General features: G+C 44.2%; 2 protein-coding genes and 1 pseudogene across 2 annotated transcripts; all 3 read right to left on the bottom strand.

The window, feature by feature from the left end:
• Positions 1-3,027: 3,027 nt before the first annotated feature.
• On the bottom strand, positions 3,028-9,913 carry LOC131902423 (zinc finger protein 419-like). The gene is made up of 5 exons (XM_059253420.1): positions 9,881-9,913; positions 5,340-5,466; positions 4,733-4,831; positions 3,636-4,166; positions 3,028-3,467 (listed from the first exon to the last, which is right to left on the bottom strand). The coding sequence occupies exons 1-5, from the start codon at positions 9,911-9,913 to the stop codon at positions 3,028-3,030; spliced, it is 1,230 nt and encodes a 409-aa protein (XP_059109403.1).
• A 7,358-nt stretch (positions 9,914-17,271) lies between these two features.
• Positions 17,272-23,090, bottom strand: LOC131902590 (zinc finger protein 773-like). Its single transcript, XM_059253610.1, has 5 exons — positions 22,824-23,090; positions 21,081-21,119; positions 19,861-19,987; positions 19,195-19,293; positions 17,272-18,692 (listed from the first exon to the last, which is right to left on the bottom strand). Exons 1-5 carry the CDS (start codon positions 22,893-22,895, stop codon positions 17,785-17,787), a joined length of 1,245 nt encoding a protein of 414 aa, XP_059109593.1. The 5' UTR covers positions 22,896-23,090; the 3' UTR covers positions 17,272-17,784.
• An 8,622-nt stretch (positions 23,091-31,712) lies between these two features.
• LOC131902413 (zinc finger protein 773-like) lies at positions 31,713-45,131 on the bottom strand (annotated as a pseudogene).
• Between the last annotated feature and the right edge of the window lie 8,868 nt (positions 45,132-53,999).

The raw sequence follows: 53,999 nt of genomic DNA, 5'->3' as shown, positions 1-53,999 counted from the left end.
ATGGTATCAGAAGATCAAGTGTCACCTTGTATGGTGTGTTGTGGATCAAGCCTATGGCTAGATGCACGCAAGGCAAGAGCTCCAGCAACTGAGCCCCAGCCCCAACCATTCCCGTAGTTTTGACATCATTATGTGTGTGTGTGTGTGTATAAAGTTTTTATCTTAGTGTCTGTATATGTACACATCTGTTATACCACTGACATACCCACCTTCTAGTTCAGAAAGACTTTTTAATACCGTGTACTTGAATTATTACTCCAATGAAGATCAGCAGGTCAGGTTTTGCACATATCCTTTGAAACAACATTAAAGAAGGTAGATGATGAAGTCAAATAAGTTCCTCTTCAGCTCTGAATTTCTCTGCTCGTGTTAGAAAGTTCTCATCTACTCTTCAGTTTTACGATACACAATGCCCCTCAAACTGAATGTTCTTTTATTGTCTCATAAAAGGGTCAAAGATGTACTGACCCTTTTTTAAAATTAACTAATTTGCAGTTTGAAGTAATGTTTCTTTTCTGCAGTTTTTGTTTTTGTTTTTGTTTTTTGGTTTTTCGAGATGGGGTTTCTCTGTGTAGCCTTGGCTGTTCTGGAACTCACTGTGTAGACCAGGCTGGCCTAGAACTCGGAGATCCACCTGCCATTGCCTCCCACGTGGTGGGATCAAAGGCGTGCACCACCACCACCCTTGGTAGTAATGATCTTTTTTTGTTTGTTTATTCTCATTCTACTTTCTCTCTTCTGTATATATCACAAGGCCTGCTTGTTGCTAGGCTACATCTACAAGGGGCTCATTTTCATTTACTATAACATGATTTAGCTGCTTCCCCAGAAAACACTCACTTTGGGTCAATCCTGGTATGTACAAGACAAAAATACAGGTCTTCCATTGTTGGGAGTCACATCAAAGGCCTCTGTAGGAGATCCTGCCATTTATGATCTGGGAAGCATGAATGAGCAGAAGCCCATGCAGATACCAAAACTTACTTTTTTTGTTTGTTTGTTTTTGTTTTGTTTTGCAAGACAGAGTTTCTCTTTGTAACAGCTCTAGCTGTCCTGGAACTAACTCTGTAGACCAGGCCAACTTCAAACTCACAGAGATCTATCTGCTTGCCTCCCGAGTGCTGGGATTAAAGGCATGCGACACAACACCTGGCTTGATATCTGAACTTTCTGTTTCACATCTTCCTGTTCTAACACCAGGAGCATTGCCATATTAGCTATAACTATGGCTAGACTTTGCTGGTTAGAGAAATAGCCATGAATTACAGAGGCAGGAGAAATGCACAAGCCTTGACAGATCAAGACAAGACAGTATTGAGAACTGAAAACAACCAGACGTGTTGGTGTACATCACAACCCAGTCCTCAGGGGACCGAGGTATGAACTTTGGAGTTTTAGACACAGGGAACAGGGAGGTTCTCTGTGAGTTTTGAGACGAATCTCGTCTACAGAAGACTCCAGGCCAGCAAACTGAGAACCTGTATCAAAATAACATAAGCGGGGCTGGAGAGATGGATTAGCGGTTAAGAGGACTGACTTCTCTTCAGGAGGACCTGGGTTCAATTCAGAGCACCCACATAGCAGCTCACAACTGTCTGTAACTCCAGGATCCAGCACTCTCACACAGACACACATATAGACAAAGCACCAATAAAATAAATAAATTGAAAGAAAAGAATATTTACAAAATTTCACAGACACATCAGTCAAAATGTAAAATAATAATAATAACATAAGCAAAGAAATAAATTTCAAAACAATAATATGAAACTACTTTTAAGAGCCAGGTGGATCTCTGTGAGTTCCAGACCAGCCTGGGCTACAGAGTGAGTTCCAGGAAAGGCGCAAAGCTACACAGAGAAACCCTGTCTTGGAGGAAAAAAAAAAAAAAAACCACATACATATACACACACACACACACACACACACACACACACACACACACATACACACACACACACACACAAAGAAATGACCAAAAGTAAATAAACAAGCACAAAATTTGATGACATATAGCCTTCAATAAAACAGGTATGATGGGGCTGGAGAGATGGCTCAGTGGTTAAGATTAGTTGGTTTCTAGCAGAGGACCTGGGTTTCATTCCAAGAATGCGCATGGTGGCTCTCAAGTGTATGTACGTCCCCTTGCAGGGCATCCAACAACATTGTCAACTTCTTCCAATATCAGGCATGTGTAAGATGTCCATACACACATGCAGGGAAAAGCTCACATACATGAAGTAAATAAGTAAATCTTTTTAAAATTTCCTACATACATAGATACAATGTGTCACTTTTTATTTAAAAAGTTTTTCATGCAATGTAGTTTGATCATGTTCTTTCCCTTTCCCCAACTCCTCCCAGGCTCTTCCCACCTTCCTACCTGCCCAACTTCATGTTCTTTCTCTGAAAAAAAAAAATTAGTTGGGCGGTGGTGGCGCATGCCTTTTATCCCAGCACTCGGGAGGCAGAGTCAGGCAGATCTCCATGAGTTCGAGGCCAGCCTGGTCCGTTTTCTGTTGGCCGTCTACTCCTGGGCATAGAAACTTGATTTTCTTTTTCTCAGCAGGTATCACTTGCTTCTCGCTTAGAAATGGGATTTTGTGGGCACTCCCCTTGTCAGATCTAAGATTTCGTCTGGTTTGAACCTGTCTTGTGCATGCTGGCCCAGCCTCTGTGGGTTTTATATCAGTCCTGTTGTGAGCAGACTTTCTCTTTCCTAGGAGCCATCCACTCCCTCTGGCTCATACAGTTTTTTTGCCTCCTCTTCCACAGAGATCCACAGGGGAGGGGTTTGAAGAAGACATCCTATTTAGGGCTCAGGGATCCAAAGTCTCTCGCTAGCTGCGCACTGTCGAGTCGCGGGTCTCTCAGGTAATGACCAGCAAGAGACTCCTCTGACATGGAGTCACCAAATGCTGGTCTGGGAGAAGGCTCTCCATATTTGAAGCCTTTTAAGTTTTTTCCAGTGAATTTTCAGGTGTTTAAAATAGAAGACTAAAGGACATCGGCATTCATGGCTCCCGCTCATCTCCTGTGAACCTTCCGATGTTTATAGAGGCCAGAACTATAGCAGTACACTTTGTCACACTCCTTGCACTCATATTGCTTCGTTGCCGTGTGAACTCTCTTATGTCTAAGGAGGCTGTAACCCGAAGTAAAGGCACTCCCACACTCATTGCACACGAAAGACGTGTTGTGAACTCTCCGGTGTTTCACAAGGTGACAATTCTGGATGAAACACTTTCCACATTCACTGCACTGGAAAGGCCTTTCGCCGTTGTGCACTCGGCCATGGTAAAAAAGGTTGGATTTTTCCTTGAATGACTTTCCACATGTATCGCACTTGTAGGGCTTTTCACCAGTATGACGTCGATAATGACTTACAAGGCTGGTTCTGTTCCTATATGACTCCCCACACTTGCTGCACACAAAGGGCTTTTCTCCAGTATGAACTCGATAATGACATACTAAGCTGGATTTGTTCCTATATAATTTCCCACAGTGACTACACTTATAAGGCATTTTTCCATTGTGAGCATTCAGATGATGAATGAGAGAGCTTTTATAACTGAAAGCTCTTCCGCACTTAGTGCATTGAAAATGCTTTTCTCCAGTGTGAGTGCTCAAGTGTACAACAAGATGGGCATTTTGGCGGAAGGATTTCCCACACTGACTGCATTTAAAAGGCCTCTCTCCAGTGTGTGTTTTCTGGTGTCGAATAAGCTGGAACTTGTAACTAAAGGCTTTGCCACACTCACTGCATTTAAAAGGCCTCTCTCCAGTGTGTATTTTCTGGTGTCGAATAAGCCGGAACTTGTAACTAAAGGCTTTGCCACACTCACTGCATTTGTAGTTTCTTTTCTTGGTGTGAATGGACTCTGCATTCTCAGAGCTTCTGTGTGGCTGCCTGGCACTGGGGGTCATCTGAGACTCAAGAAGATTTGGGGAGTCCTGGAAGTCCATCACATCATTTGTGCTTTGTGAAATTTTCTCTGACGGGTCACTTCTGTTGGTCTTCATGGCTAGGATCCTGATCTGTTCTCTTTGTAGGGGTTCATCACCACATGTCAGCTTCTGCTGTTTAAGCATGGCTGTGTTAATCCCTTGTTCTGCAAAAGTACTCTGCTCAACGGGTGATATATTGCCCTCTCTGTTCCAATATCCTGAACATAGAGAAATACTGATGAATGGATAGAGACCACAGAGTGACAGACAACACATATTGTTAATGATGTGACATTCTTCACAAAACAACGGGGATAGTGCAGGGTAGTAAGGGTCCATTACCATGCTGAAATTGTCAGGATGATAGTTTTCTAGGGGCCTTAGGGGCAGCAAGCACACAAGCATGGAGCAAAGTACAGGAGAAGAGGTGCAACCATAACACACTCGTTGGCAAATGGCTTTCTGTAAGCCTCAGCTGCTGGAGATGCAGGACGCAGTGCAGAAGTCTGTCTAGGCCAGTAATACAGGATAACCAAAGAATCTACATTCAAGGACTGCTCAGGGTATACCGTGCACTAACAACACAATCAAGGAAATCCTGTGCTTCACAGTGTTGCAAAGACTGATCCATGAGGAACAGCTTTGGTTTAGAATAACAGGAAAAACTGAGATAGAATCTGCCATTATCCTTTGTCTTGGTGCTAAAACATCAGAACCAGTAGAAAGATACTTCATATGAACTCATCCTGAGTGCATACATAAGCAACATCCACCCTCCCAGTACCTGTCCATATACCTAGAGTCAGGAATCTCAGTGCATGGGTGAAGGGATCTCCTGAAGACTCCGGGTGAGTGATGTCATGGATCTCAGAAGGTACAAATCCTAAAGTCAAACAGGACAAATGAACATTCCATACTAGATAGAACCGAGAGTGATGCAAACCATGACAATCCATAGGCAAGGAAATTAGTAAGAATGATCCTTGGAGAAGTGGCTTGCAAGAAAAACCCATCAAACAATGATCACAGTAGTGTAACAATCACTGACACAGGCACACCCAGTGTATGTCACTTCAAGGAAGAAAGCAGTACCTGGGTCGTAGGAATGCCATATACAGTATCACCAGGCCATGAAAGCCATCAAGTTGACCTCTATTATGCTCATTATATGGCTCCTGATCCCACATTGCTTCCTATGGACCCTTCTGTACTCAAGAGCAAGAGAAGATGGAAATGTGGCTTGGAACCCAGGATTATCACCTGTATCCTGTACTCCAGGACGGTGGGGAAAGATTCACTGAACATGGTGTAGCTTTGGGAAATTACATCCCTCTGCAGAAAAGAAGTCAAGCCCATCAAAGACATGTTCTGACAAGATGGGATGCCCTTACCCATTGAGGTCACCATAACGAAGATCTCCATCATTACTCTGTGGTACAGGAACCTCTGAGAGTCATCCAGAAGTGTCCATTCTTCCTCTGAGAAGTAGATAGCCACGTCCTTAAATGCCACACAGCCCTGCCACAATGAGGATATCTGAGTTCATATGATGCCTTCTTCTGTGGCACTCTAGCCATCTCCAAGACGGTCATTCACACTTAGCTTTGTACTTCTGAGGGCACCAAGCTCTGAAGCCACAGAAATCCAACCTCTCAAGGTTCCTTTGGCCACTGTGGTCAACAGTCTAAGCTAACAGGTAGATGGACAGAAGAAATCCATCTACTCTTACAGTATAACACCAAAAGGCCCTTGTTTCACATGGGCTCCGACAGATGACCTTATCACATATGACCAGATTTGTACCATTGTACTATGCCAAGGCACATGGGCTTGGAGGCCATCTATGCACACTCTCAGCACACACTTTACTATTCACTCTACCTGCATTTCTATTCAGCATTCAAGTTTGTGAGCCCTGTACACCTCCTGTCTTTTCACTAAATCCAACAAAGACCATGCACATCTGTGGATTTCTGAGCATTCTCAATCCATCTCAGTTCCAGGCATTCTTTATATCTTTTTTCCTTTTTTCTTTTTCAGGTCCAGGCTTTCTATAATGGTAGTCACTGGAATTTTTTTTCTTTTCCTTTTTTTTTTTTTTCTTTTTTTGGTTTTTTGAGAAAGGGTTTCTCTGTAGCCCTGGCTGTCCTGGAACTCACTCTATAAACCAGGTTGGCCTCAAAGTCAAAGAGATCTGCTTTCCTCTGCCTCCTGAATGTTGAGATTAAAAGCATCCATGCCCAGAGTCATAACTAGAATTTTAATGCCTCTGATTTTAAGAGTTCTGCCAAAAGTGGGAACTCTGCAGGCTAATCTTATGTTAACTTGACACAGAAACTAGAGTTATCTGAAAGGAGGGAACCTTAACTGAGAACATGCCACCATACGATTCAGCTGTAAGGCATTTTCTTAATGAGTGATAGGTGGGAGAGAACCCAGCCCGTTGTAGGTGGTTCCACCCCTGGGCTGCTGCTCCTGGGTTCTGTAAGAAAGCAGGCTGAGCAAGTCATGGAAAGTAAGCCAGTACACAGCACTCCTCCATGACCTCTGCATCAGCTCCTGCTCCCAGGCTCCTGCCCTGTTTGAATCCTGTCCTGACTTCCTGTGATGATGAACAGTGCTGTGGAAATGTAAGACATAAATCCTTCCCTCCCCAACTTGCTTTTTGGTCATGGTGTTTCTTGTCAAAGCAACAGAAACTCTAGGACAGAACCTCTACATATAGTCCCTGTTCCGGACTCTGGGACCTTATAATATTCAGTAATCATCTTCCCTGGCACGTATATGAAGAATAGCAGAGCAGCAAGCAGAGTCCCAAGCCATGTCAATCTCAGAGATCACTAAAGAGGGGACAAAACGGTACATCATGGGGCACTGTCCGTTGCACGAATCCTAAATGGTCTTATAATAAAAACTCAGAGCCAGATATCAGGGTGAAAGTTGAAAGATCAGAGAAGCAGAGCGAGCCACCTCTTAACTCCCCAACCCCTCAGCCTGCAAGAGCCTGAAAAGACCTGAGTTCCTGTCTCCTCCCACCTTATATTCCTTTCTCTGCCCAGCCATATCACTTCCTGTCTCAACTTTCCTAGTGCTGGGATTAGAAGTGTGTGATCCCAAGTGCTGGAGTTAAAGGTGTGGGCCACCACTGCCTGGCTGTTTCTCTTTTAGACTGGATTAATCTTGTGTAGCCCAGTGTGGCCTTCAACTCACAGAGACCCAGACAGATCTCTGCCTCTGCCTCCTGAGTGCTAGGATTAAAGGCCTATGCCACCACTGCCTGACCTCTATGGCTAACTCTGTCCTCTGATCTTCAGGCCAGGTTTTATTTCTTAGGTTACAAGCAATATATCACCACAACTGTCTACTTACCACTTCCTCATTGCTAGGTGTCACTGAACCAAGAGGAAACTGGGAAATAACAAAGCTGTGAGCAACAAGCAATGGTGTTGGTATCCCCAAGGTTCATTTAAGCCCTCAGATCTTAAGTGCCTCAGTAAGGTACACCCAACTGGCACCTGAAGCCCAGTCCTCAATGCGATCTCTTTCTGCATGCTCTTGGGTAAGGAAACAATGTCCTCAGTCTTGTCTTTTGGCACATAAGGAGAAGAATGGTACCCATGTTGCCTGGTGAAGAGGTACACATCTTTAATTCCAGCACTGGGAAGGAGTAGGCAGGCTTATCTTTGAGTCTGAGGACAGACAGCCTGCTATCTACAATGATTCGTGAGTTCAAGGACAGCTGGGGCCACACAGTAAGATCAAGTATCAAAAAAAATTGATACCCATGTGTTTATGAACATTACATGAATATTATTATGTCACACTCAGTCCCATGTGTCACTCAGCACAGTACTCAGCAAAGGTGTTTCCTACACACATAATTACTTTTTGGAAGGATTTTAGCAGAAAGCCAGATGTCATGGCACAAGCCTTTAATTTAAGCACTCGGGAGGCAGAAGCAGGTGAATCTGTAGGAATTTGAGGCCAGCCTGGTCTACATAATGAGTTCAGAATGGTTGGCTTTATTTATGTATATTTAATGAAGAATACTACTACACCAGGCAAGGTGGCACAGCCTTTAATCACAGCACTCCAGAAACTGAAACAGGTGGAATGCTGTGAATTAGAGGCTAGCTATAATTGGTCCACATAATGAGCTCTAGATCAGCCAGGGCTACAGAGTGTGACCTTGTCTGAAATGAAACAAAATAAATGCAATAATCAGCACCTAATCAAACACTGAATATGCTTTTAAGCAATGTTAGGTGCTTACAATAATGTTATATCCATGATAACGTATACATATGCGTGTATATCTATAGATATATATCCATCAATAGAGTCTCGTTATGCATGTATGGCTATCCTTGAACTCACAGAGATCAGCCTGCCTCTGGGGTCTGAGTGATGAGATTAAAAGTTTTGTGCTCCCCAATCCAGTCATGCTGTTTTAATTGATACTGTTTGATTATGGATCTTGACCAGATCCCGTTGAAATGGATACCTTTTGATCTGCTAAGTTCCACAGTCCAGAATCCTACACTCTATGATAAACTTCAAGCCTGCACCCAAAATCTACATAGTGGAGGCTTTCCTAACTCTAGATCCCCCTTCACCTCAGCTCCCACCTGATGTAAGACTTTTTGATTTTTTGTGTTTTGGAGACAAGGTCTCTCTCCATAGCCCTGGCTGGCCTCAAACTCACAGAGAGCCTCCTGCCTCTGCCTCCTGAGGTCTGGGCTTATGTGCATCACCATACCTGGCTGATACAAGACGCTTAATATTCTCCTTCCCAGACATCAGCCCAGGCTCTGGGTTGGCCCTGGGGTCGGTGGACCGCCCTTCTTTATCCCCACCTCACACACTTCCCTCAGAACTCCAGAAGCGAATGAGCAAGCTTCCCATATGGCATTATCATTCTGAGACTCTCAATATTCCCAAGGATGAAGTGATCTCAATATGTGAAATTGCTGCAGCACAAACTCCCAATCAAAAACAAACAAACAAGCCAGGTGGTGGCTGCGGCGCACGCCTTTAATCCCAGCACTCGGGAGGCAGAGCCAGGCGGATCTTTGTGAGTTCGAGGCCAGCCTGGTCTACAGAGCGAGATCCAGGAAAGGAGCAAAGCTACACAGAGAAACCCTGTCTCGAAAAACCAAACCAAACCAAACAAACAAACAAACAAAACAAAAAACACTTCACACTTTTATATCAATTTCGCAGCTGCATTTGCCCCAGCAGGGTGCCCTGATAGCTCAGATTTTTTTTGTTGTTGTGTTTTTGGGTTTGTTTGTTTGTTTTGTTTTGTTTTTGTTTTTCGAGACAAGGTTTCTGTGTAACAGTCCTGGAACTCACTTTTGTAGACCAGGCTGGCCTCGAACTCAGAGACCCGGCTGCCTGTCTCCCAAGTGCTGGGATTAATGGCGTGCGTCACCACTGCTCAGATAGATAGCTCACATTTTAAAATCCGTCTAGAGATCCGATCTCTCCTCTCCACCTTTGTCTATGGTCCACACCCACCCCTACTTTTGCGCACAAGATTACAGACGTCGCAGGTCTCTGCTTTGTCTCCACCCACAACATTCCGATTCCTCCAGGAGGGTTGAAGCTTTGAGAAATAGATCGAGCGTCTCCCGGGTTGCAAATCTGTAGACACCAGCACCTTCACAAATCTAACTCAGCTGCTAGGTGGCGCTGAGCCCAAGCCTGCCTGCAAGCCTTGGGAGGTACACTCCATCTCGATGTTCATTAGAGTCAGATGGACTTCCTAGTACACAGGTGTCTGAAAGGAGACTCAAGTAGTCCACCTTAGAGCCAGCATACCACACAGTCTAGGATCCCTTGCCCTGCCCTGCCCCCGCAGGCTCATGACTCCAGGGCTCTCTCCCCGAGCTCTTGGATTCAGGTAGGTCCAGGACCACGTGGCACTTACCTGGGTCTGTGGTCCTTGCTCAGCGGCCGCCATCAGACTCTGCTGGCCAGCAGGGGACAGGGACTCAGGCGTCTTTTAACCAGGCACTCAGCGGATCAACACAAGGGTGCCTCAGCAGACGTCAGACACACCTTGGTACCAGACAATAAGGCTCTTCTCCTTTGGCAACTTCCTGCCCTGGACTACCGGTTTTCTGTGCAACAGAGTAACCCAACTAGTAACTTTGAAAAGAATCTTTTGCGGGCAACGCTAAAAGGCCCGCCCAACACATTTCGCAACAATGGAAATGTCCATTTTGATTGGCTGAGCTTAAAAAAAAAAGTTTCACTACACAACAGCCCTGGATATACCACACTCCATGGCAGGCCTCAAGCTCTGGAACAGTTGGCCAATACAAAAGGGACTCCGTGGGTTTTTTGTTGTTGTTGTTGGTGGTGGTGTGTGTGTGTGTATACACCCCTCTCCTTTTTTTTTTTATTAAGAAAGTATATGAAGTTGGGTGGGAGTGGGATCTGGGAGGAGTTTGTGGAGGGGAAAGAATATGACCAATATATTGTATGAAAAATTAAAAATTAAATTTGTTCAGCCAGTGAAAACGGGTGTCTCCATAACTAAAAATAGTTTCAGATCAGACTTACTTGTGTTGCCTGCAGGTGATCCCTTTCAAAGTTCCTGGATGGGTTGGTCAGATCTGCACAGACTGGTTTACCCTGTATTGACCAGGACAGGAAGGCAGGAGAGGACAAAGTCTGAGCCACTCCAAGTGACCTGCTCAAGCGAAGTTCTTCTGCCTTGCTCTCCAAAAGAGTCCCAATGCAGGAGCATGTCAGGATGCCTGTATCCAGTGAATTCTGACTGATCCCTGACCTGATTGCTTGGTTGTCCCAAGGTGTACATCATAAACTGGAACACAGTGCCATGATCCCATATAGGGACTCATCCTGGTAGCCTAGAAGGGAGAGCTTCATCTTTGCCACTCTAGGACTGGGGATTTCTCCTCTGCACCGAGGCCTGTTAAGGCACTTGGGGACTACAATCTAAATTCTAGGTTTAGATGGAGAATTGATTTTGTTTTGTTTTTTCGAGACAAGAGTTTCTCTGTGCAGCCCAGGTTGTCCTGGAACTCACAGAGATCCTCCTGCCTCTGCCTTCCCAGCTATTTATTTATTTATTTTTGGTTTTTCGAGAAATGGTCTCTCTGTGTAGTTTTGGTCCCTCTCCTAGAGCTCGCTCTGTAGAACCAGACTGGCCTTGAACTCACAGAGATCCGCCTGACTCTGCCTCCCGAGTGCTGGGATTAAAGGCGTGGGCCACCACAGCCCTACTTTTAAAAGAGTTAATTCAGATGCTAGAGATAAACCGCTCAGAGGTTCAAGGCCCTTGCTGTGTGAAACCCAAACAGGAGCCACACTGTTGTTAAGGAGCCACATTGTTATACATTGTTACTAAGTCTCCATATCTTGCAAGAAAAAGTTTCTGTTTCCTAAGCCTAATATATCCTACAAACCATGTTTCTCAATCTACTCTGAACTGTGACCCCGTGACCTACGGCCACCCCCTTTGCCTTGTTAAACTCCAGAACCTGTGATTGCCCTTTTGCCTTAGGAAAATGTGTCTTCGCAGATATCTTGATGACTCCTCTTCCACATGATGGATTCTTGCACTTATCTACGACAGGCAGCCTTGAGCCCTGAGTCCCCCACTCTTCCCAGCAGGTGCTAACAGCTAATTATCTCAGCAGCTGTTTTCTATCAACCCTAACCCTTCCCCATGAAAGGGACCTCAAAAGCCCGTGAGAGGCTGTTCTCTGAAACCCGGACTTTGAGAGAGGCAGCCAGCTAGCCAGTCTAATTAAATTGGGTTTGGTTTTGCTCAGGTCTAACAGCTACTCTTGCAGAGGACCCAGGTTCAGGTTTCCCTGGGGAACATCTATTTCCAGGGCATCTGACGCCCTCTTCTGCTTCACACAGGCGTACATGTGGTCCACTTTTAGACAGGCACCAAAGATCCATGCACATAAAATAATAAATCCCTTTCAGTGTTGATCCAGCTGGGCTTGTCAATCACCTGCCCTAGAGGAGTTCTTACCCTCTTTCACCGGGAATTCTCCACCCTCAAACTGAGTCCCATTGAGTTTAATAACCTGTCCTCCATAGACTCCCTCCATGCAGACACTTCCCAGCTTCCCTCAGGCAGCCTGAAGAGCTTCTTTGAAAAGTATCCCGTCTTTCCACTACTGCCCAAAAACTGGTTGTACTTTTCCTGACACTGTCTTTTCTCATTTTTTTTTCTCATTGGTTCTCCAAACCACATCTCTTCCAGCATGAAGCTACTGTGTACATGTCCTTGCTTCACAGTCTCCACTAGTGGAACATGTCAACCCCACTCAGACTCAAATGTGGCTTCCCATAAGTTTTCTCCTGGCAGCTGCTGAGAATTATAGTTTGTCTTGTCTGCTCGAGTTTTTTGTTTGTTTTGTTTTCTTCTTACAAACACTGGGAAGTTAGCTTTGAGCTTTCTTTCTAGTCCATTTTATATTAAAAAGAAATTTCGCGCCGGGCGGTGGTGGCGCACGCCTTTAATCCCAGCACTCGGGAGGCAGAGCCAGGAGGATCTCTCTGAGTTCGAGGCCAGCCTGGGCTACCAAGTGAGTTCCAGGAAAGGCGCAAAGCTACACAGAGAAACCCTGTCTCGAAAAACCAAAAAAAAAAAAAAAAAAAAAAAAAAATAGAAATTTCTTTGCAATTCTCTCTTTACATTTTTTTTTTCATTTTGTTTATGTATGGTCACAGTTGGAAATAGGGGTCAGGTGAATCTCCTAGTGTGCAGTTTGTCAGGCTTGGTGGCCAGCATCTTTACCTCCAGAACCATCTCACAAGCCCCTCTGTTTGGGTTTTTTTTTCCTTCATAGATTTTATTTTAATTTCCATGACTGTTTATGAGCAGGAATGGACATGCCTGTTTGCCTCTAGAGGCAATGGAAATTGGATCCCCAGGAGCTGAAGTTACTGGCGGCTGTGAGCTACCGGGACTAGGTGCTGGGAGATGCACTTTGTCCTCTGGGAGAGAAGAAAGCATTCCTGACCATTGGACTATCTCTCCAGTAGCAGCCCCATCCCCGGTTATTTATTTATTTGAGACTGGGTCTTACTTTGTAGCCTTGGCTGTCCTGGAACTTGCTGTAGAACAGACTGGCCTTGAAATCAGAGACCTGCCTGCCTCTGTCTCCCAAATGCTGAGATTAAAGGCATGTGCCACCACAACTGGCAGTATCTATCTATCTATCTATCTATCTATCTATCTATCTATCTATCCTAAGAGGGGGCTGGAGAGATGGCTCAGAGGTTACAAAAACTGGCTGCTCTTCCAGAGGACCTGGATTCAATTCCCAGCACTCACATAGCAGCTTATAAGTGCCTGTAACTCCACCTCTAGGCGATCTGACACCCTCACACAGACATATATGCAGGCAAAACACCAATACACACATAAAATAAAAATAAATAAAAATAAAATAAACAAATCATTAAGAGAAAAAAAAAATCTAAGAACGCAGAGCTGTGTACCACCATGCCCGGCTTCAATTGTTTGTTTGTTTAGTAAGTCTAAGAACCTAGAAGAGGAAATTGCAATTACTCAAGTAATGGTTTAAATTGAGGATTTAACCACCACTAAAGGGTGGTCAGTGGAATCAGGACTTAATCAGGACCAACACAAAGCCTGACCTTGTATTGAAAGAGAATTTTGACACTTTTGCTCTTTTTTAAGAAATTTATTTTTGTTTCATGTATGTTAGTGTTTTGCCGTGAATGTAGGTCCCCAGGAACTGGAGTTACAGACAGTTGTGAACGGCCATGTGGGTGCTGGGAATTGAACCAGGGTTCTCTGGAAGAGCAGTCAATGCTCTTAACTGAGCCATCTTTCCAACCCCTGACACTTTTGTTTCTAAAGGGCTATGAAGGAACAGAAGGGTGAGAAGGGCCTGTTAGGTGGTACTTCCTCCACAGGGGTGGAGATGAATGGCCAGTTGTTCTGACTGGTAGCTACAGCATTCCAAGTTTCTAAAGTGTAAGGTTCTGGGCTGTGGTTGAGACATGGCTGTTGGTGGGATGGATTTGGCTCAGCAGGCCTTCATGGCCATTCCTTGAGGAGAAAAGGAAAACCACCTGTTTGTGCCTCACCTCCTCAGTCTTACACAGAGAAATGATCCCCTGTCCCTATGGAAAGACCCTCAGCAGAGTTCCATCCTTGGGAGTGTACCCCTCAGAGCTGACTCCTCAGGGCCAACTTGTGTTTATTCACTCTCAATTTTCTAGCAAGTACTTGTTGACACAGTCAGTACTGGGTCAATATTCATACACAAATGGGCAACTAAAACACAATTGATAAAAGATTATTGAGATCTTAGCATTGGCTTGAAAACATTTGGCATTTGATTCAAGTCTTTTATATTTATGTGTTTGTTTGTTTATTTGTTTTGAGACAGGGTCTCTCTACATAGCCCTGACTGTCCTGGAACTTACTATGTACACCAGGCCTCAAACTCAGAGAGATCTGCCCACTTCTGCCTTTACAATGCTGGGACTAAAGGTATGTACCGCAGCACAAAGTCATCAATCTGTCAAGATTTAGGCATTTCTGCTGCCCTGACAGATCAAGGTAAGGCAGGGTTGAGAACTGAAAACAGCTAAGTGTGTATGAGGACAAAAGTTAGGCTTTAAGTTTAAATTACTGTGCTTAAGAAATCTATAAAATAAAAATGCCTGTAACCTATAAGTCTCACTTGCCCAAAGACCAATAACTTCCTGGAGTGCTGGGGGCTGTTGTTTACGTAAGATAACAAGCCACAGGTTTCCACTCCTGGAAGCTAGGTTGGTTGCCCCAACTGCACAGGATGTGCTTGATCACACCTGGGTGGAAAGTACGTCAGCAGGAAGTAGAAGTATATCAGGGCGGGCAGTGGTGGCACATGCCTTTAATCCGAGCATGTGAGAGGCAGAGGCAGGTGGATCTCAGTGAGTTCGAGGCCAGCCTGGTCTAGAGTTCCAGGACAGCCAGGGCTACGCAGAGAGAAACCCTGTCTTGAAGAAACAAACAAACAAACAAAAAACCAAAAAGCACATCAGGATGTATGCTTGCCCCTGACTAGTTGAAGACAGGGAGTATGTGGCCTTGTGTGTTTTGCCTTTCTAAGCCTCCGACTAATGTGATTTGGTGCCATACTCTGGGAATCCTGGGTAGAGACCTGGCCAAATTTGGCTCAAAAATTGTGGTAGTAGTCTTATTCTTGCCTTGTGGGATTAACACAAGACCCTTCGCTGGGCGTTGGTGGCGCATGCCTTTAATCCCAGCACTCGGGAGGCAGAGCCAGGTGGATCTCTGTGAGTTCAAGGCCAGCCTGGGCTACCAAGTGAGTCCCAGGGAAGGCGCAAAGCTACACAGAGAAACCCTGTCTCGAAAAAAACAAAAACAAAAACAAAAAAAACAAAAACAAACAAGGGCTGGAGAGATGGCTTAGAGGTTAAGAGCACTGACTGCTCTTCCAGAGGTCCTGAGTTCAATTCCCAGCAACCACATGGTGGCTCACAACCGCCTGTAATGAGATCTGGTGTGCTCTTCTGGCCTGCAAGCATACATGCAGGAAGAATACTGTGTACATAATAAATAAATAAATCTTTAAAACAAACAAACAAAAACACAAGACCCTTAAAGACTTGAAAAAGGAAAGAGAAAAATAGCCCTCCAGGAGAGGCTGGGCTTCAGAGTCCCCCCTCTCTCGGTCTGCTCGGTACATTTGTTTCCTCATCCCTGGTAGAGGCCTTTCTTGACTGGCTGGTGTTGTCTGCTCATGTCTGCCTGTTTGAGACTTCTCTTGCTGCTACCTATAGGACTGGAGGTTTTTTGTTTGTTTTTGTTTTCCTTTTAATTCTTTAAGTGGCAGAGAAAACAAAGCTTACTTCAAATTTGGCTCAAAAATGGTGGTAATGGTCTTCTTCTCAACCAGTGGGATCAACACGTGCTGGTGTACATACAATCCCCATGCTTAGGAGACTGAGCTATGAGAATCGATAGCCTGAGGCCAGCCAGGCACACAGGTCTGTCATAAACACTAAAGGACAGAGAAGGAAATGGACTTTGATACTTGTTCTCAGAAATATTAAGACATGTCAAAACAAAGCCAGGTGTGGTGGCACTCACCTCAATCCCAGCATTCAAGAGGCGTAGGCTGGCATATCTCTGTCAGTTCAGAGCCAGCCTAGTCTACATAGAGTTCCACGCTAGTCAGGGTATAAAGTAAGATCCTGTCCCCCAAAATACAGACAAAAACAAACAAACCCCATAGACATGCACATAAAAATTTAAAACAATACTACAGAACCGTGCCGGGGTATATACTTACATGCACACACAGAAAACCAAGAAAAGCACACAATTTGAAGAGTCATACTTTGAAAACATATGTATATGCACGCTCTGAATTCCAATACTCAGGAGGCAGAGGCACATGGATATTTGAGTCCAGCCTGGTCTACAAAGCAGGTTCCAGGACAGGCAGGGATACACAGAGAAACCCTGTCTCAAAACAAAAGGAAGTATGTGACAGGGCTGCTGAGATGGCTCAGTGCTTAAGAGCACCTGCTGTCTTGCAGAGGACCTAGGTTCCATTTCCAGCACACACACACACACACAGCAGCTAACAGCCATATGTAACTCCAGTTCCAGGGGATCCCATGACTTTCTTCCTCAGGCACCACATATGCATTCAGTACACACACATGCACACAAGCAAACACATAAATGAAAACATCTGGACTACATATCAACATGAGATCATGAGGGACACCATGGAGCTGCTCTCCATCAAAACTAGTGAAAATCAGGGAAACTCAGTTGTTACAAGCACATGTTGCCCTTTCAATCTAGTTCCGGGCAGACAATATGCTCTCTTCTGACCTTTGTCAGCACCAGACACGCATGTTGTATACATACATAAACATATGTATTTGGTGGACATACATATATGAACTGAACACTCATGCAAAAAAAAATGACTCTAACAATAACAAAAAGTCTACTGAAACTCAGGAGCACAGAGGAAAACCTCTGCAATCAGTCATGAAAGACTACAGAGGGGGGAAAAAAACAAACATTTATTCAGGGCACTGTAACACTCAGTAAAAGGAGAAGTTATGTCTCATTAAAATCCAAGGACACGGCCGGGCGGTGGTGGCGCACGCCTTTAATCCCAGCACTCGGGAGGCAGAGCCAGGCGGATCTCTGTGAGTTCGAGGCCAGCCTGGACTACCAAGTGAGTCCCAGGAAAGGCGCAAAGCTACACAGAGAAACCCTGTCTCGGGGGAAAAAAAAAAAAAAAAAAAAAAAAAAAAATCCAAGGACACTCTGTTCCTACCCCAACCAAATTCAGTTACATGGAAACTCCACTCCACACTTGGTCAGTCAAGCACAGAGTTCCCTCTCTCTTAGTTCCCTGGTGTCAACTTCTTGGGAAGAGATCTACCAGAGGAGGAAGTTTCAATGGATGTATCTCTTACAAAGGCCACTCTCACAACGTTTCTTTAAAGGTCAGATTCAGTCCTAAAGCTGAAGGTTTGCCAGTCGCTGAAGCTGTTCCCTACAATCTCTGCATTCAGAAACCTATGTGGGATGTGATGTTGTTTTCAGAAAACACTTCTGTTCAGAGGCTTCAAACCTGGATCCTCGAATCCATGGCTTCATGACACATCCTAGTCCGGTGATCTCTCCACTTTTATGGGTTGGAGGTGTGTGTGAATGATGCTGACATCTGCTCTGAAGCACTCAGCACTTCTTCTGTTCCACTGAGATTTCAGGTGTTCATTTAGATGACTAAGGGACTTCTTATCTTCTTTGCCTTCCTTAGACGTTTATCGAGTGTGAATCTTTCGGTGTTTATACAGGCTAGAGCTACTGCAATACACTTTGTCACACTCCCTGCACGCATACTGCTTTGCTACAATGTGAACTTTCATGTGTCTAACAAAGTTATAACTTGAATTAAAGACTCTTCCACACTCATTGCACTTGAAAGGCTTGCCGTGGACTGTTAGGTGTTCAATGAGGTCAGAGTTTTGGGTGAAATACTCTCCACATTCACTGCAGCTGAAAGGCTTCTCTGCCGTGTGACTGTAGAAATGATTCAAAAGGCCTTCCCTGCTTCTGTAGGATTTCCCACATTCGCTGCACTCAAAAGGCATTTCTCCAGTGTGAAATCGATAATGAACTTTAAGGCCTTCCCTGCTCCTGTACGATTTCCCACATTCACTGCACTTAAATGGCATTTCTCCTGTGTGGAGTCCCTGATGGGAAATGAGGGAGATATTATGCTTGAAGGCTTTGCCACATTCACTGCACCTATAAGGCTTTTCTCCAGTGTGCATTCTGAAATGCTTAATGAGAAAGGCTTTTTGGCTGAAGGATTTCCCACATTCGCTGCACTGAAAAGGCTTTTCTCCCGTGTGTATCTTCCAGTGCCGATTAAGGTGAGATATACTAGTAAAGACTTTGCCACAGTATGTGCATTTGCAGTTTTTCTTCTCAGCGTGAATGGCCTCTCCAGTCTCAGTGCTCTTGGGTGCCTCCACACCACTGGAAGTCACCTGATGCCTGAGAAGACCTGAGGAAGTCTGGATGATCATTGCATTGTCTGCACTTAGCAAGGGTGTCTCAGCACAGCTCAGCATTTGCTGTTGGAGCATGGATGAACTAAGATCTCCTTCTGTGGAAAGACTCTGCTCAAAGCGGGGCATTTCACTCTCCACTTTGATCCAACAACCTGACCAGAGACAAATACTGAATGAATGACTTGGAGACTGTCAAGTGACAGACAGTCAGCACATATTACTAACAGTATTCTGAGATTTCTTACAGAACAAGGGGACTAGCTCAGGGTGGTAAGGACCCATTGTCATGCTGAATTTGTCAATATCATAGGACCTAGGGACCTTAGGGACAGTAAGAAAATAATTGTGGAGTGAATCACTGGGGGAAGCACTGTGAACCATAACACTGTCCTCAGCAACAGCTTTCTACAAGCCTCAGCTGCTGGAAATGCAGGACACAGTGCAGAAGGCTGTCTAGGTCCCTAAGACATGGTAACTGAGGAACCGGCATTCAAGGACTGCCCTAGGTATAAAGCACACTAATGCCATCAAGGAAAGCCTGAGTTTCACAGTGTGGCAAAGCAATGGGCAAATCATCTGAGACTGATACACTGGGGACAGTCCTGGTTCAGAAATAATAGGTGCATTCATCAGCAATCTCCACCCTCCGAGTACCTGTCCACAAACATGGAGTCATGAATCTCAGTGCAGGCACAGAGAGATCTCCGCAAGACTCCATCTGAGTTGTGTCATCGATCCCAGAAAGTTCAAGTCCTAAAGGAAAATGATACAAGAAGTGAGCGTTCCATACAAGGACACACTGATCAACCCATAATAATCCAAAGGAAAGAAGCCTAATGAGAACAATCCTTGTAAAAAAATCATCAAGGCATGTCACCTAGAAGAAGAGGGAAGTATCTGTGTTACAGAGATGCTATGTATTTGCCATGTCGTCAGCTCAGGGAAGACTGATGACTGTTGAGACTCCTAACCCCCAGTGTTGACAACCATTAATCCCAGCACTTGGAAGGCAGAGGCAGGAGGATCTCTGAGTTCCAGCCAGCTTGGTCAATACAGTGAGTTCCAGGAGCCCTTGCACCATACAAATGTTGTCACCTCAAAATGATTCCTGTTTGCCGTTACTGCTCTTAAAAGAGAAAAGGTATTGTGTAACAAGCCTGTGTCTATAACCTGTATTTTCAACTACAGGACAGTGAGGGGAAAGACTGAGTGTTGACAGGCCAGCTGTGAGAAGGATATGTCTCTCTGTAGATAAACAAAACAAAACAAAAAACCAAGCCAATACAGACATGTTCTAAGAGGATGGAGGGAAAGCCTTACTCAGAGAGGACACAAGTGCAAAGATCTCGGTCATCACAGTCTGGTACAGGAGCCTTTGGGAGTCATCAAGCAGTTTCCATTCCTCCCAGGAGAAGTACACAGCCACATCCTCAAAGGACACACAACCCTGCCACAAAGGGGAAAGTGGAGTTTATGTGAAGTCTCCTTGTCAGGGACTCTTTCCATCTTCAAGACAGCCATTCTCACTTCGCTTCCTACCTCAGAGGGTACCAGGCTCTGAAGCTAGGACATCCAGTCTGTCCTCAAGGGCCCACCGAGTACTCTGGTCAGCACTCAGCAAGAACGGGCAGGTGGACAGGGGGTGTCTTAGTCACTTTTCTATTACTGGGAAGAGACACCATGACCAAGGCAACTTATAGAACAAAGAGTTCATTGGGGGCTCACAACTCAGAGAGGGAGTCCATGACCCTCATGGCAGCAGGCATCATGGCACTGGAGCAGCAGCTGAGAACTCACATCCTGAACCACAGGTACCAGAGAGAGTTAGCTGGGAATGGCATGGGCTTTTGAAACCTACAAGCCCACCCCAGTGACACACCTCCTCCAGCAAGGCCATACCTCCTAGTCCTCCTCAGACTCTTCCACCAATGGGGAACAAGTATTCAAGTCCATGAGCCTATGGGGGGCATGGTCATTGAAACTGCCACAGCTGGAGTCAATCCAAGCTTGAAGGATGCCATGGAAAGGCCCTCCTTTCTATCAGAGAATTCACATGGGCTCCTCCCAATCATCTGCCTCACACAGACCATATTTGGGTCACTGGTATCCACTGTGTCCCAGGCAGGAAGGCCAGGAAGCCATCTATACATACTCTTCACACATCAGTCTTCACACTGAATTTCCATTGCCAACTCAGTATGCAAGCCCAGCCCTCAGCTACTACCTTCCACTAAATCCAGCAGACCTCATGCACACCTGAGGATTCCTCTTCATTCCCAACCATCTCACTTCCAGGCATCCTCTAATGCTCATCCCTGGAACTTTAAGACCTTGGAAACTTAAGCCAATGGTTGCCATAAATGGAAATCTGGCCATGTATTCCCTGCTTTGGAGATGGGGACCTTACATTCTAAGTACCTTCCAGGAAATCCAATGGAAGGAGAGAGAGAATCCCAAGCAAAGAGTCCCAGGACACCACAATCACAGAGGTCTCTTATGTGAAGACTGAGGAGTCTGTTTCCTGGGCACCCTCCACTTACCTCTTCCTGGTTGGCAGGTTTCACTGAATAATGGGAAACCTGCAGAAAAACAATGCTGTGAGTAACAAAGGAGGTGTTGGTATCCCAAAGGTCCATCCAAGTCCCCTCACATACCTGTAGTCAGGTACACCCAACTGCCCCCATGGGCTTCATCCCTTAATGGTGTCTCTTACTGGGTGACCTTGGTCAAGAAATCAATCTCCTCAGTTTGTTCTCTGAGGATAAGAATGGCAGCTTGTTTTATTTACGGCTCTATTGCTGTGAAGAGACACCATGACCTAGGCAACTCTTATGAATGCATTTAAGTGGGGCTTGCTTATAGTTCCATAGCGTTAGTCCATTATTATCAGGGTGGGAAGCAGACAGGCATGGGGCTAGTGCAGTAGCTGAGAGCTTTACATCCTGATATAGAAGCAGCAGGCAGAGAGAGAGAGAGACAGAGAGAGAGAGAGAGAGAGAGAGAGAGAGAGAGAGAGAGAGAGAGACAGAGAGACAGAGACAGAGAGACAGAGACAGAGACAGAGAGGACATTAGCAAATTTTCCCAGCTACACACTTCTTCCAACCAGGCCACACCTCCTAATCTTTCTCAAACAGTGCCACTCCCTGGTGACTAAGCATTCAAATACATGAGCCTATGGGAGCCATTCTCATCCAAACTACCACACAGTCCTAGCTGAAAAGAAAAGCATTGCATCAAACGCAGTCCTATGTGACAAGTACTCAGTACAGGCTTTTCCTGGGCACATGACTAATACTTGTGGTGTCAGGAGTTTCACAAACACTTAAACAATTATTTCAGAATGTATCGTTTTATCTACACACATTTAAGTAAGAATTTAGGAGATAGGTGGTGGTGGGTGGTCCATGCCTTTAGTCCTACAGAGAAGGCGGTATCAGCCAGGCATAGTAGTGCACCCCTTGAATTGCAGCACATGGAATGGAAGGGAAGCAGATCTTTGTGTCTGAGGCCAGCATGGGCTTTATAGGCCAGTCAGAGACACACGGTGAATTCAAGGGGGGGAAAAATAGTGATAGTTAACACAGTAGACTTTATTCAAATGATGAATGTTTTCACGTAAAAAAACAAATAAAGGAAAGGAAAAGTACTTCTTTTAAATCTATCAGAGAGGCCCGAGGTGGGAGGCCACACCTTTAATCCAATCACTCTGGAAGATCTTTGTGAGTTTGAGGCCATCTTGGTCTACACAGCTAGTTCCAGGACCGCCAGAACTACTGTCTCTGGCGGGGAGCGGGGAATCTATCAGATATCTGAATACTACTCTCCACTTCTGTGGTCTACAACCCCAACTCCTGCATTAGTCCACAGGATATACCCAAACATTCAAGTTCTCTGTCTCCATCCCTCCATCCACATCGCCTCATCCATGCCCAATATTCCAAATAGATCAAGTCTCTCCTCTGTTCAGATCTTCCGTGGCCACCAGCATCTCCATAAATAATAGCTCCTTAGGCGCACTGCGCCCTTTCCCCCCATCTAATGCCAGCAGGGGTCACTCCAGGGCTTCTGTCTTTGAGCTCCGGCGGGCCTGCAAGCCTTTGGATGAATGGTCTACCAGACGTTGTGAGTCAGAGGGGATCGCTCTCTAGCACTTAGATGTCAAAACCATAATCTCGTCCACCAGTGTCCTACAGTCGGGGACACCGGGCCTGCCCTGTCGGTTCCTGACTCAGATCTCAAAGCTCTAGAATTCAGGTAGGCGGGCGATCTCGAGGCACTCACCTGAGGCAGGGCTCCACCCGCAGCCTCCACGATCACCATCGGGCTCCACAGGATGGTGGGGCCCTGGGACATGGCTTAGCCCTACTCCAAGCCTGGATCAGGTCACACGTGTCGTTACAAACCTCAGACCCGTCTCTGTGACAAAGAACAAACGCTTCTAACGCTCCGGTTTTCCTGTCATGGCCAACTCAGATGAAACCAGTTTTCTGTGAACCATACTGACGGGTCCAGGAAGTTACAAAGACTCTCCTTCACGTAAAGCCCAAAGTCCCGCCCAACGGTCATTGTCGTCACTGAACTACCGATTTTCATTGGTTGAGCTTCTTGCAATGATTTCTGGGCAATGTAGTTCAAATAGGATCAAATCGATGCCAGCTCTGGACACAACTGCCCAGATGGAGGAGACTCAGTTTCTATGGACTTCATGGGACTGGTGTGGAGAATATTGTAATTATAGACGCCCCAATATTTTCTACCTGAGGTAAGTTGGGTGTGGGTTAGAAATAGGGGGTGAGCTACAAGGTCGAGCTTGCTGGAACTCTTCTAAATTACAGAACTGAAGGCAGAGGCAGATAGAGCTCAGTGTTTTTAGAAGCCAACCTGCCACAGTGTGTTTCAGGCCAGGAAGGGCTACATACTGAGATCTAGTTGTTTTGTTTGATGTTCATAAATGCATGAGATAGGGCAATGCTTACTTTTGCATTTCAGACCTTTGCCTTGTGTGAAATGGTATTTACCAGGTCCGTGCCACTAAATACAGCAATGGTGACCATGGAAGACAAAAATGACCTACTTGGAAACAAGATGGGATTTTAGATTCAGACACTTCCCTACGCCCCACTTATTTTTCCCCCTTTCGAGACAGGGTTTCTCTGTGTAACAACTCTGGCTCTTCTGTAACTCGCTTTGTAGACCAGGCTGGCCTCGAACTCACAGAAATCCTCCTGTCTCTGCCTCCCAAGTCCTGGGATTAAAGGCGTGTACCACCACGCCCAGTGATGCTTCTCGTTTTTACACACCAGTGTGGAGTCGTCAGAAATAATTTTCCTATTGTGCGAAAAGAAATTTGGGGATGGACAACGGGATTCAGCTTTGGAAACCACCTTGCTGTGACACTGATGCGCTTCAGAAGGAAAGATTTGGGCAGCAGCTGCTCTGGGAAACGGGAACCCTGGCACTTCTGTAACCATGACACTGCCCGCTGGAGTCCCGTTAATTTCTTGCACTCCGCTTCTCCATGTTCCAGTTTTACAACTGTCCTGGTCTCCGTGGTACATGCTGTCTGAACTACATTACCGAGAGGAGATTGCGCAGAAACACTGGAAGGTTAGCCAGGCACAGTGGCATGCACTTTTAATTCCAGCACTTGGGAGGCAGAGGCAGGTGAACCTGAGTTCAAGACTAACATGGTCTACAGAGCGAGTTCCACGACAGCCAGGACTACACAAGAAACGCTCTCTCTAGCCTTTCTCAGTATCATGAAGGAATTAAAAGCCAAAATACTAATTCTTTCTTTGTAGTGTATAAAGGAGTGTTTTTAAAAACAAAAATCCAACTCTGTGTATTTTTATTCAACTCTTTGCTCAGAGTCATGCTCCAACGCAGGTCACTCTCCAATCATGATGAAAGATATTTTTTATACATAATTGCTGTAGGGACTCATTCCCAGACAAAACAATAGTCATAACGTCATGGAACCGATAAATGGATTGTTTTTAATAAATGAAGACTGGCTATAAAACTGTCCATTCAATTCCAAATACTGGTTATAAGGTAGAGCCATAAATAACTCATTCATGTTTAAAATCTCCTTCTGTTATTATTCAAAAAAATGTTTTCAATTATGCTAATAAATGCTTTTGGAGATAAAAAAAAAAGAGAAAGAAAAGAAACATTCTCTGTAAAAGAAAACCAAGAAGGTAGGAAGGTGGGAGAGGAGAAAGGTCTTGTTCTCTGGCACCTAGACAGGTCTGAAATCTGTACTGCCATGGTGTGTCTGGTTCTAAGCGTTGGGTAGGGATGTTCCTGTATATGTGCCTCTCTGGGTAGCCCAGTCAGCTGGTCTGGGAACTCTGGATGAGGTAATAACATGATCCCTGACCTACCTGACTGCTACAGCACCCTGGGGTCTGGGTCGTGAGCCTGGGTATAGTCTGATATTCCTGATTGAGACCTGTTTTATTTATTTTAATTTTTACTCTTTTAAAGATTGTAGTTACTTTCTGTGCCAATATTGCTCCTGTAAACATGGTGAATATTCCTAAAACCTGCTGGGCTTTCCACAAAAAAATGTGGCAAGCACCAGCTCCACAAAGTGACACAGGGCAAAAGGACAAGGATTCTTTGTACATCCCAGGAACGTGGCCTCATGACAGAACAGAGTCCCTATGGTGGGCAGACAAAGCCTGCTTTCTTCAACAAGGCTGAAGTAGTATCTAGTGCTCTTAACTGCTGAGCCATCTCTCCAGCCCCTTGTAGCTAGAGTTTTCCTGCCTGGCCCACAGTCAGGACAAATCTGTCAACCGCCAGTCCCACAGCCACTCAGACCCAACGAAGTAAACACAGAGACTTATATTGGTTACAAACTGTATGGCTGTGGCAGGCTTCTTGCTAACTGTTCTTACAGCTTAAATTAATCCATTTCCATAAATCTATACCTTGCCACATGGCTCGTGGCTTACCGGCATCTTCACATGCTGCTTGTCATGGCACGGCTGGCAGTGACTCCTTCTGCCTTCCTGTTCTTTTTTTTTTCTCCTCTCTGTTAGTCCCGCCTATACTTCCTGCCTAGCCACTGGCCAGTCAGTGTTTTATTTATTGACCAATCAGAGCAACGCATTTGCCATACAGAACATCCCACAGCACTCCCCCCCCCTTTTTTTTTCAGAAAGGAAGGTTTTAACCTTAACAAAGTAAAATTACATATAATTTGGGAATTTGGGCGTAGCTTCTCTTACTACTTCCTGCTGGAGGGGGGCGCTGTATCTTATGGGGACACAAAGAAAATTTTAGGATTATGGAATAGTCCATGAGGCTGTATTGTCTGAGCCAGTTGCCTTCAAACCATTCTGGATGTTGGATCATCTGGGCCATGGTGTCATCGGAGACCTTTCAGGGGGTCTTGGCTGGTCAAACCTGATGTATCTTAATCTGGAACAAATCCATAGCCTTTGGCTTTCTGTGGGAACAAAAGCAGAGTCTCCTTTCCAAAGCAACACATCCTTACATCCAAATTTTGAAGTCAAGGTATCTTTAAAATATACATATTGGTTTAATTCAACATCTTTTACGATCAAATGTTTTTCTGCAGTTAAAAATCCCAAAGACAACACAATTCGGATTCTCTGTGTAATATTCATCTTTAGCCCCTCTTGGGTTTTGTTTGTTTGTTTTGTTACCCACTGTTTTAAACAAGGGCGATGTGTGACCATCTACTTGAAACTATTCACTGGAGCTCCTTGGGCTCAACACCGGGCAGACAACCAATAACTCCCCTTCTCTCAAAATCTATCCATAGCTTATGGTTCTCCAGGGGGAAAGTAGGTACCCTGAAAAACTCCCCAGTTCATCCCTATTGATGGTTCCATTCTTGTGCAAACCCTGGGCATACAACAGAAGATGCTCTGGCTCTGTTACTGGGATCATTATGTCTTGCCCAGAAGATGACATTTCACAGCCTTCCAGTCTTCTAGCTCTTCCATTCTGTCTCCTCTTCTTCAGTGTCCCTTAGCCTTCCAGGGATGAAGATAAATGCCTTGTCCAGGGCTGAGCATCCACCTGTAGCTTATCATTAGCACCTTAAACAAACAAGAGCCTCTTCATCTACTTAAATCCTGTACATAGAAGAGCTTCTCTGACTAAGGCTGAGAGTAGCATTTGTCTATGAATATAGACACATATTTAGTAGCCAGTTCTATGCTCTGTCTATTAGCTAAACAACAATCTTAAGTTCTGGTCTGAGGCCTGTGACCTCTCCAACCATGAGTTTTGACTGGGTTAACAGTGCCAGGCATGGCTTCCCTTCTTTGGAATGGCCTAAATCCCATCAAAGAGTGGCTTCTTACCCCCAAGTCATGCCAGTATTTTGCAGTCATGAATATCTTGCCTACTTGAAGCAATAGGTAATTAAACAAAAGCTCAATACTGAGTGGGAGATACCTCCTCATGAGTTGTTAACCAGGGAAGCCCTAGAGGCATCCAAAAAATTACAAGTTTCTGCCATCTTCTTGGTTGACTACCAGAGCTAAAGGATAAGACACTAATGCTGAATACACCACACATCTTTGATTGCAAGATATCCCTACAGGCTTTTTGTTTGTTTATTGTTGGGTTTTTGTTGTTTTGTTTATTTGTTCATTTTTGAGACAGGGAGTCTCTCTGTAGCCCTAGCTTTTCTAGAACTCATGACGTAGACCAAGCTAGCCACAAGCTCAGAGATCCACCTACTTTTGCTGGAATTAAAGGCATGCACCACCCACCCCCACACTGGAGTTATTTTTAAAGATTAATCTGTGTGTGTGTTGTGCATGCATGTGCTTCTGGGTGTGTGGACTTGGTCCAGCTGCAGTACCTTCTTCACCATCATGGGCTCCCTGCCCTGAAACATAAACCAGACAGTACAAATCTCAAGTCCCCTGTGTTGTATATATTAAATATTTGGTCATACTGATGAGAAAAGTAACTAATAGAGCTCTCATAGCTATCAGCCGTCCTTTAGAATTGTGTCTATTGTGTTATTATGTGTCTTTTATTAGAACAGTTTCTTGTATGGTCCTTTTCCTTTTTCCTTTTCTTTCTTCCTTTTTTATTTTTCAGCAGGGTCTCTCTATGTGCCCCTGGCTGTCCTAGAAGTCTATGTAGATCAGCAGGCTGGCCTTAAACTCAGAGATCTGCCTGCCTCTGCCTCCCAAGTGCTGGGGATAAAATCTTGAGCCCACATTATCCTTCAGTAAGCGGTATTTTCATTTGCATTTGATTATATGAATTTTTAAATTTTCCTTCTGATTTCCTCATTGATCCACTGTCACTCAAGAGCAGTGGCCAGTTGCTTTTTCTTTGCATAGTTTCTAATAGTTTTTTTTTTTTGCTATTGACATTTATTTTTATTGCACTGTGTTATGAGTAGATATAAGTAATGATTTTGATTCTTTTGTATTTGTTAAGATATCATTTACAATGGGCATGTGGCCCACACCTTTAATCACAGCACTTGGGAGGCAGAGGCAGGCAGATTTCTGTGAGTCTGAGGCCAGCCTGGTCTACAAAGTGAGTTTCAGGTCAGCCAGGCCTGTTACATAGAGAAACCCTGTCTGGAAAAACCAAACCAAAACAAACAAACCAAACCAACCAAACAAACAAACAAAAACATAATTTATAGTCTATAATGTGATCTATGTTAGAAAATGCTCCATGGGCTGCTGGAATTCATCTTCAGTAGTTGTTGTTTGAAATACTCTTTTTTAAATTTTGATGTGTATATGTGTTTTGCATACATGTCTGTTTGTGGATCACTCCCATCTGTCCAGCCCATTTGCAATGGTCTGAAGATCTCTTGCAATTATTTCTTCACTGTTTTCAAAATTATTTTTTATTATCTAGGGGACAGGTCTTTTGATGACAATGAGGTACTGAAGTCACCCACTATGAACGTATCTGTACATATTTATCTGTTCATGTCTAGCAATGTTTATTTTAGAAAATCGTTTACCTGAATTGGTGCATGTATATTTATTATTCCAAGTTCTTAACAAATTGTTCCTCATATTAATACGTTGTAGCATGTTGTATCTAATCCAATCTTAGGTAAGGTATAATTTAACAGATATATGTTTAACTGCTCATGGTTAGTTTATGTCTTCTATGTGCTTTGTACATTGTTTTACATTTTACATTATAAATCTCTTTGTGAGTGATTTATTTATTGTAGACAAAAATCAGTCAGATTTTTCTTTGAACCCAAGCAGTTGGTCTTTGTCTTATAACTATAGAGCTCAAACTATTAGTAGATAGGTTAATTACTGGGGACTATTTGTTGATTCTGGTAATTTGTTGGTTGTTCATGTTTGGTTGGGTTATTTGTTCATTCTTTCTCTTCTATTTCTTTTCGGAATTTGCTGATTTCGTGTGTGGGACATGATTGACTCTTTTCTGGCTCTCCTTTATTTATGTCTTCATGTCTTTCTTGTATACTCATGATTAAGAATGTCTTCCTTCAAACAAAACATACTGAAGCATGGCTGTAATCCCAGAATTTGGGATTGAGGATGATATTCAAGACCATCCTTAGTGTGTCAACAACCCTTTCACAGGGGTCACCTAAGACTGCCAGAAAACACAAATAGTTACATTATGATTCGTAACAGTAGCGTCACTACAGTTACGAAGTAGCAACAAATATATTTTTATGGTTGGGGGTCACCACAACATGAGGAACTGTATTAAAAAGTCACAGCATTAGGAAGGTTGAGAACCACTGCTTTAGTGTATGCTTAATTTTCATTCTAATTTCTTTTGTTCAGGAGGTCTGCCCTTCAGTCTGGGAAAGCATGAATGGGCAGAAGTCTGTGCAGACATTAGAAGATCCTATGTCACATGTCTCTGTTCATAGGCATAATTATACTCTTTATATTAGGAATGAATGTGGTTATACTTTCATGGTTAGAGAATTCTCACCTCTTCAGAGTAAAATGCCTTAAATCAGCAAGTTGACTAAATGCCTAAGCCTTGAGAGATCAAAGGAGACACCTGGGCATATTGGCATTCAGGCAATCTAAGTTCTCAGGAGACTGGGGGAGGAAAAGAAAGAGGTTGAGGACATCTGGGATCAATAGTGAGACCCTGTCAGAAAATAAAAATGGAAAAACAAAAACCCACAGACTGTGATATTTTTCACAGAAATATCAAAAACTTTTAAAACAGTAAGAGAAAACAAATTTTTCTCTGTTTTTTTAATTTGTGTGTGTGTGTGTGTGTGTGTATGAGAGAGAGACAGAGACAGAGAGAGACAGAGAGACAGAGAGAGAGAGAGAGAGAGAGAGAGAGAGAGGTTCATACTATGTAGCATTGGTATTCACCATGTAAACCAGGCTTTACTTCAACTCACAGATACACCTGTCTCTGTCTCTTAGCTTGGAAACCAGTTTTTTTTTAAATAAGCACATATACAAACAAAAAGAAAAAAGTAAATAATAAAAGAAAATTAGTAAGAAAAATGTAGGTGCTAAGTGTGATGGTTCACTTTTTTTCCCCCCAAGACAGGGTCTTGCTGTGTAGCTTTGGAGCCTGTCCTGTAGACCAGGCTGGCTTTGAACTCACAGAGATCTGCCTGCCTCTGTCTCCCAAGTGCTGGGATTAAGGGCGTGCACTACCATCCCCCAACTTCACATCTTTAATGTCAGCACTCTGGAGGCTGAGGCAGGTGGATCTCTTTGAGTTCAAGGCCAGCCTGGTCTACAGAGGGAATCCAGCACAGCAAAGGCTAGATAGTGAGTGAAAAAAAGAAAGAAAGAAAGGAAGGAAGGAAGGAAGGAAAAGGAGGGAGGAAGGGAGGGAGAGAGAGAAAGGAGGAAAGGAAGGAAGGAAAAAAGAATAAAAGGAAGGAAGGAAACATGAATGAGGAGAAGAAAGAAATGGTTCATTGGCTAACAGTAGCTGCTATTCTTGCAGATAACCTTGGTTCCATTCCCAGCACCGACTAGAAATTCACAAGGATCTATAACTCTAGTTCAAGGGGCTCTGATGGCCACTCTGACCTGCAAGGGGACCAGACATACATGTGGTACACACACATACCTGCAGGTTCTAACATAAACTGACAAAATTAAATGAATCTTTATAATAATATATGACCATAATGAAAAAATGAAACTACAATCATATGCTACTGCATAGTTGTTAAAAATGACTCATGTGAACACCTCACAACTTATAAAGTGTCAGGGAGGATGTGACAAACTGGTATGTGAAATACTTCAGGAGGAAATCTGAAACACACAGCCAATTAGAACTGAATCTGGTAACTTCTTAAAAACTTAAAACTTGGGCTGGAGAGAGGACTCAGTATTGAAGACCACTCGCTATTTTTGCAGAGGACCTGGGATCCATTTCCAGCAAACACACTGGTTCATAACCATCTGTAACTCCAGTTCTGGGCAATCCAATACCATTTTTACCAGGCATGTACTCAATGTATGTACAGATATGCAGAAAAAATACTTACGCCTGAAAAAAACAACAAATACCTAAAGCATATGGGCTATACTCCTACATGAGAGCATAAGGTGATACATAGAGCTGGTCCCCAACAAAACTAATGACACTTAGGAACAATACGGTCAGGAAGACTATAAAGCAAACAATCGTTTATTCCAGGAACTGCAACATTTAGTGAGAAAAAAGTGCAAACAAACAAACAACTATAACAACAAAAACCATGTCTTATTGAAACTGAGACCACTCTGTTCCTCCTCCATTCAAACTCAGTCACATGGAAACTCCACTCCACACTGGTGCAGTCAAGAACACAGGGCTTGGCCTAGTGGTGGTGCATGTCTCTTTAATCTCAGCACTTGGGAGGCAGAGGCTCACTGATCTCTGAGTTTGAGGCCAGCCTGGTCTACAGAGGTAGTTCCACGACAACCTGGGCTACACAGAGAACTCTGCCTCAAAAAAGCAACCCTTCACCCCACAGAACAAAACAAAAAACAGACCTTTCTCTTGCTAAGTTTCCTAGAAAACATTCATTTTGGGGGGATAGGAAGATGGCAATAATTCTCATCTTGTCCCAATGTTCTTATTTGATGAGTAACTTTCAATGAATGATTCCCTCACAAAGGTCACTTTTAGGATAAGGTTGGCCAATGGCTAAAGATTTTCTCTGCATTCACAGACCTATCTGGGTTGTGCATATGTTACTAATAAGAGCAGACATTTGCTCAAAGGCTTTCCCAGAATCAGTGGATTCATGATGCATCCCAGCACCATGGCCTCTCCAGCTGAACAGGATGGAGGTGTGGGTGAAGGCTCCTCACAATTCAAACATTCTTGATTTTTTGTCCAGTGAACATTCCCTTGCATGCATATAGTAGATAACGAAAACGATTTCCCATGTTCATGGCACTCAATACTTCTATTCAGTATGAGTTTTCTTGTGTCTGGAAAGTCCAGTCCTGTAGCAAAACACTTTCCCACATTCCTTGCACTCATGATGCTTTGTTGCAGTGTGAAATCTCTGATGTTTAATGAGGATATACCTCACAGTAAAGCATCTCCCACATACATTACACTTGAAAGGTTTTCCTCTGCTGTGAACTTTTCGGTGTTTCACGAGGTGTGAGTTCTTTTTAAAACTCTTCCCACATTGGCTGCACTTAAAAGGCCTCTCTCCAGTGTGCATTCGGGCATGATAAACAAGGCTGGATCTTTCTTTAAACAATTTTCCACACTCGCTGCACTTGTAAGGCTTTTCTCCAGTATGAAGTCGATTATGACGAATGAGGCTGGATTTGTTCATATACGATTCCCCACACTGGCTGCATTTATAAGGCCTTTCTCCAGTGTGAACTCTTTGATGCCCAACAAGGGAGCGACTATGCTTGAAATCTTTCCCACATTCACTGCATCTGAAAGGCTTCTCGCCAGTGTGAACTTTGACATGTTGATTCAGATCAGCCTTTTGGATGAAGGATTTCTCACAGTCACTGCACTTAAAAGGCTTTTCTCCAGTGTGTATCCTCCGGTGTCGAATAAGCAGAGACTTACAACTGAAGGATTTGCCACAGTCACAGCATTTGTAGTTCCTCTTCTCACTACGAATAGCCTTTTTTCTTTTAGTGCTCCTGGGTGGCTCCTCACTACCATGAGTCACAGGATGCCCAAGAGGACTTGAGGGAGTCTGGGGGTCCATCCCATTGTCTGTGCTTTGTAAACTCTTCTGTGAAAAGTCACTTTTCTTGCTCTTCACAACTGATATCCTGCTCTCTGCTCTCTGTAAGGATGTCTCAGTACAGCTCAGCTGTCGTGATTGGAGCATGGTCGCATTAAGCCCTGCTTCCATGGAAGTGTTCTGCTTACAAGGTATCTTTTCAATCACAATTCCTTTGCAGCAATCCAAACATAGAGAAACAATGATAAAGGATACATAGACTTGGAAGTGGCAACACACACAAGTGATCAGTACCTGAGGTGTCTCATGAAACTTCAAGATGGGAAGGGCCTATTACAGTGATGAAGCTGGAAGGTCCCTGTCCCAGGAAACCTCATGAGCAACAACATGAGAATGGCAGCACAAGGAGGAGTGGTGGGGACTTGAACTCCTTCCTTAGAAAATGGCTTTCTATAGAGCCTCAATTGTTGGAGACTGTCCTGGTTGGGTTTTTTCGCTGCTTGGAACAAGCTAGGGTCATCTGAGAATAGGGAACCTCAATTGTAAAAGTGCCTCCATAAAATAATCAAGGGTCATTTCCTTTTATTAATAATTGATGTAGATGAGGCCAGCTCATAGGGGGTGGTGCCACCCCTGGTCAGGCGATCCCAGCTGAGCAAGCCATGGGGAGCAAGCCAGTAAGCAGTGTTCCTCCCTGGCCTCTGCTTCAGTTCTTGAGTTGAATTCCTGCCTTGAATTAGTCTTAGTGATGGACCCATTACTTGGAAATGTAAGATGAAATAAACCCTTTCCTCTTCAAGTTGTTTTTGGTCATGGTTTTATCACAGTAATAAAAACTGTAAGACAGAGATGCTTAACTCAATGCAGAAGGCTGTGTCTATGGCCATTAAACACAACACCCAAAGATCTTGTATTCAAGGACTGCTCAGGAGACTTGTGCACACTAACAACACAATAAAGGAAATCCAGTGTTATATAGTGCTACAGGGGAGCAGGCAAAACACACAAGACTCATAGGAGAGAGAGAGTCCTGGTTCTGAGATAACAGCAATGACTGGTAGGCAACTGGGCAAACATAGACAGATGGACTCTACCATGATCCTTTGCTCTGGCACCAAAACATCAGAACCAGTAAAAAGATACTTCCTATGAACCCATCCAGAGTGCATACATCAGCTATCTCCACCCTCCCATGTACCATCCACATACTTGGAGTCAGGAATCTCAGTGCAGGAATAAAGGGATCTGAAGACTCCAGCTGAGTGATGTCACGGGTCCCAGAAGGTATGAGTCCTAAAGTAAAGAGCAGGACAGGTGAATGTCCCATGCCAAGTCAGAGTGATGTAGCTCATGGCAATCCACAGGAAAGAAAACTAATGACAAAGACCCTTGGAGAGATCTTGCAAGAAAATCCACCAAATAGTGTCCATATCAGTGTCACAATTCCTGCCACAGGCAGACCCAAGTCACCTAGAGGAAGAGAACAGTACCCAGGACATAGGAATACCATGTATTTACAGTGTCATGGAAAGGCCATCAGTGTGAACTCTATGAAGCTACTATAATATTCCTCACCTCAGGCCACTTCCTGTGTCCCTTTGCTGTACTTAGGAGAAAGAAGATAGTAGTGTACCCTGCCCATGTCTTTCACCTGGATTTTCTACTCCAGGACAGTGGGGAAAGAGTCAATGGTCCATGGGTCAGTTTGGGAAGAAGACATCTCTCTCTAGAAAAGAAGATAGGTTGCTCTTACAGAATGTTGTGGGGGAGGCTTACCCAATGAGGACATGAGAACAAAGACCTCCATCATCACATGGTGGTAGAGACGCCTCTGAGAGTCATCAAGCAGTGTCCATTCCTCCCTCAAGAAGTAGATAGCCACATCGTTAAAGGCCATACAACCCTGCCACAACAGAGAACATTGAGTTAATTTAACTTGACATCCCAAAGGTAGCCCCTCGCACTTAGCTTCCTTCTGCAAAGGGCACCAGGCTCTTCATCCATTGACACTCAGTCTCTACTCAAGGTTACAGTGAACACTATATTCAGCATCAGCCACAACAGGCAGATAGACAAATGAAATTCACCCAGTCTTGGTGTGGAAAGTTCCACCTTTCTACCAGACAATTTACATAGGTTCCTCCACATCATGCTAACCAAATTTGTGCAGATCTGAGTCACTGTTCTCCACTATACCCCTAGCATGTGAGCTGAGAGCCCATCTATTCATTCTGTTATTATGCACATTGTTTTTCACTCTTCATGTCCCTCCATTTCCCATTTTAGTATTCAAGCCCACAGCTTCTCATCTACTGTACCACTCCCAACTGCTGCCTTCCACCACATCCAGCAAATCTCATGTACACCCAAGGGCTTCTGAGCATTCCTTTTTTGGGGTGGGGGGCATGTTTCGAGACAAGGTTTCTCTGTGTAGCTTTGGAGCCTTTCCTGGAACTCGCTCTGTAGCCCAGGCTGGCCTCGAACTCACAGAGATCTGCCTGTCTCTGCCTCCTGAGTGCTGGGATTAAAGGGATGTACCACCACCACCCAGCTTCTGAGCCTTCCTAATCCATCCTACTTCCAGGCATTTTCCAATACTCATCACTGGAACTTGCATACCTCTGAATCTTAAGGGAGTGGCTTCCATAAATGGAACCTATCCATATAATTTGTGCTCTGGACTCAGAGACCTTATATTCTATAATCATCTTTCATATAAATCAGATGGAAGGATAGGAGAATAGCAAATAAAGACTCCCAAAGCATCGTAATCCCAGCCATCACTTATGAGGGAATTGAAGAGTGTGAGTTCCTGTGGCACCCTCCACTTATCTCTTTACAGTCAGTCGATGTCTTTGCTCTTACTGCAACCTGTGGGTAAAGAAGGCTGTGAGTAAAGAGCAATGATGTCAGCATCCTGAAGGACCATCCAAGTCCCCCTCATACCTCAGTCAGGTATATCTACGCTGAGCTTCAGACCTCAGTGATGTCTCTTATTAACTGTGTGCCCTTAGACAATTCACCAGCTCCTCAATGTTGTCTTCTGGAACACAGGAATGAGAATGACACCCATTCCTTGACAGGAATATTGTGTACTACGCTCAGTCCTACATCATGTCAAGTACTGTGTGCAGTCCTTCCTGGATGTATAATACTGTAGTCAAGACTTTTAGCACAAATGGGCACTGCCAGGCTGTTGTTACAGTTCCAGGGTTCACAGCTGATTCAGATCAGTGCTTACTTTTCTCCTCTGGTGGCATGCATAGCACCTTCCAGCACTATAAAAGGGTATTTTGTAGGGACAAAGCTTCCAGGTAAGTGCCAGTGTGACTTCTCCGTGTTTTATGACTCAAGTGTGATGGGTCTTCAGCAACAGGGTCTTACTGTCAAGTTCTGAAAAGTAGTCAAATGCAGTGGCAATAGCCTGTAATGTTTGGTGGCCTATGAGACCTCACTGGCCAACAACTTCAAAAGTAGTAACCTGTTCTTGGCACTAGGCTTCTTATTTGTTAGTCTGTAGCGTCTAGTCAGGGGTGGGGAGAACTATTTCCAAGTATACTGGTCAGTTTCTGTCAACTTAAGAAAAACTTAGACATATCTAGAAATAGGGAATGTCAACTGAGAAATTGTCATCAGATTGTTCTGTGGGCATGTGTATGGGGGATTTCCTTGATTAGTGATTGATGTGGGAGGATGCAACCTACTGTGGACATTGCCACTCCTGAACAGGTGGACCTGAGTAGTATAAAAGCAAGCTAAGGGCTGGAGAGACGGCTCAGTGGTTAAGAGCACTGGCTGCTCTTCCAGAGGTCCTGAGTTCAATTCCCAGCAACCACATGGTGGCTCACAATCATCTGTAATGAGATCTGGTGCCCTCTTCTGGTGTGCAGGCAAAAATGCAGACAGAACACTGTATACATAATAAATAAATAAATCTTTAAAAGAAGAAGGAGAAGAAGAAGGAGGAGGAGGAGGAGGAGGAGGAGAAGGAGAAGAAGAAGAAACAAGCTGAGCAAGCCATGGGGAGCCTGCCAAAAAGCTACATTTCTCTGTGGTTTCTGTTTCAGTTCCTGCCTTGAGTCCTGCCCTAACTATGTCAATGATGAACTATGAAATGGAAGTATAAGCCATTGGGATGGCTAGTTTTATGGCAACTTGACACAAGCTAGAGTTACCTGAAGGAAGGGAATTTTATGGAGAAAATGCCTCCATAAGATTGGCTGTAGGGAATTTTCTTAGTCAGTGATTTATAGCAGAGAGCCCAGCCAATGGTGCCTGGTGCCCTGGGTACTGTAAGAAAGCAGGCTGAGCAAGCCATGAGGAGCATCCCTCCATGACTTCTGCATCAGTTCTTGCTTTCCTGCCCTGTTTGAGTTGCTGTCCTGACTTCCTTTAATGATGAACAGTGCTGTGGAAGTGTAAGCCAAATAAACCCTTTCCTTCCCAAATTGCTTTGGTCATGGTATTTTGTCACAACAGTAGAAATCCTAAATAAGACAGCCAAAGAAACCCTTTCCTCCAAAGTTTGGTTTTGATCATGGCCTTTATTACATCAAGAAAAAAAGCACACCCCATTATAGAGAAATGTGTGTGTGTGTGTGTGTGTGTGTGTGTGTGTGTGTGTGTAAGCTTCTGTAGTAGAGGGTTTCTATGTGATCTTTTTATTCGTTTGCTCATTTTTTTTTCTTTTTGAGACAGTATCTCTCTACACAGATAGATCTGGCTGTTCTGGGACTCACTATGTAGACCAGGCTGGCTTCAGTCTCACAGAAATCCACCTGCCCCTGACTCCTGAGTGCTGAGATTAAAGGCATGAGCTACCACACCCATCTCCCATATGATTTCTCAAAAAGTCTTCAGTGCTGTTTATCTCTCCCCAATCCTCTCTCTACCCTTACCTCCCACCCTCACCTCAATTTAACCTTTATTGTTCCATTATTCCCCTTTATGTACTTTTATACTACTACATACTATCTCTCTCCCCTTTAAAGACCCCCACGCCCATTCCCCAACCTCCAAATGTAACACACACATCTGAACATTCAAAGTTAGCATTCAAAAATGAGAGAAAACATACAACATTTCTCTTTCTGGACATGGATTACCTCACTCCAAATGATTGTTTCCCACTCCATCTGTTTACCTGTGATTTTCATAATTTTGTTTTTTAACAAATATTCAATTGTGTAAATGTACCACATTTTCATTATCGAGTATCAGTCAAGGAATATCTGGGCTGTTTCTATTTCTGGCTATTGTGAACAGAATAGCAAGGAACATGGATCAACCACTTTCTGATTGGACTTAAGTCCTGCCTCACAAGATGAACTCCAATCCTGACACCATTCTAGGGCCAAAAATCTCTGTCTATGCAGGTCCAAGGCCCTGGAGGAGAATATTATTCTGCTCCATGGACATGGTATGTTAAACTGATTCTCAATGCCTTATTGTTACACCCATAGATCAATCATCTCCCAGCCCTCATCAGAGATGTTTCTATTTGCAGAAAATGGTAATCAATACAATGACCCACAACTAGGCAAGATGCAGAGAATAAGAGATTTTGGAATGCTTAGCCCTGCACTAACTCCTCTTCCCATGGCTTAGGAGTCACTGGGATAGGGGGAGTGGTGGAAAGAATATAAGAGCCAGAAGAAGCCGATAACTACAAGGAAACAGCAAGGCAGCTGCATATATAACTCATGACAATTGTGACAGCATACACAAGAGTTGGGCATAGTCAAGCCAGACCACGGAAAGGGTCATTAGACACAAAGTCCCACTCTTTACCAAAGAGCTCTTGTCAGCTGATAGCTATTGGGAGAGCATGAGTTAGTTTTCTTTAAGAGTATACTTCTTGGTAACTCAACCAAACTCCAGTAGAAGGCTATATACCCAAGAGTATATAGCTAACACAGACTGGATTTGATGGTTTGGATAGGGAAGCAGGTGGGGCTGGGAGGACCTAGAGGAGGGGATGAATATGATTAAAAGACAGTGAAAGAAATTCTCAAAGAACTAATCATTTCCCCCTCAAAACCAAATATGTGGGCATACTTTCATAAACCATGCATTTGATTTATATACACTTATTTAAGAATGTGATATTTGGGGCCTGAGAGATGGCTCAGCTATTAAGAACACTGGTTGCTCTTTCAGAACAGAAGACCTAGGTTTAATTCTCAGCATTCACATGGTAGCTTACATTGTAACGCCAATCCCAGGGGATCCAATACCTTCTTCTGGACTCTGCAGGCACCAAGCACATAAGTGGTGCAAAGACAGACAGACATGCAGACAAAACACTCATACACATAAAAACAAGCAAGAAAGCAATCAGATATAAGAATGTGATACTTAACACATTAGGCTTTAATCAAATGCAGAATGTGTTTTCAAGCAATTGTTAAGTGCTCATACTAATGTTATTTCCATGCTGTTTTAATCACCCGTTTATGTGTGAATCTTGACCAAATACTGTTTCAACAGGAACTCATCAGATCAGAGTGAATAAACACAGAGCCTGAGAAATCAGGCTCTAGACTTCAGCTAACTGGCTGGTGTGTACCCCAAGGAGGGAATTTTGCTAGGGTCCTTTCACAGGGACAGGGGATCATCCCTCTGCATAAGGCTGAGGAGGTGAGGCACAGATGGGCTACTTGTGCCAAGTGCTTGACTGACCTTCCTTTTCTCCACAAGGAGTGGCCATGAAAGCCTGCTGAACTGAATCTATTTCGCCAATAGCCATGTCTCAATCACAGTCCAGAATCCTCATACTCTAGGAATGTCAGTCCTTCAGACACCAGTCAATACCACATCAGATCACAAGACTCCATCCTTGGAGCTGGCTGTGGCTCAGCTGTGTAGTACCAACCACCAGTCAAGGATTGGGGATGAGGCTCAATATAGAGGGCTTGATGACTATTCATGAGACCCTGGGTTCCACTCTCAGGACCATAAAGTAATAATAAACCTTCAGCTTTTCTTCTTCAGCCCCGAGCTGAGTGGATTAGGGAAGCAGCAGAGCAGACAGACACCCCAGGCAGTGATGACCCAGGCTGGGCAATCTGGAATGAGAGAACCTTGGCAGAGCCCCAAGGGGAAACTTGACCCAGTCTATAGTGATTTCTTTCTTGGGGAGGGAAAATGTGAGATCTGAGGACTGTAAAATTAATCCAGGTCTGGGTTGGTAGAATGGTTTGGTGGGTAAATGAGCTCGCTGAAGAAAAATCAGATGATCTAAGTTCAATTCCCAGATCCCACATGAAGGTGGATTGAGAGAAACAAATCAACAAAAATTGTCCTGTGTCCCCTGTACCTGTGCCAAAACATGCATGGACCCTCCTGCCCCCAAACACACATATACACGAAGGCAAACACAAAACACACACACACACACACACACACACACACACACACATATGTTTTTAAAGAAGAAAGATTGGGGCCAGGCATGGTGACCCATGCCAGAGACAAGCAAACCTCTTTGAGTTCAAAGCCAGCTTGGTTCATGTAACAACTTCCAGACCAGCCAGGGCTACACAGTGAGACCCTGCCTCAAACAAAAAGAGAAAACAGGAGCCAGTGAAGGGAGGGAGGGAGAGAGGGAGGGAGGGAGGGAATAAAGGAAGGTAGGTAAATTGGTTGTTCAAGTAGTGGACCATGGGGGCACATGTCTGTAATCCCAGCGTCTGGGAGGCTGTAACAGGAGGATTATGAGTTTGAGGCCAGTTTGTGCTTCATGGGATCCCGTCTTCAAACACACCAGAACCCAAACCAAAAAGCTGCCCAGGCTTCTGTGGCCCCGAACACGTCTTACACTCACAAATCTTCCCAGGCTCGTTAGTGGACGTGCCTGAGAACCCTGTGCCAAGCCTTCATTAACTCAAGAACCGGGGGTGTGATCACGTGATACGCACCTGTGCCTGGGCTCCTTGCCCAGCCACCGCAGCCTGACTCTGTTGGACAGCTGGATCCATAGACATGGCTGTCCTCCCTAGGCGTGCAACCTGTCACACGGGATCGTCGCAGACTTCAAACCCGTCTGGGTGCTAGTGCACAAAGCCTCGCTCCCCTCAAGCCTTCTCTTCCTGGACAACGAGGTGTAAAAAAAAAAATCAGTTTTCCACTGACCTGACATGAGCATCCAGGAGAACAATCACTTGTCCACAACCACTAAGTCCCAGTGCCTTTTTGTCTTGTCTTTTTTTTTTTTTCTTCTTTTTGTTAAAGCCCGCGGAATCGCCAGTTTTCATTGGCTGAGCCCTTCTGCGCTGTCTCTTCTGGGTAATGTAGTTCGGACAACATGCACCCTGGAAACAAGGACATAGCCAAAGAAGCTATAGAAGCCGTATGGAAGGAGTTAAAAGGACTTCTGCAGACACTGTAGTGGTTCCAGATGCGCCAATGTTTCCATTTCCCTGATCATCAAGGCCACAGTAAGGCGGATTCCTGGGTCTGCATCTGGTACGCGTTCCCAAATTTCCCTTAGCACAGGAATGCTCTGCTTAAAAGCCAATGGTGACAATGTCTTATCTGGTGTGTAAAAATGTGAAAACAGTCCGAATTCGGGAAACAAGTCTCCGCGATTCCAAAATGCTTTTTTTTTTTTTTTTTTTTTTTTACAATCAGCAAGAGCATTTAATTCTCAAGAGTAAGAGAAATGCAAAGGCACAATGGCAAAATAGTGACCTCAAGAGAAGCTCACAGGCACCTTTTATACATAGCTAAAGGAATTCTAGAAGCAGTTAGGTCATCCTATCTATGATTGGCTTAAGCAAGGGACAACTATGTTAGTACACTTCTAATTGGCTAGGGCTATAGTTTTACCATCTTTGGGCAAGTTTGGGCAAGTTCCAAGGGGGCAGAGGTAGAAGATTTGTCCCTTTGGACATTTGGTCATTTTAATCCTTGCCTTGAGATACTGTAGGGGATGGCCCAGGCTTAGTATATGCGATTTCCCTCGTCCCTGCTGTCAGGGACATTGAAGATTGATTGTCCATTGTTTGTGATTCTTTCAGAAACTGCTTGCTCAGTCTCAGGAAATTGAAACTGAGGCCTGATCTCTGACAGAAGACTGAGTGTCTGCTTGGCTCTCTCAGTGAATCTACTTTTAGTCCAGAGGTTTGAGGTAGGAACCAAGATGCACTTTCCTTTTCTCCTCCATTCGTATTCCTGTCTTTTCTCATGGGCCTAGGAGGTGTCCGTTATGACAAAGCAAAAAAGACAGATCCATAAGCCAGCACACACACACACACACACACACACACACACACACACACACACACGGTCCCCTGCATCCTTTCCTCTTCTACATTACCACCATTCCACTGTTTCTGAATTCAGAACCAACTCCCCACAGATGGGCAGGATGCTGCCGCTGCTGTGGATAGAAGAAATGCTAAAACTTCATTTTATATTATTCTGTTGCCTTGGACTCCGCTATGATTTCTTTGGTTCTCCTGACTCTCATCTCTGTATGAAGTAATGATCAACCTCTACAGATTTAAGGAGACTCCAGAAGACAAGAGCTAATGAAATATTCCTGTCATTCTGGAACATCCTGGAACTGGATGGTGAGTGTTGATTCTGGAAAGAGTGGGAATCAACATTGCTACTACGTGATATGGTAGAGAAAGGTCTAACATTCTTGTTCTTCCTGCAGTGCTCATCATATCTAGCCTCCTTTCTGTAATGTCATGGTGTGCTATGAGGAAGAGCTGACAATGAGGTGCGATTGGCATTGTAAAGCATTGGGATGGTGAGTGGGAAGCCTCACCTTCTTAAATCAAACAGGAAATAAATCATTAAGTTGGGTGTGGTAGCAACAGATCTTTTATCTCAGTACTCAGGAGAGGCAGAAGCCCGAGACCTCTGTGAGGATAGCCTGGTTTACATAGTGAGCCCAAGGCCAGCTAGGGCTATATAGGAAGACTTTGTCTCAAAAAGCATAATAATAATAATAATAATAATAATAGATAAATCATTGTCTTGAAACACATTAGAAAAGTAGATTCTAGACTATTCTTCTCATCTGAGCCATAAAGTGGAGCTGGCCACCACGGCATGGACTTTCACAGGTGAATCTGATATACATGTTATAAAACACGGTCATAGCAAAATTCATAGTAAAATCTGCAGGAAATTCAGAATCCAGAGATAAGAGGATATCACCTAGAGAGATTAGCACAGACAGTAGGGAAAACAATAAAGACACCAACAGATTGACTATAAAATATCCAGTGAGTCCATTTCTTGGGAGTTTTTCAGGTATGTGAGGGAGCACAAAAGAGCCTCGGGAGCTGCTCCAGTTCAACTGGCTGAACCTGAAGACTGTCTGCTAACACAACAACAACAACAACAAAAGCAATTGCAGGAAGCTTGAGGGTTGGTGCACAGGTTAAGAGCATGTGCTGATCTTGCAGAGGACCCCAGTTTGATTCCCAGCACCCAATTGGTAGCCGCTAACTGTCTGTTACGGCTATAGTTCCAGGGGATCCAATGCCCTCTTCTGACCTCCGAGGGCACTGAGGAACCAGACATGCACATGGCTCATATACAATACATATATTCAGGTAAAACACTCAGACATATGAAATGATAAAATAAATGAATCTAAGATAATTTTTTAATACAATGTAAAAACTTCTCAGGAACATTTCATTGAATGTGCAAGCACATTAAAATACAGGAATAGATTTTGAAGGGGGTTTAATGTTGCTACAGGATTAAACAAATGGGCTATATAAACAGGTATGTATGTGTAGAACTGTAAGAACACCATCATAGAAGAAATAACACACTACTTACTTTTCATTGTCATTTTCTTCATATAAAATTGTCTCTTTGTTACATTCTCATATTTCTCCTTGAATTTGTGCAATAAGTTCCAGGACACAGCCTTAAACAAAAACAAGTTGGGTTGAATACGTTCAATGAGTTTTCTCTATAAACTTCAGTGTCCTTCTGATTTTTAGACTGCTTTTGCGAGGGGGACCCCACAGGTGGTCACAGCAGGGAAGTGAACCACAAAAAGGTGCTAATGAAAACTCAATCAGATTGACTGTCAACCTGGGTCCAAGACTCAAGGAGTCTGATCTCAGGCTGTGTATTCCCAACAAATTTAAACACTTTAATTTAGGGGGGAAAAAAGTTTTCCCTGGTGCACAAGAAATCGTATTTACATTGGAACTTGACTCACGGCACATGTCATTTCTTCCAAAAAGATGGGTTCTAGTGATAGGCTACCTGTGCTAGCTTAAGGCCCTAAGGAAGGGTCTGGCCTGGGTCTCAGTCATACAGATAGCATAGAGGACATTTTTGGCTATTAGCCACCTCTGGTCCTGGTTGTGGGAGCTTGGTGGAGCCTCTTTCTATATAGATAATATTAGGGTCATTTAGACTACTAGGTATCTCTAGTCCTGGTTGTAGGAGCTTGATATGGCCTGACCCAACAGATGATGCAGATCACCAGGCTGTTAATTACTCCCAATTCCTAGCTTTCTGGAAAAACAGGTTTTATGTCCTTCCCTTTGAAAGAACAATCTGGGTGCTTTATATTCTTGGGTTCCCCGGAGATCTGTGGGCACAAAGACCTTTGTACTCCCAACACCCTTGAACTCTTAATCTACCCCTTTACTTTCCTTATGTGTGTGTTCAATTGTTGTTTTTGGATAAGGTCGTATGTAGCCTTGGGTCAACCAAACTTTCGATGTAGCTAAGGATGACCTTGAACTTCTGGTGCACCTGCCTCTACTTCTTGAGTGTGTGGTCCACCCCTTTGGGGTGGTGTTGATAGAGCTCAAACTCCAAGGCGTGCACATACTAGGCAAGATTTCTACCAGCTGAGTTCTACATCCAGCCACTCCCAGTAGGTTTTGACATCAACATCATGTTGCAATATTCTTAAAGTATTTGGTTTATTGATTTATTAGTGAGTTGATGTGTGAGTGGATGTCCACATGCTTGCACCTCTGAGTTTGCAACTGAATAATGGGAGACAGAACAAGGTCTCAGATCCCACAGAACTGGAGTAGCAGAGGTTTACACGAAGCCGAGTTTGTTATGTGGGTGTTGGGATTGGAACACCAGTCATCATGATTGCTAAACAGACACGGAAGTTTATTTTCCTACCTCTGAGGGCACCAGGCCCTGGGGCCATTGATACACAGTTTCTGCTTATGATCCCACTGAAGGTTGGGTTCAACGTGGAGCCACAAAAGGGAAATGGACAAATGGACTCCATCAAAGCTTGATGTTTGACATAGAGTCACTCCTCTCAACCAGCTAAATCACACGAGGCCCTCCACATCCTGCCTCCCAAGTTTAATCAGGTTTCAGTTACCACTCTCCTTCATCCCAGAGGCCATGTACACGTACTCCCTCTCAACATGCACGTCTCTCTTGTAGTGCACCTCTACTTCCATCTTGGTATACAAGGTCCAGCTCAGGCTACTGTTCAAGTGTTAATCTACACTTGCCAGTTTTTCCAATGCAATGGACACCTAATGTGGTCTGAGCATTCCTAATTCGTCACATCCAGGCATTTTTTAAAAAAAAAAACTTTAATTTATGTATGAGTGCTCTATCTGCATGTATGCCTGCATGCTAGAAGAGGGCATCAAACTCCATTATGGATGGTGGTGAGCTGCCATACGGTTGCTGGGAATTGAACTCAGGACATCTGGAAAAGCAGCCAGTGCTCTTAATAGCTGATCTATCTCTCCAACCCCCATATCCAGGCATTTTTAAAAGTTCACCATGGGAACTTTAATACCTCTGAATCTCAGGACAGGAGTTGCGTAAATGGGAAACTTTCCATATAACCCCTGCTGTTGACTCGCTGGCTTTACATTCTGTGACTGCCCTTCCATGGAAACCAGATGGAAGGACAGAGAGAATAGCAAGGAGAGAGTCCCAAGACACTACAGGACCAGAGATAACTTAAGTGGGAACTGAGGAGTGTGAACTCCTGAGGCACCCTCCACTTATCTCTTCATGGTTGGTAGGCATCTTTGCATTAAAAAGAACCTGTGATAAAACAAGGATAACAATGATGCTGTCATTACCAAAGACCATCCAAGCCCTCCCTCTTATGCGCAGGCTGATATAACTAACGGTCTTACTTCTCAGTGAGGTCTCATACTGTGTGCTCTTGAACACGGCAACAAGCTCCTACATGTTATCCTCTGGAGTACAGTGATAAAAATGGCACCCTTACATTAAAAGGAGTATTACTGTGTCAAACTCAGTCCTGTGTGTTATGTACTTGGTTAGTGAATGAAAAAAATAAAATAAAAAGGAAAAGACATGACAGCTCCTAGGTATGCTGGAGAAGAAGTGTTACCGTAGATGTGAGGGAGAGCATAGCCAGAGGCAGAGACAAGAGTGAACACAAGCCTGAGCCTGGCCTTATGAAGAGAAGGGAGAGGGGATAGAGTGGGGAGGAGCTGCCCACCAAAAGGAGTGTCCTGGGCCAAGAGACTGGCCAAGATCATGGCATAGCCAAATTGGCTGACTTATTTTTTTTTTAAAGATTTATTTATTTATTATGTATACAATATTTTGTCTGCATATACACCTGCAGGCCAGAAGAGGGCACCAGATCTCATTACGGATGGTTGTGAGCCACCATGTGGTTGCTGGGAATTGAACTCAGGACCTCTGGAAGAACAGCCAGTGCTCTTAACTGCTGAGCCATCTCTCCAGCCCCCAGATTGGCTGACTTATATAGGGGCTAGAGGAGCTGGGGGTAGGGAGAGGGAAGCCCAGCCCAACATCTGGGCTGGAGAGTTCAGGGTAGGGGACGGGGTATGCCAGCCAGCCAGAAGGGTCCTCTGAGAGCTAGAGACAGAGGGAAGCTGGGAGAACCAGGAGGCCAGCTTCCGCTTTACTATGTTAATGGACACCTCAGCTATTTGTCCCAGGTTAGAGACCTAACAATAAAGTCTCTCTGCCTGTACACATAATTGGATTTCTATCAAGAATTTCAATGCAAATAATCAGGCAGGTTTGGGAAATGTATGGTTTTATTTTACATACATTTAATTTAGAATGTGATATCTAGCAATTACATTTTCCTCAAGGTCGGGTGTGGTGGCACATACCTTTAATCTCAGCACCCTTGGAGACAGAATCAGGTAGGTGTCTGTGAGTTGAAGGCCAACTTGGTCTACACAGCCATTGCAAACTCCAAGATAGCCAAGGAGGGCTTCATAATTAAACATTTCATTAAAAAAAAATCTGTAAGTGCTGAATATTTTCAAGCCATTGTTAAGTGCTCATACTAATGTTATTTCCATGCTGTTTTTTTTTTTAATTTTTATTTTGCAATACAATTCAGTTCTACATATCAGCCACAGATTCCCTTGTTCTCCCCCCTCCCCCCCCCCCCTTCCCCCCAGCCCGTCCCCCATTCCAATCTCCTCCAGGGCAAAGCCTTCCCCACAGACTGAGATCAACCTGGTGGACTCAGTCCAGGTAGGTCCAGTCCCCTCCTCCCAGGCCGAGCCAAGGGACCCTGCATAGGCCCCAGGTTTCAAACAGCCGACTCATGCAGTGAGCACAGGACCCGGTGCCACTGCCTGGATGCCTCCCAAACAGATCAGGCCAATCAACTGTCTCACCCACTCAGAGGGCCTGATCCAGTTGGTGACCCCTCAGCCATTGGTTCATATTTCATGTGTTTCCGTTTGTTTGGCTATTTGTCTCTGTGCTTTGCTTTATCCAACCTTGGTCTCAACAATTCTCGCTCATATAAACCCTCCTCATTCTCGTTAATTGGACTCCCAGAGATCCACCTGGGGCCTAGTCATGGATCTCTGCATCCAGATCCCTCAGTAGTTGGATGAGGTTTCTAGCACGACAATTAGGGTGTTTGGCCATCCCATCACCAGAGTAGGTCAGTTCGGACTGTCTCTCGACCATTGCCAGCAGTCTGTTGTGGGGGTATCTTTGTGGATTTCTGTGGGTCTCTCTAGCACTTTGTTTCTTCCTATTCTCATGTGGTCTTCATTTACTTGGGCATATACCCAAGGAATGCTCAACCACACCACAAGAGCACTTGTTCAGCTATGTTCATATCAGCGTTGTTTGTAATAGCCAGAACATGGAAACAACCTAGATGCCCTTCAACTGAAGAATGGATAAACAAAATGTGGTACATATACACAATGGAATACTACTCAGCAGAGAAAAACAATGACATCATGAGGTTTGCAGACAAATGGATGGATCTAGAAAAAATCATCCTGAGTGAGGTATCCCAGACTCAGAAAGACAAACATGGTATGTACTCACTCATAACAGGATACTAGATGTGGAACAAGGATGACTGGACTGCTACTCACATCACCAGGCAGGCTACCTGGAAAACAGGACCCCAAGAAAGACACAGGGATCGCCCAATGACAGAGAAATGGAATGAGATCTACATGAACAGCCTGGACATGAGTGGGGGTAGTGAAGGGCGAGGGTCGAGGGAAAGAGAGCTTGGGTGAGTGGGAGATCCCAGCTGGATCAACAACAGAGAGGGAGAACAAGGAATAGGAGTCCATGCTGTTTTAATCACCCATTTATGTGTGAATCTTGACCAAATACTGTTTCAACAGGAACTCATCAGATCAGAGTGAATAAACACAGAGCCCGAGAAATCAGGCTCTAGACTTCAGCTAACTGGCTGGTGTGTACCCCAAGGAGGGAATTCTGCTAGGGTCCTTTCATAGGGTCAGGTGATCATCCCTCTGCATAAGGTTGAGGAGGTGAGGCACAGATGGGCTACTTGTGCCAAGTGCTTGACTGACCTTCCTTTTCTCCACAGGGAGTGGCCATGAAGGCCTGCTGAACTGAATCTATCCCACCAATAGGCATGTGTCAATCACAATCCAGAATCCTCACACTCTAGGAATGTCCAGTCCTGCAGCCACCAGTCAGAAGGGGCCTACATCAGTTGTTGCACCTAAGAAGAGAGGCAATACTTATGGGTTCCAAAGATTTCAATATTTCATCACACAACCAGTCACTGATCAATCAGGGCTGCAGAGCAAGGACTCCGGAGCCTTGTTTCTTCTGACAGCCCCGAGCAGGGGAAGAAGCTGGGGTTTATAAGCACAAATTCACAAACATTTGTTGCCAATTTACAGTTACAGTTTTGACTAATCAGGATTTAGAGATCAGGGGCTTCCTTGAGTGTCCCATCATTGTCAACCGATAGATATACAATGCAAGACTTTCAGTCCAACCAATCAGATTCATTTGTTCTTTCTGTGGTTAAGAACAGCCATAATGTTTCTAGAGAACGAAAGATGCATAACGACTATTTCTTAGCTCCCCTAAGGCTTGGGAACCTGAACTTTGTTTTACCCTAAAGGTAAAATGGAGTCTGAAGTCAAAAGGGCAGTACTTAGGCGAAAGTGCTTTTTTTTTTTTTTTTTTTTTTTAGGCCATAGCAGCCTCTTTATTAACCAATGGGAGCTACACATATTCATAGCATACAGAAAGACCATCCCACAGCACTTCCCCTTTTCTGTCCAATCAAAAGGGAGTGTTTTCATTTTTACTATGTTTTAACATAGTAAAATTACATATAACAAGAGTCATCAAGCAAGAATTACAGTTACAATATTTAGTCTATTTGTATTTGTCAAAATTAAAGAAAATACTCTATCATCTATGCTATCTTTGTGAGTCTAAAGTTTCATATCTAATTGATCTTTTATCATAACTAAGGAAAACTATAATTCTAACTACCTAGTCTTCAACTCCATCAAAGACCCTAGAAGAATATAATATTACCCAAGTAAACAGAAGTGTATTGTAAGCAACGCAAAGGTGCTTTTGCCTGCTCCCTTCACAGTGGAGGAAGTCCCACTCTCCAGTTCCTTCTCTCCTCTCATTTCAATCAAGCCCATTTAAAACAACAACAACAACAACCACCACAACAAAATCATGTTTTAAAATTTATTTATTTATTTATTTATTTATTTATTTATTTATTTTATTTGTTTGGTTTTTCAAGACAGGGTTTCTCTGTGTAGCTTTGGAGCCTGTCCTGAAACTCACTCTGTAGCCCAGGCTGGCCTCGAACTCACAGATATCTGCCTGCCTCTGCTTCCCGAGTGCTGAGATTAAGGCATGTGCCATCACCGCCTGGATAAAATTTATTTTTTTATTTTATATGTATGAGTGTCTGCTTGCGTGTATGTATTTGTGGCACATGCCTGGAGGCTTTGTGGAGGCCAGAAAAAGGCATCAGATGTCATGAAACTGGAGTGATCAATGCTGTGAGACCCTAGTGGACTTGGCAACTGACTGAACTTGGATCCTTGGAAAGAGCAAGTGCAGCTGGGTTTGGGTGTGGTGGTGCACACCTTTAATCCCAGGATTTCAGAGGCACAGGCGGAAAAAAAAATGACTAAGCTGGGTGTGGCGGCTGACCTCTTTAATACCAGCACCCTGGAGTTACACACACACACACACACACACACACACACACACACACACACACACCAAACAAAAATTAAGCTCCACATGGTGGGGCTCACCTTTAGCATTATCTCTGAGTTCAAGGCTAATCTGGTCTACTGAGCAAGTTCCAGGACAGTCAAGGAGACCCTGTCTCACCCAACAACAACAACAACAACAACAACAACAACCACAACAACAACAACAACAAACAAAAATAAAATTACTTGCAGAAGGTGCAACACTCTAGCACATTAGTTCTCAACCTGTGTGTTTGAACCCCTTTTGTGGGTGGAATGACCCTTTCACAGGGCTTGTCTAAGACCCCCCGGCAACACAGATATTTTACAAAGGGTCACAACAATAGGAAGGTTGAGAACCATTGGTCTAGCACACACATGTCAGAAATGGGAATCCAGGGAAGGTGATGTGGCTAATGGGGGAAAGCAACTATCTAAATTTAAACAGCTGAATCCACATGGTAGAAGGAGAAAACTGACATTTGCAAAAGGTATTCTGACTTGCACAAGTGCAGAGACACATACACAAATGAAAAAAAAAGTTTTTTTTTTAAATAAGTAAAAACTCATGATTTTATTGTCTTTATAACAAAACCCGCTTAGAACTGGGTCATTTTGTTCCGGTGTTTGCCACACTGCTTGCAGAAAGTCCCGTGGGTCTTAGGAATGTTCACATGTTTACGGGAGTGATACTGGCACAGAGAGCAAGTACAATCTTTGAAGGACTAAAATTAATAAATAAAAACAGGAACCGTGTAAGACTGGATCACTATCAGGGGACATCAGCCCAATGCCCAGGCTCACCACCCTGACCCCGGGATGCTGTAACATCAGGTAGGCCATGGATCATGTGTCACCTCATCCAGAGTTCACAGACCAGCTGACTGGGCTACCCAAAGAGGCACATGAACAAGGGATAGTCCTACCCAAGGTTTAGAACCAGTCACACCATGGCAGTGCAGATTTCAGACTCAGGGAAAAGCCCGCTCCCCCTTCCAGACCACTCCTTAGACCAGGCTAGCCTCAAACTCAGAGATTCACAGGGATTACAAGCAAGCACCAACACCTCCACCCAACCTTCCTGCCTTTCTGCACAGGCTCTTCTGGGTAATGTAGTTCAGACAGCTGCACCGTGAAGAACAGGACTGTTACAGAGATGGAAGTTGCAGAGGTGGCGTGTAAGGAGTTAATGGGACTCCTTGCAGACACTGTGGTGGTTACCTATGCGCCAGTGTTCTTATTTCCCTGGGAAGCTGCTGCCCGAGTCCCTCTGAAGTGCATCCTCAGTGCCCACAGTATGGTGATTTGCAGGGCTGAATCCTGTTATGCATCCCCAAATTTCCCTTAGCACGGGGATGCACAATAGGAAAGTTATTCTTGAGAACATCATATCTGATGTGTCAAAATGAGAAGAATCTGAATTCTGGAGATCAGTGGTGAAATATTCCAAATATGTCCTTTCTTTGTTTCTCCACGATAATTCCTTCATTTTATTTGCAAAATGATCTGGCAAATACCATTCATATACAGGCAAAGGCTTAAAATCTGTTAGGTGTCAAACCCAAGACAGATGGCTAACTGAAGTGTCCATTAGCATATCAAAGCGGACACTGGCCGCCAGGTTCTCCCAGCATCCCTCAATCTCAACCTGCTACAGGACCCTTCTGGCTGGCATACCCAGCCCCCCACCCTGAGCGCCCTAGCTCAAGTATTGGGCTGGGCTTTCTTCCTCCCAGCTCCTCTGTGTAACTCAGCCATTTTGGTTACGCCAGTCTCTTGGCCAGGCTGCTCCTCTTGGTCAACGGCTACTCTCCCCTCTCTTCACATGGGTAAGGATCGTGTTCTCTCTGGACTCTCCCAGATGTCTCCGCTTCTGGCTATTCTCTCCCTTTTATCTACAGTAAACCTTCTCCTCTTACCATACCTAGGAACAGTCATATCCTTCCTTTTTATTTTTCACTTAAAATCCATAAGCCAACACTGCCCCTTCTCAGGCATCTTACATAAACAGTAAATAAAACAAAACATCGGGGTGTCTCAATGCTCCCTGACTGGTCTGGAACTATGACTGGTTGGTTTCTAACCCCAAAGATCCACCTGTCTCTGCTTGCAGTTCTGTAACTTAAGTGGGTCAGCAAGTCCGACCTTGTAGCTCAAGGAAATATTGGCACATCTGTAATTTAAAACAGTCTCCCAACTAGACTGAGTATCTTGCTCCATCAGGGCAGGTGTGTCCACTTCCTGGCGTTTGATCCTATCTGAACTACATTGTCCAGAAGACATTGCTCCGATCTCAGCCAATGAAAATGAGCGTTTCGGTGACGACAAAACGACGCTGGGCGGGACTTTTGGCTTTGCGTGCAGGAGATTTCTTTGAAACTTTCTGGATCTGTCAATCTGATTCACAGAAAACTGGTTTCTTCAGCATTGATCATGGCAGGTAAACGGGAGAGTTAGAAGCGTTTGTCCTCTGTCACGGAGACGGATCTGAGGTTTGTGACGACTTGTATGACCAGGCTTCGAGTAGGAATGGCCATGTCCCAGGGCCCCGCCGGCCAGTGGAGCCCGATGGTGATGGTGGAGGCTGCGGGTGGAGCCTTGTTCCAGGTGAGTGCCTGGTGATCGCCCGCCTACCCCTGAGTTCTAGAGCTTTGAGATCTTGGGTCAGGAGCCAAAGGGGCAGGTCCTGTGTCTCCAACTGTAGAAAACCAGTGGACGTGGTTCTTATTTCTGACATCTGTATGCTAGAAAACGATCCCCTCTGACTCACAGCGTCTGGTATACTGTACTTCCCAAGGCTTGTGGGCGGGCCTGAACTCAATGACAGTGGTAGCCCTGGAGTGACCCTGCTGGCATTAGATGGGGGCGGACTCAGTGCGTCTAAGGAACTGACTTTTGTTTGTGGAGACTCCACGGAAGATTTGAACATCGGAGAGATTCGATCTATTCAGTTTTCCAAGCGTCCCTGGGGAATATCGGGCTGAGGTCGGGTAATGTGGATGGAGACAGAGACCTATGAATCCATGAGTAGATCCTGTGGACTTATGAACGGGTTGGAGTGTGGGTCATGGAGGTGGTGAGACTCTTTGGATCTTTGATAGATTTCTGATATTTTCTACATCTATCTATCTATCTATCTATCTATCTATCTATCTATCTATCTATCTATCTGTATCTTTGATAGATTTCTGATATTTTCTACCATCCATCCATCCATCCATCCATCCATCCATCCATCCATCCATCCATCCATCCATCTATCTATCTATCTATCTATCTATCTATCTATCTATCTATCTATCTATCTATCTCTATGTAGTCATGGCTGTCCTAGAACTCTCTCTATATACCAGGCAGCCCTCAAAATCTACCTTTAACTCCTGAGTGATAGGATTAAAGGAGTGGCCTCCTACGCAGGCCCTCTTTCATAGTTTTTAAAGATGTACTTTCTTTTTGTTTTCTTTCTTTTCCTTTTAATTTTTGTTTTATTTTATTTTATTTTTATCTTGGCTGGAACTTGAATCCACAGAGATCTGCCTTCTTCTGTGATCTCCTTTGGGGTAAGGTAACTGAACTCTGGTAGCCTGTAAGAGGAGAATGTGCCCTAAACAGCGGAGCCATCTCTCCTGACCTTCCAATGAATCTTAAAAACTCAACCATCAGGACTTGCTGCTGAGCTGAGTGTAGTGGTGAAGCAAAATTGGATAAAGTAAAAAAATTGGCCCCGTTGGGGAGTGTTTGTGACAGACAAGAGTAAAATATTACTGAAAGTACTTTACAGTTAGTTGAAGACATTCAGTATTTGAGTAAAGT

The sequence above is a fragment of the Peromyscus eremicus genome, chromosome 1, assembly GCF_949786415.1.
Source record: "Peromyscus eremicus chromosome 1, PerEre_H2_v1, whole genome shotgun sequence".
Taxonomy (NCBI): Eukaryota; Metazoa; Chordata; class Mammalia; order Rodentia; family Cricetidae; genus Peromyscus; species Peromyscus eremicus.
This window is presented reverse-complemented; position numbering and strand designations above follow the sequence as displayed.

Excerpts from the sequence above, each read along its gene's own strand:
- LOC131902590 (XM_059253610.1), bottom strand. The coding sequence starts at position 22,895 with ATGTCCCAGGGCCCCACCATCCTGTGGAGCCCGATGGTGATCGTGGAG. Across the intron at positions 21,120-22,823 it reads CGGGTGGAGCCCTGCCTCAG|GTTTCCCATTATTCAGTGAA; the intron begins GTGAGTGCCTCG and ends GTTTTTCTGCAG. Across the intron at positions 19,988-21,080 it reads AACCTGCCAACCAGGAAGAG|GGTTGTGTGTCCTTTGAGGA; the intron begins GTAAGTGGAGGG and ends CCTTTGTGGCAG.
- LOC131902423 (XM_059253420.1), bottom strand. The coding sequence starts at position 9,913 with ATGGCGGCCGCTGAGCAAGGACCACAGACCCAG. Across the intron at positions 4,167-4,732 it reads GACTCTAGGTATATGGACAG|GATATTGGAACAGAGAGGGC; the intron begins GTACTGGGAGGG and ends CTCTATGTTCAG. Across the intron at positions 3,468-3,635 it reads CCAAAATGCCCATCTTGTTG|GTCATTATCGAGTTCATACT; the intron begins TACACTTGAGCA and ends CCAGCTTAGTAT.